This window comes from Euphorbia lathyris, chromosome 10 (genome assembly GCF_963576675.1).
Source record: "Euphorbia lathyris chromosome 10, ddEupLath1.1, whole genome shotgun sequence".
NCBI classification, from domain to species: domain Eukaryota; kingdom Viridiplantae; phylum Streptophyta; class Magnoliopsida; order Malpighiales; family Euphorbiaceae; genus Euphorbia; species Euphorbia lathyris.
The window spans coordinates 20,637,950-20,710,038 of NC_088919.1; the positions used below are offsets into that span (position 1 = coordinate 20,637,950).

A 72,089-nucleotide genomic window follows, 5' to 3' on the forward strand; every position below is an offset into this window, starting at 1 on the left:
ATCATGTAAGTTTTTCATGAATTTACAATATTTAAAGCTTCGTCCTATTCATTGTTGATGTATCGGTTTGTTTCTTTGAAACCCAATGTATATCGTTGTTGTCGTCTATTCATGCTATTCCTGTTCGTGCGAAACCCTAAAATGAGTGACATCAATTGTAAGAAGATGCATTTGATTTGGAACTTCAATCTGCGATTTTCTCGACAGTGTCGATTATTGTCGATACTGTCGATATGAATGTCGATACTGTCGATATGAATGTCGATACAAGATTCATATCGACATTCAGAGATGTGTAATTTTCCATTCTAAATCATAAAATTCAAACACAAAGCACATAAAACATAAGCATAATTTTTGTATTATATATTAAAAAGGAAAGAAATACATAAAACATTAAAAAACGAAAAAAACAGAGTAACAAACACAAAACACATAAACAAAAAAAAGAAACAAACACAGAACAACTAATATAAGTACGTAAACATTAAAAACAAAACAAAAAAAACACAATTATTGATACTCAGGACCCATTAACACCTCAGCGTAGTCCTTCTTGGACTTCTCCAAGTCCCGCTTGAGGCGCCTTACTGTCCTCCTGAGCCGCCTGTTTTGGGCCATGACTGACTCCAGAAGGTCAGAGGTCTCTTCTGCAGCCCAAGACATGGTTTGTGCCATGCCCCTCATGAACCTGACGATTTCGTCCGTGTCTCCATCACGGAACGAGAGGATGAAAGAAGCCATGAGTTCTTCGAACTCAGGCATAGGATGAGGTGGTGGTGGTGGCGACTGTGGTGATCCCGGTGGTGACGCTGCCATTATTTTTGGATAAACTTGAGAACTGAAGAGTTTACTAGAATGAATAATAAAGTATGAACAGGTAATGAGTCTATTTATAGATGAAGGAATTGTAATATGCATGGGGAATCTCAACAGACTATAGGGTGATATTCGAATAAGAGTGACATTCGAAGAAGAGTGAAAGTCAAATTAATCATTACCTGCATTTAATGCTCACTAATAGAGTATTCCAGAAAAACGTCTATTCATATTCCGTCTATTCATATTCCGTCGATATACGTCGATATTATCGTGCCATGAACCCATACATCCACTAGGCCACCAGTCTGAATGGAAAGTTTGTGATCCTCCTAGGCGGGTGCTTCCTCCTAAAAAGGTTGCGCCTAGAGTGGGACGTCCGAGAAATCAAAGCCGAATACCGTCAAGGGGCGAGGAGGTAACTCCGACAAGGTGCACCAGATGCGAGCAAACTGGTCATAATCGAGCGACTTGTACTAGTATGTTACGAGTTCCATCTCGGCTTCCACCAACAATATCGAGTGAAGCAAGCTGTTCTAAAAACTCTGCTGGCAAATAGTGTACTCTATCTTATGTATTGTTACTTTGTATTCATAATTTGTGTATTGATAATGAGTATTGATAATGAGTATTGATAAATAGTGTACTCTATCTTATGTATTGTTACTTTGTATTCATAATTTGTGTATTGATAATGAGTATTGATAATGAGTATTGATAATCGCCGATATGTTTCCATATCGACATTGTACACGCCGATATGTTTCCATATCGACATTGTACACGCCGATATGTTTCCATATCGGATATGTCCACGCCTTCCATGACCCCATATGTCCCTACGTAATCGCCGATATGTTTCCATATCGACATTGTACACGCCGATATGTTTCCATATCGGATATGTCCACGCCTTCCATGACCCCATATGTCCCTACGTAATCGCCGATATGTTTCCATATTGACATTGTACACGCCGATATGTTTCCATATCGGCTATGTCCACGCCTTCCATGACCCCATATGTCCATACCTTCATCCTCTTGCTCCTCTTTCCCCTCTTCTTCCACCTCCTTCCCCTTTGCAGCCTCTTGCCCTTTTTCCTCCTCTTGCACCTTTTCCAAATCGGTAAAGACATGGTCATAATTACAATGCAGACCATCCACATGGTTTACTAGATGATCATACCATGAGCTTTCTTTCTCGGTGTCTTCAGCTGTAAGTTTTGTGGCATTTGGTTTTACACCCGACTAAAAATACAATACAAATGTACAAATAAACAAATCAGTCAGATGTATAGCACAATAGTGACACATATAGGCACAATGCTTGGTCAACTTACTTCAAAAATGGTTAGGACTTTGGGCAATTTAGCGATAGCGGTCTTTTTCCATCGTAGCCATCGTCGGATGCGAGTGCCTTTCTTCTCATACCATGTCCGGGTGGCATCCCATACTTCCAACAACCAAGCCTGCAACAAAGGTCCAATTCATTATTTATGCCTATGACCAACATTTCTAGTATACAGAATATACACACATCATACCTGAAATACGTATGCAAAACCATATAGGTTGTATGAGACACGGTTAATCCTTAAATTCTCCCTATAAGCGATCAATTGATCAATTCGGTCTTTTCCACCATCTATTCCATTAACAAGAGACCTGTAGGTCACATCCCAGCCACAAACACCCCACGGGAACTCGTTAAACAATCTTGGAAATTCAGCAAGTTCCAACACCCAACGAAGAACTTTTTTTTCCCGAGTGTTATCCAACACACAGCCAATGGAAAAATACAACATGGCAAATGAAACTGCATCCTGGTCAGACTGATCCTTCCAAACAGTTTGCAGCATAATTGTTTCCACGTCTTTATAGGATGGTGTAGGGATGCCTGGAAAAAACTTATTCCTAAATCTATATGGCTTCTTTATCCCACTGAACCTTTCTAGAAATGCTTCCATGTCCCCAAACCGTAACCCACTTAGGAGTCCAAACTCCCAGTCCCCAAATCTTAACTCAACACCTCTAACTCTGAAGCAAAGCTCCCTGGGTTTGAGGTCTTCACGTATGATCTCCCTTGTTAAAACGGTGTGGCATAGGACTCCTGCAAATACTGTATTGGTCATTTCCAAGTACTGGCGGAAGCAACTCTTCCTAAATAGATTTAGTTGGTCTGATGTTAACAACCCCTTTATCTGTTCTGCTGCTTGTAGGTTACACCTAACCATGATGACGCTTTCCGTTCCAAATGCTTTTTTGTATTTATATGCAGGTTTCTTCTTGGCTTTCTTCTTCGACGGAGAGGCATGCTCATCTCTCTTCCTCTTGTCTACACGATCATGCTGAAAAATGTTGTAGACATATCATCAGGGAACATAAAATCAAGCTAATTATAACGTTGACCTAGAATGAGCTAGCGTATGCTAGAATAAGAGAGTTATCGGCAATATAACGTCGATATGAATGTTCTATCGGCAATATAACGTCGATATTAATGTTCTATCGGCAATATAACGTCGATATGAATGTTCTATCGGCATTATAACGACGATATGAACGTTCTATCGGCAAACTGATCGACGATATGAATATTATAGCGGCAGTATATCGTCGTTATGGATGTTCTATCGGCCATTAGGCTGTCTATGAATATGTGCTATCTACAATTAGGTTGCCGATGAACATACACATCGACGAATTTCAACCAAACCGAATGACTTCCTAACACCAGACGAACCCAGAAAAAACCCTAACACCAGAAGCAGTAAACGAAACGAAACGAAACGAAATGTTCCTTCTCAAACACAACAAATGTACATGCAATAGAAGAGAGAAACGCAAATGTAAAGTCAAGTTATTTACCCTCTTTTTCGTTCTTCCTTCTGAGTTCGATTCGTTGTCTGAGCTTTGTGTTCTCACCATATCAACTCCAAGTAACAGAGATTCGCCGGATGAAATGTACAGAATCGGCCAATGAATCGCCGGAAAGTTAGAGAGATGAATAGAGGGGTGTTAGGTTAGAGTGATGGAAGTTCGAATATTGAAGAGCGGGAGCGGAGTGTTAGAGATGAGGGTAAGGTTGGAAATTAGTTAATGAAATGTGTTAGTTTTGGTGAGATTTTGAAAGTGTGTTAGAAATGAAAACTAACCCCCAAAAAGGTGCTAGTTTTGTAATTGTCCCTAATTTCTAATAATTATCACTATTCCTTTAAGAAGGAATAACTATGAATGACATCAATGTAAATCAAGATGTTATCAGATTTTAATTAGTGTTATAATTAAATTACATTCACTAATTAATTTAGGAACATTATCCTTAATTATATCTTATATAAATATCCTATATATATACATTCATATAATTAATGATCAATAATTCTAATCAAATTAGAATTTCTACTTCCTTATAAAATTATAATCCTTTAATTAATTTATCTATAACTATAATCAAATTACAATTATCAATAAATCAATTAACCAAATAATCCCATAATACACAACACATTTTGGCTGATTCCTATCTCACTCTAAAATTACTATTCATTAATTACCATTATGCCCTCTTTTGGTTCTAAGTCTTATGTGTGACCCATTAGGTTCTTGTTGCTACTAGCCGTATACAACCATTGAATTAATTTTCCAAAATTATATTCAATCTTCGTATATCGGAATGAGTGCGCGGACTATGAATAGCAGAACTGTAGACATTCCCTAGAGCTATAAGAAGGTAGGTTGATTCTGTCGTTGACCTTTCCGTATTAGGTCTAGTATAATTCGATCCTTCATCAACTACATCCTCGAACGAATCTTATGACTATGGATAATGTCAAGTCACATATAACGAGACGTTCATTTTACTTGTACAGGTAGAGTTAACTCCGAATAGATAAATTAAGTGAAATCTCCATTTCAACTCTTAATCTATCACCTTACAATGATTTAGAGTCAAGTCTTCCACAAGCGATTCTTGGACATATCTCCCATTTATCAGGAGTGACAAATGCTCAATCCAATATTAACTATTCTGCAATTACTTCGTGTGATACCCAACACCTACATGCACACACAACAGGGTCCTCCCTGTTAAGGACCGTGTTTGAACAGAGTCAAAGTATCACATTCCATAATCCAGAAGCACTAATTAATATTCCTTTGAGTATGAGGATTACTTATACCTACTAATACCAATGTGATGAACATGTGACAAAGGATAAGTCTATCCATCCTGTTATCTCAAGTCGGGTCCCCAATCCTAATGAACTCCTTCACTAGATCCATGTAACTATCCAGATATCCACATATCTGAAGCTTGTGAGATCAGCTCTCTGTTCACAATAAAAGACATTATTACATGCAAGTCTCAACGGTATTATGTCAATCCCTATTCAAACATATTACTTGACTTGGGGTGGTTCTAAGTTTATTAGTTTACTATAATGTTTTGTCTCACTTTATTGTATGAACACTTTATAATCACTTTAAATAAACTTAAGGATTTTCTTTTATTTGACTTATTTTGTACTTAAAAGTAATTGCCTTTATATAGTTGAAAACTATATCTTATTAAAACAAATGACATAAAAGAACAATTCATTTACAGCTGGTTCATATCCTACAACAATTGACTATAGGACACTAAACCCCAACATACTCCCACTTGGACTAAAGCCAATTGTTTCTATAACTAATCCCAGTAGAATTCAAATGACGATCATGAACTTTTTGGGTTAAGGGCTTTATCAATGGATATGCAACGTTGTCCTTAGTAGGCACTCTTTTTATTCTCACATCCCCTCTTGCAACAATCTCCCTTACAAGGTGGTATCGCTTAAGGTAATGCTTGGATGCATTATAAGATTGTGGTTCTTTTGCTTGTGCAATGGCTCCATTGTTATCACATTACAGAGTAATGGGATTTACAATGTCAGGCACCACTCCTAGTTCAGTGATGAACTTCTTAATCCAAATCGCTTCCTTTGCTGCCTCTGCAGCTGCGATGTACTCAGACTCGGTCATATAGAAGGCCACGCTTCCCTGTTTGGAACTCTTCCAACTGACCGCGCCCCCATTTAGGATAAACAGGTATCCTGATTGGGATCTAAAATCATTCTCATATGTGAGATGACTGGCATCTGAAAATCCTTCTATTTTTAGTCTCATTCTCCATACACTAGGAACATGTCTTTAGTCCTTCTCAAGTACTTAAGAATGTTCTTGACAACATTCCAGTGATCATCACCTGGATTTCCCTGATAGCGATTCATCATGCTCAATGCAAACGCTACATCAGGCCTAGTGCACAACATAGCATATATAATCGAACCAATTGCACTAGCGTAAGGAATTACAGCTATGCGCTTCTTATCATCTTCCATTTTAGGACACTGATGATTATTTAACTTCATCCCATATCGCATGGGTAAGTTACCTCTTTTCAATTCAAGCATGTTAAACTGCTTTAACACCTTCTCAATGTATGCAGCTTGCGAAAGACCAAGTAGTCTTCTTGATCTATCTCTATAGATCTTAATCCCTAAGATATAAGCTGCTTCTCCTAGGTCTTTCATAAAGAAGTTACATGATAACCATACTTTCATCGATTGTAGCATAGCTACATCGTTTCCCACCAGTAATATGTCATCCACATATAGTATGAGAAATGCGACTGAGCTCCTACTAATCTTCTTATAAATGCAAGCCTCTTCACAGTTTTGCTCGAAACCAAATTGTTTTATGGTTTCATCAAAACATTTGCTCCAGCTCCTAGATGCTTGCTTGAGTCCATAAATGGATCTCTGAAGTTTGCAAACCTTGGTTGCATTCTTTGATGTGAAACCTTCAGTTTGCATCATGTATACATCCTCAAATAGGTTTCCATTTAGGAAAGCTTTTTTCACATCCATTTGCCAAATCTCATAATCGAAGTGAGCGGCAATAGCAAGCATAATTCTGATTGATTTGGACATGGCTAGTGGGGATAAATTTTCGTCATAGTCAACCCCTTGTCTTTCATGATATCCTTTCGCTACTAACCTAGCTTTGTAGGTGCTAACCTTTCCATCCATGTCTGTCTTCTTCTTGAAGATCCACCTCCACCCGATAGGTTTTATTCCTTTGAGTGGATCAACCAAAGTCCACACTTGGTTGGTATACATGGAGTCCATTTTAAAATTCATGGCTTCAAGCCATGCTTTGGAATCTAGACTAGTAAGGGCCTCTTCATAGTTCCCGGGTTCGTCGTCTAATACGGGAACCTCTTCATCATCTCCCACTAGAAAACCATACCTAACTGGGAGTTCACGAACTCTTTGAGACCTACGAGTGGGTAATGGCGCTGGAGTCTCATCTAATGGGACTTCTTCGGGTTCCACTATTGCTTCCGTAGTTTCAGCAGGTGTTTCTTCTTGAACTTCCTCAAGTTCAACTATGCATCCAGTATGTGTTTATTCAAGAAACTCATTCTCTAGAAACATAACATTTCTAGATACGATAACTTTCTGATCATCTGAATGATAGAAGTAATATCCTACAGTTTCCTTAGGATATCTTATGAAGAAACATTTATCAGATTTAAAATCCAATTTATCTGATACTATGCGTTTGACATGTGTTGAACATACCCATATTCTCATGAAAGAGAAAACATGTTTCTTTCCAACGAACAGTTCGAATGGAGTAGCACTGTCGGATTTGATGGGTACTCAATTCAGGGTAAATAGGGCAGTTTCCAAGGCATAGCCCCAAAACGTCTTTAGAAAAGATGCAGTGCTCATCATGGATCGTACCATATCCAATAAGGTACAGTTTCTCCTTTTGGATACACCATTGTGTTGTGTTGTATAAGGAGGTGTCCATTGTGAGCAAATCCCATATTCAATTAGATAATTCAAAAAATCATTTGAAAGATATTCTCCACCTCGATATGATCGAAGTATTTTGATTGTCTTTCCTGTTTGATTTTCTACTTCATTCTTGAAGCATTTGAATTTCTCAAAAGCTTCTGACTTGTGCTTCATCAAATAAATATAACCATATCTAGTATGGTCATCTATGAAGCTTATGAAGTATCTGAATCCTCCTCTTGCTTGGACTGACATAGGACCACATACATCTGAATCTATTAATCCTAGAGTGTCTGATACACGCTCACCTTTATTGCTAAAGGGTGTCTTTGTCATCTTTCCTTTTAAACAAGACTCACACATTTCCATTGATTTGCAGTCAATTGAAACTATAAGCCCATCTTGATGTAGCTTAAGCATGCCTCTTTTATTTATATGGCCTAGGCAACAATGCCACAAGTAAGTTGAATTATCTAGCATATGTCTTTTGGTATCAATTGTGAAAACAGAAACTTTATCATCTAAAACATAAATCACATTTAATGATATTCCTGAAAAATAAAAAAATGCCATTTCTATAGAATTCACAAACTTTGTTCTTTATTGAAATATTGAAGCCATCATCAACAAGACAGCTAATAGAAATAATGTTTCGAAACATCTCAGGAACATACAAATAGTTCCTTAATTCTACTACAAGTCCAGATGGTAAATTTAAAACATAATCTCCAATTGCGAGTGCTGCAACTCTTGTTCCATTTCCAACTCGCAAATTTATGTCTCCCTTCTTCAAATCCCTAGTCTGCCTTAGTTCATACATATTTGTACAAATATGAGATCCATATTCGGTATCCAATACCCAAGACTCAGACAGTGAAATTGTATTGATTTCGATATAGAACATACCAGAGGCAGTAACACCGTCTTTTCCCTTCTTAAGGGAGGCTAAATACTCCTTGCAATTCCTTCTCCAATGCCCGTCTTTACCACATAAGTGGCATTCCATTTAGGCTTCTTCACTTGCTTTCCCTTAGCTTGGGCAGGTTTGGCTCCCTTGTTCTTCTTGGGATATCTAGGATTGGGAGGATTCCCTTTCCTCTTTTTTGATCCCTCAATAACAAGAGCAGGTATTGCCTTGTCTTTCTTCATATTGGGCTCAAATGTCTTGAGCATATTCGCGAGCTCTTCAAGAGAGGTCTGTAAGTTATTCATCTGGTAGTTCATGATGAACCGTGAATAACTCTCTGGGAGGGATGTAATAAGAAGTAAGTCGACACTTAGTTCATGATCCATCACAAAGCAAATATTAGAAAGCTTGGTAATATAGCCAATCATCTTGACACAGTGTGTCATAATAAGCGAAATAACAGTTTAGATATCTCATAGCGTTCGCAGCGAGTCTATTTCCCAAACAGCTCCTTTAAGTGCATGATAATAGAATAGGCATTCATCTCCTCATGTTGCCTCTGTAGTTCTTGTGTCATAGATGCAAGTATGATGCATCCCGTATGATCATCATCGGTCTGATGCTTCTGGTAAACATCGATCTCTTCAATGGGAGCATCATCAGCTGGGGTAGGGGGTATCTGTGTATCTAGTACATACTCTATCTTATCAAACTTCAAAACGATTTTAAGATTGTGATACCAGTCGGTGAAGTTTGAACCATTCAGTTTGTTATCGGTAAGTATATTTTGCAGATTGGTTTTAGTCATGATTTTAGGAGTGTATTAATATAACCTAAGAGTGAGAAAGAGTGACATACGTTATTCATTTGCTTTAAAGTATATCGATTTAAAATATATGACTTTTAATTCATTTTAAATTGTTCCCACTATTTTGCCAAATTAATAACCCCCAATATTAATTCGAAGAATTTCACAGATTCTTTAGTGAGCTAGGATCCTATCTTTTGAAGCTTACCTTGAATGACTCAAACAAGTTCACTCCCCTTAATAGGTAGATTTATATAATCAATCACATTAACTCTGTGATTCCTAGGTTATTAGGTTACTAACCACATTAGTAACTAATACATTCTAGTATTAATCCCAACCATATTGCCCAATAGCTTTAAATAATCCAGATGACTCGCCCAACTATTCTCAGCCACTTTAAGTCATTAACCTTATATATTCGTGAAAACATTTTTCAATAATTCAGGTGTTATCCATAAGACCCCGAGCCCTGAGACTCTCAGACACCCAAAGGCCCCCAGATACTGCCGGCTGAATTATAATATTAGGGGGGCAACTGATTTATAACTTGCTTACTGACTGGACTTTTAATTAGTGAGAGATTTATATTTTAAATCTCATAATCTAACCTAGTCTTGATTTGCTTTAGCATACATCAAACACATACAATTTACATTGGTAGTTATGGACATATTATTTAATTATTCTGTTGAGCCAGAAACGGAATAAATGGTCAACCATAGGGAAATACTAACTATTATATATTTCTCCTTCAGGTCCTCCGTCTTCTCCTTGGCGTCTTGAAATTACATCAATATTAATTTCTATACTACTAAAGAAAACTTCAACTAGTTTGAAGGGATTTAGATGGGAAGAGAAATTACAATAGAGAGTAGATAAGGCAGGACACGCAAGTCCTATTTTCCATAAATACCAAAAGACTAAATAACTAGAGGGTCCAAATATGTCCATAACTCCAAACATGCAAAGACTCAATTAAAATAAATTTAATTAGTTGATTACATAAACCCTTTATGTAATATTTAAGTTAATGAAATTAAACCTTTTGAATCAATTTTACTTTCAATAAATATTGGTATCATTTATATTTTATCCTAATTGAGTTATATCTAATATAATTCCAAAATATAACTATAAATTTGTTGAGCGATTTCCGCAAGTGCACGGTTTCGCTTGTAGTAATAAAAAGATATCGATCCCACAGGGAACGTTTTTCAACAAAAACTTATTTAAATGTAGTTTAAATCCGACTTAAGGTTTATAAAAATAGATAATCGTTATTTGAAATTGGTTTTGAGATTGATTGAATAAGAATTAGGTTAGAATGTATGAAGAATGTTAGAAATCAATTCTGTTTGAATATGAATTACAAAACAGAAACGTTTAGTGTTTGAAATAAGAGAATAATTGTATTCGTTTGCATTAAGCAAAGAAAACAACTTTAAACTTTCTATAAATTATAAAAGTGTAATAACGTAAACTCCTTCAATTAAAAGGCTTTGAACCGCAGACAATCCTCCTACGATCGGGTTAGATTGCTACCTTAACCAAATTAACACTTATTTCCGATAAGCCGATTTAACGATCATATCGTCTTTAAGAATAAATTTGCCTAAGTGTTCAACAAAGTTTCCTTGTAAAGATATTGAATTTAACTACGTTTTAATGAAAACACCAGAACTCACTTCGGATCTTTTACCAAAGTGCTACATAAAATTATATTGAATTGAATGAACTTTATTAGATGAAATGTGAATTTGATACAAGTTTACAGAGAATAAAAAGCATGGAAGCATTCAAGAGGACTTAGTGAGTCCGGGTTGTCAATCCTTCCTCAAACCTCGTTAGAGTTTGTCAGGCTCTGGGGTCGAATCCGCTACTTAATCTTCTCGCTGAATCTTCGGAATAGAGATGGTTCTTGTACTATCAAAATGTAAACTAATCTTCGAACAGATCTTAATCTAAATCTAAATGCTACTGTGCTTGTAATTAATTGATAAACAATGTGTGCTACTGAATCTTCTAACTCTGAATCGTTTTTGACTCAGAATTTTTGCATAAATTCTGTACTAAATCTTAATTATCTAACTCTCCTTACAACTCTGAAATCAACTCTTTATTTATAGATGTTGAAGAGTCGTGTTTAGGGGTCGTGTCCGTTGCGAAGAGACGTTTCTATCCACTCGAACGTACGCGTTTCTTTGTAATTGAACATGTGAAACTAGTGCTGCCAGAACATCTGATGTTGCCGAGAATGGCAAATCTCTACCGAGATTGGGGGGCAAGTTTTGGTCTTTAAAAACGGAAGAGAGGGACGCTGGATTTTAGCGTGTCGCGACCGAGATTAGGGAATCTCGATCTCGACATAGGTGTTTATTCCCGTCTCCGATCTTGTTTCAGTGTGTTTGATTTTCTTCGTCTTTGACTCTTTTCGTAGGGGTTTTCATTCGTTTCTGACCTTTTTTAGTTCCTATTTGGATTTTACCAAATATTTATGTACCTTGCATGAAAGAAACATATTGGGACGTAAAAGTACTCTAAATAGATATAAACAGCACAAATTTGTAACAAAACTGATGTAAATATTAATGATATTTTAGGTATATTTTGGGCTTAACAAATCTCCACACTTAATCTTTTGCTAGTCCCGAGCAAAATTTCACTAAATTTATCCTTTAAATAATCTCTTTATGAAAATAAAACATATATCTTTGTATTTACTTTTTAAATTAGTTAAGCCGAAAAGATTAACCTTGCATGATAAATTTATACGCAAAATATCAAACTAACTAGTATAAAGGCGATATATCATTCGTCTTGTATTTTCAATTTTAAATTGAAGTATTCGGGACGATATAAGCACGCATGTTATTGAGTCTTTCGTCTCAAGGCATTTCGAAGCACAAAATTTCCTTTTCCAAACCTAAACTATTATATGAAATATATTAATGAATAAGTACTTGGGTTAATTTATTTGCTTAGTTACGCCCGAGATAAGGGTGGTCTCGATCGTAACTTTATATGCATTTATATGTGTTTGCTTAAGAGGTACCGATCATGCCATGGGTGGACGCAATCGTTACTTTAAACTTAAACACGCTTAATTTTAACGTTCCTTCCATACCTCGATTGTGATAAGGTTGGTCTCAATCGTGGCCAAAAGTACCGTTTACTTAATTTTCTTCCCTTTCATACCTCGATTGTGATAAAGTTTGTCTCAATCGTGACCAAAAGTTAAGAATACGACTAATTGATTTGATTAACACGAATTTATAAAATTAAAATTGTAAATTGGGAAAAAGAAAGATAGCACATTCATCCTACATTGACTTAGAATTCAACATGTATTATGGCTAAAGTTTCCTTAAAAACTTCAATTGGTATTAATGTAAGACGAAAATCAAACCGAGCTAAAAATTGTTAGTTCAATTTAATGTCTATAAACCTAATTGAAAATTTAAAATAAGATTTATTGTATCATGAATTGCATGATATAAAATAGAGATTGAAAAATAGAATTTTTTACTTAAATACATTTACTCGAGACGTTTATACTTAAAATCATATCGGAGATTTATGAAAAATTTGAAAATATAGTCCGTATAGAAATGTTATTTCTATCGATAAAGATGGCCTAAAAATAATCATAAGTTAAAATATTTTTTAAACATATAAAAATGTAAAGTTATGAAAAATAATGTTTATAGAATAATGTCATTTTTGAAAAATGTTGCAAAATGTGTTGTATTTGTATAAAACAATTGTTGCATTTTGTAAATGTTGCAAAAAAAATGGATGTCCTTTTATCTTTATTCGTTACATTTATTCGTACCAAAATAACACGATATATGTAATATCTCCTCCCACACTTAATTTGGACCATGTCCTCATTGGTGCAAAAACTGATCAAACACGAAAAATATTTGACAAAAATAAAGCATACGAATTAAAGATAGTAAAATTATCAAATAAATTCATCCATCATAAAACTTAAAATAAAAGCATCCAACATAGAAATAAATTGAAATTGTACGAAGCATAAAATAAATAAATTGTACCAAGCTTAAATTAAAACAACATAATAGATAATAAGTAAAAGATAAAACCTAAGAATGAGTTGGTGAATCCGGTGGAGTTGGTGAGGTTTCAATATTTTGGCGACGGAAGAATGAAAACAACCGACGCCTTGTGGACTTGTTCTCCCTCCGCAAAGTAGCAATATTGGTGTCCACTTCGGTGACTCGGGAACTCAATTCATTGATGCTCTCAACCATGTCGTTTAATCACAAATTCAATTGCCGATTATGTACATTCAGTTGGTTCCAAATCCTCCTCAAATCAATAGGATCATCATCATTAGGTGCATGTGCATGTGGTGGTGCTTGTGGTGCATCTCGCGCCGCTTCCTCTTCCGCTTCCTCCTCACCGCCCTCCTCGGTACCTACATGTTGAGAACTCGAGGCTCCTCCTCCCATATTACCACTAAGATGGGCAATTCGCGACTTATATGAAACAAAAATGGGAGGACCAAAACTAAGCAATAAGTTGGCTCGGTTAAGGGCCGCAATGTCCAAAAGAGGTATATAGCCATGGTAGGAGGTAATATCAAAATCCGCTAATTCCCCATGTGCACCCATCATTAAGCCGGTAATAAAATTTCCTAAGGGCACTTGCTTAGTGTGTGACTTGGAAGCACGATATAGATTATCAAATAGCATTCTGATGCTATCAACACGAAGACCTTTCAATAAGCAATCGAGAACAAAATAAATCCTGAACTTTAACTTTGGAACTTTCAACTCTCCCAAACAACGATAAACTCAAGAATTTGTGAAAATAAAACACACAATTGTCTCTAATAAACTTGCTTAAAGTGTTTTTGGGAGAAAAATAATCTTGGCCTGAAAGTGCATGCCAATTTTTGTTAGAATCAACTTCCCTAGGCTTATCAACAAAACCACTCATTGGAAACCCGAAAATATTCCCCATCGCCTCGTAATCAATAGTATAGGTGACACTATTGTTCCTAAAGGTGATGAATTTCTTCCTCTTATCATATTGCAATGTAACCAAAAATTCTATGATAAATTCATCATTGTGAGGAAATTTCATAGAAGCAAATGTATTCCAACCTAGAGTATCAAGGAATGCATTAACCCAAGTAGAGAAAGATAACTCTCTTACCGAATCAAAATGTAAAAAAGGCATGTCTACATAATCCATCTTTGTCCCGAAAAGTGAGGAAATTGTTGGCCTTCTTCCTCGGATGCAATATCGAAATATGCACCATAACGGACACGAAGACGATTGGCTTCAATGACCTTAGGCTTGTGGCCGGAAACTTTGGTCCTAGGCATGATGTTGGTTTGGTGTTTGAGAAAATAGAAGAAGAGAAATTAAAGAGAAAAGCAAAAGCTTAAGAGGGTTTGAGTAATGGTAATGGTGAATGAGTGAAAGAGAGAAGGTAGAGTGAAAGGGTAATTGATTGTGAATAGGGATGGGATTAATTGGGAAGAGTAAAAGGTAGTGTATTGAGAAGAGTTTAGGGAGTTTAATTGGGTAAAATTGGAGGTGATTTGATGTTTGTGTAAGGGGTTGGTATATATAGGGTTGAATATAGGTAGGTAGAGTTAGTATAGGAATAGGAATAGACCAAAAAATTGTGCAAAATTCGGAAAGCCCCACCCATACAGGTCGCATATCGCGATCGAGATTCCGGAATCTCGGTCACGATATGGTAATTTTTGGAGAGTGTTTCTCTAGAAATTTGACGTTGCTCACTGATCTTACTGAGATTCTATAATCTCGACCGAGATTCGGCACCTGGTTGCTGAATTCGCGTGTATTAACTCCGTTTTGTGCAATTTCCTGAGTAAATATGTCCTGTATTTAAGTAAATGTGTACCTGAACTTAAAAACACAAATTTAAAACATTAAATACAAGGAAAACCAAAGGTTTATCCTTATTAAATGTGAATAATGAAACATTAAATGCCTTATTAGAGTTAATTAACAATATGAATCTTCTAAAAGGTAGTGAATGTAAGTTCATCTAGGTATTAATTCATTTTTTAAAACCTTATACATTTAAACTTAATCAAATTAATTAAATTGGATACAGATTCATAGAAAAAGTTATATGTTTTCATTTTAAAAATTCATACTGATATATGTAATAAGTAACATAGTATAAGTTCATATAAGTTTATAATAAAAACAAAGTATAAGTTCATAATAAAAACAAACTTAATGATTGCATTAAGAATGAAAACTTAGTATTATGTGCAATAGTTAACAATGATTATTACTTATTAGCATTAAATTGATTCATACAGATTCATGTGAACACAGTGTATAAATATGAACAGACATAAACTAGAATGAAAAATTAAAATTATGAAACAAAAAGAACTTTTATTGCATAACACATATTTACATAAATAAATAAGAACATATGTACAAGGAAAAGAGAAAAAAAAACCTATATACAAAAACAAACAAAGGAAAAATAAAACAAATCAAACTAAACTAAAAACTCATCCCGTTGAATTGGGATTCACATGGCCCGATAACGCTCAATCTTCGCTTGCACGAAGATCTGTCTCTCTTCTGCAGAAAGAAATCGTGGGCCAACCCTAAAAATACGCTTCACGAGGCCCTCACTTTCCAAAAATTCATAATCCATCATTGGAAAGGGTTCAACATCAGTCCAAGGAACAGAACTTGCTCCCTTGGCCCCGAGAATTATTCCACAAATGATATTGCCAAAACCAATCTTCTTGTCCTTAGAACGAGAAGCGGCAACAAGACCTTCCATCAATATTTTTGAAGAATCGACGGTGTTGCTTTAGAAAATATCACCTAATACGTACAAGTCCGTGTCTTGGACCATACTGCTTCCAGTTCATCCAAACAAACTGTGACACAGAAACTTGTGCAAGTACAACATAAAATTGGAGTTGATGCACTTGTTGTAGGCGAGACTGGGATTGAAACGCCAGAAACCCGTTAACATCCTCCAAATGTCTCTGGATGTCATATCTCAACCAGGATGATAATTGGTTGTATCCATTGGCGGAAAACCAAACCAGGCATGTAATTCAGGATAACCGAAGGTGAAAGTTTCGCCATCCTTGCGAAAACTTAGACGAACTCGACGCTTGTTCACGAAGTGTACTGTACATATGAATTCTAGAATCCAGTCTCCAATTATTGGAAACTTCATGTAGGAAAACTTTGACCAGCCTAAATTCCTTAAGTAGCGATCCATATCGTCGCTAACTCCGAGTTCATCATTTAAGAACTTGTCCATATACAGCATTCCGAAAAAAATTGCGTAGCGGAATCGATAATAACGTCTTCCTTCATCATTGTTGTAAATGGGAAATGGTGCACGGTAGCGGTCTAATAAGTCAGGACGCTTATTTCGTGCAGCAGTGATCTTCTTGGAAGATTTATGCTTGGTAGTCATGGCTTTTGAATTAGGGAAAGTCTCTGTAACTCTTACAAAAATGGTTGAAAAAGTTGAGAAGAAATCAGAATTTTATCTGATAGAGATGAAAAGAATAGTAAGTAACAAAAATATGTTCTTCTTGAATTATTTATAGGGTAATTAAGGTGAACTAATGTGTCTGTTGTTTGCAAAAGGGTCTAAAATTATACCTTTTGGACTTAGAAAGACATGAATTTTCGAGTTGGAGCAGCAAAGGTTGCAAGAAGAAGAAACAAGGTTGACAGGTGCAGAAAGCACCCGTGTTATGACCGAGATTCGCCAATCTCGGCCGCGACATGCCATTTCCCCAAAGGGAAATGGGCGTCGTAACCCTTCCTCCCGAATCTCAACCGAGATTCAATTAATATCGGTAAGATCAGAAAATTGCTTACCTTCTCTTTGAAAAATTTGAAGTCCTGAATCTCAACTGAGATTCCTGAAATCTCAACCGAGATTCCTGATTTTCCTCCAATTTACATTAATTACCTAAAAACTAATTAAAAACATGATTTAAATATATTTTTATGCATTTTAAACTTGATATACACTTATCTAAAAACTAAAAAGTATAAAAATAAAATTTGTAAAAATAAATAAACAAAATTAAATTAAAAATAAATGCTAAACTTAAAACTAAATAAAAGCTAAACAAAGAAAATGTATGAAAATTAACGAATTAATCTTCATTAAATTTTTCCACAAACTCAATTTCCTTAATTGGAGCGTTTTCATAATAAATTTTGCATCTATTACCATTAACTTTAAAACGAACTCCATTAGGTCCTTCAAGTTCTAAGAATCCATAGTCGAAAGTTTTAACGACTAAAAACGGTCCTGACCACCTAGATTTAAGCTTACCTGGAAATAATCTGAGTCGCGAATTAAATAGCAAGACCTTATCTCCAACATTAAAGCTTTTGACTTTAATTTTGGCATCATGTCATTTTTTCACTTTCTCTTTATATATTTTTGCATTCTCGTAAGATAAATGACGTAATTCATCCAACTCGTTTAAGTCAAACAAACGTTTCTTACCTGCTTGTTGCAAATCATAATTAAGTGCTCTAATAGCCCAATAAGCTTTATGTTCTAATTCTACTGGTAAATGACAAGCTTTTCCATACACAAGTCGGTACGGTGTCATTCCTATAGGTGTTTTAAATGCAGTACGGTATGCCCATAACGCATTGTTAAGTTTACAAGACCAGTCTCGTCTCGAAGACGAAACTGTTTTCTCTAATATCCACTTGAGTTCCCTATTTGATATCTCCGCTTGACCATTCGATTGAGGATGGTATGGCGTAGATATGTGGTGGTGTACTCCATATTTTCTCATAAGTGATTCAAAACTTCGGTTTATAAAATGGGTACCTCCATCACTTATCATAACTCTAGGGATTCCAAATCTACAGAATATGTCATCAAGAAACTTAACAACAACCTTAGCATCGTTTGTCGGGGTTGCAATTGATTCAACCCACTTTGAAACATAATCTACGGTTACTAATATATAAGTTTTACCAAAAGAAGGGGGAAAAGGACCCATGAAATTGATTCCCCACACGTCGAAGACTTCAACTTCTAACATGTTTGTGAGAGGCATCTCATCTTTCCTTCCTAAATTCCCGGTTCTTTGACATTTGTCACACCGAATAACAAACGAATGTACGTCTTTAAATAACGTAGGCCAAAAAAATCCGCATTCTAATATCATAGCCACTGTTTTACTAATGCCGTTATGCCCTCCATAAGAACTTGAATGGCATTTTGACATTATAGACTCGTATTCATCTTCACTAACGCATCTCCTAATTATACCATCACCACATGTTTTGAACAAGAAAGGATCTTCCCAAAAATACATTTTAATATTGAAAAAGAATTTCTTCTTTTGTTGGGAGTTTAATCCTTCTGGGACAATACGAGCTGCGAGATAATTAGCTATATACGCATACCAGGGTGACATGACATTTTTTATCTGATAGAGATATTCATCGGGGAAATCATCTTGTATACCGATTGTTTCACCGATAGGACCATTTTCATCTTCAAGTCTTGATAGATGATCGGCGACAAAGTTTTCTACTCCCTTTTTGTCTTTAATTTCTATGCCAAATTCTTGTAATAACAAGACCCATCTAATAAGACGCGGTTTTGCATCTTTCTTAGCAAATAGATACCTTAAAGCTGCGTGGTCGGTATATATAATAACTTTAGATCCTAGTAGATACGACCTAAATTTATCACATGCAAATACTACCGCTAGCATTTCTTTTTCAGTTGTGGTGTAATTTAACTGTGCACCGGATAATGTGTGACTTTCATAATAAATAACATGAAGCTTCTTATCCTTCCTTTGACCTAATACACATCCGACGGCTAAATCACTTGCATCACACATAATTTCAAAAGGTAAATCCCAATTGGGTTTAGCAATTATAGGTGCACTGACTAAAGCTGTTTTCAATGTTTCAAAAGCTTTAACACAATCTTCATTAAAATCAAAGGTTGAATCCTTCATAAGCAAATTAGTAAGTGGTTTGGAAATCACAGAAAAGTTTTTAATAAATCTTATGTAAAAACCTGCATGTCCTAAAAATGACCGTACTCCCTTAACAGTAGTTGGAGGGGGTAATTTTTCTATCACTGAAGTTTTTGCTCTATCAACTTCTAATCCTTTTTCAGATATTTTATGACCTAAAACAATTCCTTCGTCAACCATGAAATGACATTTTTCCCAGTTCAAAACTAAATTCGTTTCTTCACATCTAGATAACACTTTATCCAAATTTTCTAAACATGCATCAAAAGAATCTCCATAAACTGAAAAATCATCCATAAAAACTTCCATGATATCTTCAATGAAATCGTTAAAAATTGCAGTCATACAACGTTGAAATGTTGCTGGTGCATTACATAGACCAAATGGCATTATCCTATATGTAAAGGTTCCATAAGGACATGTGAAGGTTATTTTATCTTGGTCATCCGGGTAAATATATATTTGAAAGAATCCGGAATAACCATCAAGAAAACAATAAAAAGCATGACCGGCTATCCTTTTGATCATTTGATCAATGAAAGGTAGAGGAAAATGATCTTTCCTGGTTGCTTTGTTTAGGTTCCTATAATCTATACAAACCCTCCAACCGGTGGTGGTTCGCGTAGGTATTAATTCTCCTTCGTCATTCCTTACTACAGTTATGCCTCCCTGTTTAGGTACACAATGGATTGGACTAACCCATTCACTATCCGAAATAGGATAAATGATTCCATTGTCTAAAAGTTTAGTAATCTCATTTTTGACTACTTCTTTCATGTTCGGATTTAAGCGTCTTTGCCTATCCGCTTTAGGTGGCTTATCTTCTTCTAAGTGAATTCTGTGCATTACAATACTAGGATTAATTCCTTTTAAGTCTGAAACTTGCCATCCCATACTTCCTATTATATTCTTAACAACTTCTTTCAATTTTTCTTCTTGATCATTAGTTAGCTTGTTAGAGATAATTATAGGAAGAGTATCACTTTCGCCTAGGAAAGCATACCTCAAATGGCTTGGTAACTCTTTAAGTTCTAACTTAGGGGATACTACAATTAAAGGCGGAACTGGTCCATCTTCCCGAATCAAAGGCTCTGGGTCCTTATCTTCTTCTTCTTCTCCCACTATATGTTCTATTACTCCTTCTCGTTGAACCATGTCATTAACACATTCTTCGATTAAGTCAAGTTTCATACAAGCGAATTCTTCCATAGGATTTTTCATCGCTTTGCTCATATTAAACTCGATCTTATCTTCACCTATCCTTAAAACTACTTTCCCTTCCGACACATCGACTAATGCACGTCCCGGGTTCATAAACGGTCTATCAAAAATTAGTGGACAATTAACGTCATATGCAAAGTCTAATATAACGAAATCAGTAGGAAAAATAAATTTGCCGACTTTAACTAAAACGTCCTCAATTATACCATATGATTTCTTAGTGGTTTGATCCGCTAATTGCAAAACCATATTGGTACGCTTGATATCTTCTTATAAACCTAATTTGTTAAAAATAGACAACAGCACTAAGTTTATACTTGCTCCTAAATCACAAAGACAACTTGGGAATTCAATATCTCCCAACTTACATGGGATGGTGAAACATCCAGGATCTTTGAGTTTAGTGGGCAAATTGCTTGACACTATTGAACTACAGTCTTCAGTTAATGATATGGATGAAATTCCTTCCCAACTGATCTTCTTTGAAATTAAATCTTTTAAGAACTTACCATAGTTAGGAATCTGCGTTATCGCATCCATAAACGTCAAATTAATATGCAAATTTTTAAGTTTGTCCAAAAACGTTAAAAGTTGTTTGTCATAGTCCTTATTTTGGACTTTGTGTGGAAAATGTGGTTTGGGTACAAAAGTTTTTGTACTTGAATCAATAGGTGAACCTTTTGCATTTAATGTATCCTCTTTGGATTTCGTTGGTAAATCAGTTCCTTATAAAGTAGAATTTTCGGGCATTTCCGGACCTAAGTAATTTTTCCCTGAACGAAGAGTGATAGCCTTTACATGCTCTTTCGGATTTTCTTTCATATGGCTAAAAAGACTTCCCTCTTTTCGGGATGGAATTGATTTAGCAATTTGTCCAATTTGAACCTCCAAATTATGGATGCTAGATGAGTGGTTTTTAATAAGCTGAACGAATTTATTCTCGATCCGTTTAAAACCATCGTCGTGATTACTTACTTTTCCACTGATATCGTCTATAAATTTGTCGATTTTAGAAGATAAAGCGCTAATCGTATCTCTTGATTGATTTTGATAATTATTGGTACGATTTTGATTAGCATTTGCATTATTATTATTATCTCTCCAGTTAAAGTTAGGATGATTCCTCCATCCAGAATTATAAGTACTAGAGTAAGGATTATTAGTTTGGTTTTGCCCTTGGACAAAGTTTACCTGTTCGATCTTGCTCATACCTTCATAATCCATATCCGTTGGGATTGGGTTACCATTGGTATCGCACGGTGCCATAAACCTATCAATTTTGTGCGATAAGGCAGAAAATTGGGCTTGTAACATCGCGACTGGATCAAGATTCACTATACCTTTAACAGATGATGTGGTTGAGGATGATGGTTTCGCCACCGGTATGTGTCCACGTTCTGCGGGCCACATACTGCTGTTGATTGCCATTTCCTCTAAAAGTTCTCTTGCTTGGGCGGATGTCTTCTTCATAGATAACCCTCCCGATATAACATCTAATGAACCTCTAGTTGTAGGGTTTATCCCATTATAAAATGTTTGCATTAAAAATGAATCGGGAAATTGGTGGTGTGGGCATAAATGTTGAAGTTCTTTAAAACGTTCCTAAGCTTCATAAAGAGTTTCATTATCATTTTGAGAAAAAAGGTATTAACTCTTTTATGACTCTCGCAGTTTTTGCTAAAGGGAAATATTTTGATAAAAATGCTTGGGCTAGTTGGTCCCAAGTTTCCAATGTTGCGGCTGACATATAAGTTAACCAAATTTTTTCCTTGGCCTTCAAGGTGAAAGGAAAGAGGCGAAGTTTGACTGCTTCGGCAGGCACATCTGTCATTTTGAAAGTGTCACAAATTTCTAAAAAATTTGTCAAATGGGCATTTAGGTTTTCGTTAGGTAATCTATAAAATGTTACATTGTTTTGCAACATATTAAGCAAAGCTGGCTTAATTTCAAATTGGTGTGCGTTTATTGGGGGTCTAACTATACTGTTTGTTACATCGGCCACTCCTGGCCTGGCGTATTCCATAAGTGTTGCCATATTTTCTGGCTGTGGTTCTGAATTTTTGTTTCTCTTTGTTTTTCTTTTTATTTTTCTTTAAGGTCTTTTCAATTTCCGGATCTAATGGTTTTGGTGGAATGCCTGAACTTCGAGAACTGCTCATGAACTTGAAATTTTTGCACGAACCAATCTACCTTCAAAACAAAATTGAAAATTAAATATGTAAGTAAATTGAAATAAATAAAATATAAAAGTTAAAATAAGTATGTATAAACCTAGATTCGAAATAAAATACGAAAAATCTAAATTTTTGTAGAAAATTTTGGTGTTCCCCGGCAACGGCGCCAAAAACTTGTTGAGCGATTTCTGCAAGTGCATGGTTTCGCTTGTAGTAATAAAAAGATATCGATCCCACATTGAACGTTTTTCAACAAAAACTTATTTCAATGTAGTTTAAATACGACTTAAGGTTTATAAAAATAGATAATTGTTATTTGAAATTGGTTTTGAGATTGATTGAATAAGAATTAGGTTAGAATGTATCAAGAATGTTAGAAATCAATTCTGTTTGAATATGAATTACAAAACAGAAACTTTTAGTGTTTGAAATAAAAGAATAATTGTATTCGTTTGCATTAAGCAAAGAAAACAACTTTAAACTTTGTATAAATTATAAAAGTGTAATAATGTAAACTCCTTCAATTAAAAGGCTTTGAACCGCAGACGATCCTCCCACGGTCGGGTTAGATTGCTACCTTAACCAAATTAACACTTATTTCCGATAAGCCGACTTAACGATCATATCGTCCTTAAGAATAAATTTACCTAAGTGTTCAATAAAGTTTCCTTGTAAAGATATTGAATTTAACTACGTTTTAATGAAAACACTAGAACTCACTTCGGATCTTTTACCAAAGTGCTACATAACATTATATTGAATTGAATGAACTTTATTAGATGAAATGTGAATTTGATACAAGTTTACAGAGAATAAAAAGCATGGAAGCATTCAAGAGGACTTAGTGAGTCCGGGTTGTCAATCCTTCCTCAAACCTCGTTAGAGTTTGTCAGGCTCCGGGGTCGAATCCGCTACTTAATCTTCTCGCTGAATCTTCGGAATAGAGATGGTTCTTCTACTACCAAAATGTAAACTAATCTTCGAACAGATCTTAATCTAAATCTAAATGCTACTGTGTTTGTAATTAATTGATGAACAATGTGTGTACATCATATCGTTTTTACAAAATCGAACTTCTAACTCTGAATCATTTTTGACTCAGAATTTCTGCATAAATTCTGGACTAAATCTTAATTATCTAACTCTCCTTACAACTCTGAAATCAACTCTTTATTTGAGATGTTGAAGAGTCATGTTTAGGGGTCGTGTCCACTGCGAATAGACGTTTCTATCCACTCGAACGGACGCGTTTCTTTGTAATTGAACATGTGAAGATAGTGCTGCCAGAAAATCTGATGTTACTGAGAATGGAAAATCTCTACCGAGATTGGGGGGCAAGTTTTGGTCTTCAAAAACGGAAGAGAGGGATGCTGGATTTTAGCGTGTCGCGACCGAGATTAGGGAATCTCGGTTGCGACATGGGTGTTTATTCCTGTCTCCGACCTTGTGTTGGTGCGTTTGATTTTCTTCGTCTTTGACTCTTTTCGTAGGGTTTTTCCTTCGTTTATGACCTTTTTTCATTCCTATTTGGATTTTACCAAATATTTAGGTACCTTGCATGAAAGAAACATATTGGGACGTAAAAGTACTCCAAATAGATATAAACAACACAAATTCGTAACAAAACTGATGTAAATATTAATGATATTTTAGGTATATTTTGGGCTTAACAAAATTCATTTAACCTTTTAATTTAACTATATCAAATACGGTTAGATTAAACCTTTATAAAAAATTCAAAGCGATTAAAACATTAAAAATTTAATTCATGAGGCAATCTCGATCAGAAAACATAAATTACCAAAATTTAAAAAACAATTTTAAAATTTGGATCCAAAAGGAGCTGGCCGACTACCGAGGGTAGTCGGCCTTGCTGCCGTCGCGGGACAGCAGCATGAAGCTGCTGTCTCGCAACAGTAGCTGGAACTCTGCCATAGGCATCAGTTCCTTGCTAGGAAGCAACCCCTAAACACATAATTTTTTTTTTAATTAATTTTTAAAACGTTTTAATTTACGTTTCCTTTTAATCCAATTAAAACATGTATCCAGAATTATTAATTATCTGAATAATTAACATTGGTTTTATCACTAGATTAATCAATAAATCAAATATGTCAATTAATCTAATAAATCAACCTTAGCCTCGTTCTTATAATTATTATTAACTCTTTAATCAAATTAAAGTTAATTTCATAATCAGAATATAATTATCAAATAATTAAAGTTTCATCTATCCTTAGACTAATTAACTAAATCAAATTTATTAATTATTCTAACAATAAATCTATTCAATCTGATTGAAAATCTTAAATATTCATATATGAAATAACGGACTTAACGCAGTCTATGATATCGCTGAAGAAAATAGGCAAACACATGGCAACGGAAATATAAATTTTTTAACCTATTTTCTTTAACCAAGATCCGTTAATCGTTATTTCATACAAAGAATGATAGAATGAAATACCTTAAATGTCGTTCTATCTACAGTTGCAAACGAAGTGTCCACAACTCTTATTCCTAGTTTCACGAGCACAAACAAAACAGACAGACAAACTGATTAGAATCTCAACCAAAGAATAACAATCAATAAAGATCGTCTCTAATAAATCAATACAAGATCAAAAAGAAGAGAACATGGATAGAAATTAATCGAATGGAGACGAGCGGAATCAATTCCTTCCTCTAATTGTGCTGGCCGAAATTCAACCCTAGGTGGTCAATCTATGTTGGCCGAAATTCTACATATGGGGGGTTATTTATTGTCTTTTGTATCTAAACCCTAGTTAGAAAGAATAAAGTTACTTAAGTAGAGTTTTATTCTAAATAATACTCTATTAATATTATCTACAATTATATCTAAATATAATAGATAATATTTATTTATTTGATAGGATAATTAATTAGAGATATAATCACATTGAATCTCCTAACTTATTTATCCTATAATTAATTTAACCACAATCATAATCCAATTATAATTGTCTCAATAAATTAATATATATGTACATAAATACATATAAATTTCGGCCCCCATATTAGTGTGATTAAAACAATTTTAATCTTTCATTCATTAATTACCATTATGCCCTTTTTTGGTTCTAAGTCTTATGTGTGACCCATTAGGTTCTTATTGTTACTAGTCGTATACAACCATTGAATTAATTTCCTAAAATTATATTCAATCTTTGTATATCGGAATGAGTGCGCAGAATGTGAATAGTAGAACCATAAACATTCCCCTAGAACTATAAGAAGATAGGTTGATTCCGTCGTTGACCTTTCCGTATTAGGTCTAGTATAATTCGATCCTTCATTAACTACATCCTCGAACGAATCTTATGACTATGGATAATGTCAAGTTATATATAGTGAGACGTTCATTTTACTTGTACAAGTAGAGTTAACTCTGTATAGATAGATTAAGTGAAATCTCCATTTCAATGGGTAAATTTCATCCATGGTGTACAACCTTTGACCTATTTCACACTTTGGTGTACAACCTTCAATTTGTCTCACTAATATGTACGAACTTATAGGTGACCTCCCACTTTGGTGTATAGCCGGTTAAAATGACCGGTCAACGCGCCACATCATCATTTTTTTCATCTCTCCTATTTAAAAATGTGGGACCCTAAAATTGAAATATCAAAAATACCCTTATTGCTCTTCTCTCTCCATAGTTTCTTTTCATCTTTTCCCTCTTTAACTTCATCTAACTAAAGAGTAGGGAATTTTGTGAGATTCAAGTGAATCTTGCAAAAAAAAATTTGTCATGGAAGTTTTATGTATGTTCTTTATTAGCATCTATGAATCTCATGTCTTCATTTTTCTTTTGATTTAATTAATGTTTCCTTTTCTCTTTCTATGAATCCTATTTTTTCAATTTTTCTGGAAACCCAATTTAAACAATACTTTCTTTATCCATAACAGAGATCAGAGATTAGAGAGTCAAGTCTAGCCAAGATCCCATTATTCTTTTTAAAAAGAAAAAGGAAATAAAAGAGTTTTAAATTATAAAGATATAATAAATCAAATAACCAAACTAATTGAAATCGTGATATTCACCTAGTGCGGACTCCTCGATCTGGGCATACAAGAGCAGCCGACCCATAGTTTATGGATATATAAAATATTTTACATGTTTGAACAGATCCTTCCTAGTTTCATTTCTAGAAGATTATTTTTGGGAAAATATGGAAAGGTTCTTCTGATGTTGAAGAAAAATCGAGTTCAAAATTGATAGAGAACTCGAAATAGAATGTTAGAGAGAAATGGGAACAGAGAACTCGAAATGTTTCAGTGAGTAAGCAAAATCATCAGATTTGTTCTTCAAAACCCAGATTTGTTCTTCAAAATGGACATAGACAGATGAGTTACAGAGATAGAGAGAGAGTGGGAGAGAGAAGTTGGAGGAGGAAGAAGAAAGTATGTTAATTAGTGGAAAATAAAAGGGTGTAAAAGTAATTTTTAATTAGTGGTCCCATAATTCATTTTTTAGTTAATTAGGAGGGAAAAGCAATAAAGGGTAATTTAGACATTTCATTTTTAGGGGTCCCACTTTTTAAATGAGAGAGATAAAAAATGATGATGTGGCACGTTGACCGGTCATTTTAACCGGCCATACACCAAAGTGAGAGGTCACCTATAAGTTCGTACATATTAGTGAGACAAATTGAAGGTTGTACACCAAAGTGTGAAATAGGCCAAAGATTGTACACCATGGATGAAACTTACCCCCATTTCAACTCTTAATGTATCACCTTGCAAGGATTTAGAGTCAAGTCTTCCACAAGCGATCCTTGGACATATCTCCCATTTATCAGGAGTGACGAATGCTCAATCCAATATTAACTATTCTGCAATTACTTCGTGTGATACCCAACACCTACCCGCACACACCCCAGGGTCCTCCCTGTTAAGGATCGTGTTTGAACATAGTCAAAGTATCACATTCTATAATCCAGAATCACTAATTAATATCCATTTGAGTCCAAGGATTACTTATACCTACTAATACCAATGTGATGAACATGTGACAAATGATAAATCCATCCATCCTATTATCTCAAGTCGGGTCCCCAATCCTAATGAACTCCTTCACCAGATCCTTGTAACTTTCTAGATATCCACATATCTGAAGCTTGTGAGATCAGCTCTCTGTTCACAACAGAAGACATTATTACATGCAAGTCTCAATAGTATTATGTTAATCCCTATTCAAATATATTACTTGACCTGGGGTGGTTTTAAGTTTATTAGTTTACTATAATGTTTTGTCTCACTTCATGCTTGTATGAACACTTTATGATCACTTTAAATAAACTTAAGGATTTTCTTTTATTTGACTTATTTAGTTCTTAAACGTAATTGCCTTTATAGTTGAAAACTATATCTTATTAAAGCAAATGACATAAAAGAACAATTCATTTACAGCTGGTTCATATACTACAACAATTGACTATATGACACTAAACCCCAACAGATACCCAACGTCTTCTCGCACACACTCCAAAGTCATCCATGGTATGGATCGTGTTTAAACAGAGTCTAAGTATCACACTCGATAATCCAGAATCACTAATTAATGTTTATTTGAGTCTGAGGATTACTTATACCTAGAAAATAGGGATATTTAAGAGGTATTAATTGATCTCAATCAATGCATTAATGGTCAGACATAACGAATGTATATTCAATAAACATTCAATGACACTAAATGCAAGACACCTCGATAGTTACAAAAATGTATATAAATACCCCAATCTCGAGGTATTCAAGGTACACTTTCCAAAACCCTACTATGTGCTTACTATTTATTCTCTCTAGAATTATTACTAACTTAAGCATCGGAGTGTTTCCGGCTGAACCCAACATCGCCTCATAAGGAAGCATTCTAGTGAAGGAAAATCTGCAAGATATCACACTTGAAACATCAAAAGAAATGGAGAAAATCACACTTACAACACATTTCCTATGTAAAGCAAGTCTCATCATGGCATATATATACTTAGGGATAAAGAGTTCCACATCATCCGAAAGTATGGACACGCGTCCTAAATCTTGTGCAATTGCAGGGATGCATAAGGAGATATCACTCCATAAGTTTGATGCCATAACTATCCATAGAAAAAGAGTTATTATTGTTTCAATCAAGGTTTAAGATTTTGGGAGAAAATATATACTTACATTTGGGCAGTCATAAAAGGTCGTAAGCTTTGAGTTCCTCTACAGTCAGTAAGGGAGGAAACAAGCTTTGACCTTGCTTTAACTTTGCAACTTTTCTCCTTTTTTGATCAAGTTTGTAATCTCACATACACTTCGACACATGCTCCTCCCAAGGAGTAAAATCTATTTCAGGAACATGTCATTGCTTCCCTAGGAGAGAGAAAGATAATAAAAAAGGAATTCTAAGCCTTTGAAGATAGCCAATTCACTTTTTCTTCTCATCGTGGCTCAAATCCTCTAGTATAATCCATTCATCGGTATCAGAAACATCAAAATCATCTAAACTCAAGCTTTCTTAGGAAGGATTAGTTGGAGCAAAAGCTTGAACATCAATTTGTATGGTCGGGGAAGAAGGAAGGAAGGACGGAGCTAGTGAACACTTTAGTAGAAATTTTTCCTGTAATAATTTTAGTAGTAACCTCGTGTTCTAGAGATGAATGAACATTAATAATAGGAGGTTCTTCTGAAAAAGGTTTGACAAGTCTAGGAAAAGGAACGTCTCTCGAAAAATGGTCATTAGGAATAGCTCCAATTTTAAGAAGGATCAAACCTTCGAGGGGAACATCAGAAAGGGTCGAAACTTGTTGGAGAATAGGACAAGCTTGAGTCCACACCGAGGTAACATGATTAACAATGGTGGCTTCAAGATAAATGGACAAAGGTTCCTTAAAAGGTCCTCCAGCTTGTAAGGGAGAAGGAGTAATCTCTATAGAAATTGAAGACTTCTTCGCTACCGGTAAGGTCACATTTGGAATGAAGAGGTATATTGTCAAGTTATCCAAAAAAAAAAAAAAGTAAGGTCATATTTTTCTTCTTTTGGGTAGTTTTTTTAGCCTTTATATATGTTTTTTCCTTCTTTTATTATAGGAGTCGAGGGAAGGTTAGATCAAATCATGTTCGACATTTCTTACTATGACCATTGCTAGTTATAATTATAGAGGTGTTCAAGACCCTTTTTCCCCCATGTAAGTAAGCTTGCCTGCGATTTCCAAGTTTCGGAGCTACATGGAGATTTGTTCCACTTTGTCTCAAAAGGAACGCCTTGGGAGTAGGAACCTTCAGGGATATAAGCATCCAGATTCACCCAAAATCACTTTAGTTTGAAGTTCTTCATGCTTCGAACTTTTTTGTTCAGAAAGTTTCGATGGCTTTGGTGAATTTACCAATAGATCATGTCGTCAGACCCTCTTTTTACTAGGATACAAACAAGCATAAAATAATGGTCCAGTCATATTCACACCAAGGTCAGAGCACATCTTGGAGAATGAAAGTAACTCTTAACTAAACGTTTTGCAGAAATTTGATAAGGGCATATGCGGAATTCATTCAAGGCAGTTACAACGCCTCGAGGTATGAGAAAACACATATCATATTGAATAAACTACATGAACATCCCTAGAGTATTTGGAGGTGGATCAAAAGAGCTCTGAGTTTCGGAGGGCTCCTAACCATGGATAAGTAGCTACAATCTTCATCAAATCATTCGCAGCCAAAGTAGAGAATTGGGAATAAACGTTCTAGTTCACATGTTTAATCTTTTTAGGTGCTTCCTCAATAAGATTTTGAGAGGCTTTAGAGGATGAAGCTTTTTGGGATTTGGAAGGTTTATGTGCCATGATATAGAGTAAAAGGGGAGATTAAAAAAGAATAGAGGGATAACGTTCTTCAATACTTACAGGCTAAAAATACTAGCAAAACTATAACAAAATAGAGAAGAGAAAGAAAGTGAAAGAACTTATAGAAGTAAAAGAGCAAAAGAGATGATTCATGGAAAGTAAAGGAGGAGATTTGTTTTAAGGGTTTATATGCACAAATCGGGAGAAACCCAAAGGCAGTATGTTAATAAGTATAACCTATCCCTTAGGTATTTTCGCAAAATGATAGATAGGTGATAATTGCATCTACCAAAACGACAAGAGATAGAAATCTCATAAAGAAGAGAAAATGGTTCCATATGGCAGGAACTGGGCTTCCAAAAATAAAAATAGTGGGCTCATCTTTGAGCATATGGATAATCTAAAGTAAAAGATGAAGCCCTAAAGAGCTTCGCACAGAAAAAATTTAAGGGGAGGGGGGCATCTGATATTACATCAAATAACAAGCTAGAAGAAGTCGGACATATGACCAATGAAGAGGTCTTATAAGAAGAATATAACCTTTAGGGGCACATATTCCAATCGCATAGCCGAATTCCAAACATACGCTTCTCATCCCTGGAAAGCGCTATAACTTTCGGAAATGGAAGAAAGACACAAAAACGTATAATATGTGGGCTAATCAAGCATTACCACGTGAAGATTTACACATAAGTAGATATCGTTCAATCATTTCTATAAATAGTCACTTCCAAAGAAGAACAAGGTACACAATCTTTCTAAATTGTTCTTACTTCACTCTCTCAATAACATCTCTGATTTAAGCATCAGAGAATGGACGTTATAAATCACCATCTCTTTGACATTTGTTGATTCCTTCTCAGATGAATTAGATTTGGTTTACCAAACCTACATCGCGGACTGAAAGACACCACTAGTAACAAATATCTTATCTTTTTGGTGAAAACTTTATGTATATAAATAAATAAAGAGGAAGTAGAATATGAGAGAGTGGAGTTTGTTTGTATGAGTGCGACCCATGCACATTAATTAACATTAATAGAGTCTCTTAGCTAGGTGGTTGATAATTATAAGTTCAAATTTATCAATACCAACCGTGAATAAAAATGGTGGGACCTTATTATTATTGATGATCTCTTCCATATTGGTGATTAATACAAAATTGCTAGGACTATGCATACAATTAAGTTGGGGGGGTAGTTGGAAGCAATAAACAAGAGTTTTTATGGAAGATAGAATTGAAGAGGCAGCCATTTTAATGCTTCCTCTTCTCTCTATATATAGCTATAATGGCATCCCAGCAAACATTCATTTCTTGGGTATATATATTTTTTTATTTAACTCTCTCTCTCTTTATTTGTGTGCATATTTTTCTTTATCACATGGATACTTCTATAAATCTCATCCTTCCATACGAATCTTTTGAATTATTCAAAACTTAGACAATAATATTATATACACAAAACTGATTCTAATGAAGTTTCAACAGCTTCTTATATACTTATACAATATAATATCTTGATCAGCTTGAAAAAATAAAGATTTCTTTGTCCATATGTCACATTGAGACAACAATTAAATACTACTATATATGTATAAGAGTAAGTGAAGATAATTATTTTAAACATTTAGTCATTTAATAATATATTTATTGGAATTCTCAAATTAAGGCTATGGACTATGAAAATAGAGACTTCCTCCAAGCTAAGGGGTGGAAAATAATGGAGTCAAATTAAGAAACATTGACTGCATGAAATCTGAATACGACATTGTAATTAATTTAGTTGTTTTAATTTTTCTAGTAAAAATTAATTTTTGGTTAACTTTACAGTTATTAGTACTGATAATTCTTACCAAAGTATTGATTCCAAAAATTAAAAAAGAACAAAAACAAATTCCAAACATTCCCTCTTTTTCATTATGTGACTTCTAAAGTTTTGAATTTATTTATTTTTCATAACATTTATGCCGTTTTTTCTCTCTCTCTAAAAGTTGTTTTGCTTATATTAAAAGAGAGGTTTAGTAAAAAAAAAAAAAAAAAGAGAGGTTTAGCATTTTTCAAAAAAAAAAAAGTTTAGCATAGTCTTATAACTAAACCATAATAATCAAATCAAGAAAAACGAAAGTTTTGGTATGAAAGAAAGATAAACGCCTAACAAAAAACAAAATAGAAAAGGAGAAACGAGGAGTGGAGGAAATCGGACTCTTGCTACGTACTTACGAATACACATAAAATACACATAAAGTATCATGGATGCTTGCAGAAAACATACTACACTCGTGATGACCTAAAGTAAGATTTCTGGCGTAGTTTATTATCTAGTCCACGACCTTATTGTCCTCTCAAAACGATTGGCGATTTGTAACTCCCAATAGAATTAGGAGAAAGAAATATAATTATTTGAATAGTTTATAGTTGTGAAAAACAATCTTAAAGCAATAAGTAAATAGAAAAAGAAAGGAGTAGTTGGGGCAGCAAGACAGGCATCCTGATAGAGGAAAATAGAGGCATTTAAGTCAAAAACAGATGGGACTTTCTAGGAATAATCAATCAATAACACTTGCCCACCTTCCCCTTCTCCTTTTCAATTCTATTTATTTCTCTCCTTTGCTTTTATTTTCTTATACTCCTATATTCATGATCAATAATGACCAAATTGAGTTGTTAGGGTTTAATTATGTTAATTAAATATGGACATAATGTCTTTGATTAGAAATCCTAATTAAAAATTAATTATCCATAGGCCAAGAGTAGCAAAATCTCCATGCAAGTAATGCCTAAATTTGACTTCTCTCAACCTTTTGGTTTGCCTTTTAGGGGACTGATTGCTCATATTTTACTAACCAAAACTATAAACAAATCATTAATATAAAAAGTTTATCTTCTTTTAATTCTTCTAAAACAGTCTAATAACACCTACCATGTTAAACAATACTTGTACTCCATATCAAAAGCTACACATATATACTTGGGAGATTACTGGCTTAGTAATTAGACAATTAATGTATACTTTTTAAGTAAAGGCTGGGGATGGGCGGAGCGGAGCTATAAACGGACATGCCAGCCCACCCCGCAGTCTAGCAACGCGATCCCGCAAAATATATAAATGTATACTTAATTATCTAAGTGCTCATGAAAAACATTAAGTATTGAAGCTGTAATAGGTGCATTGGAAAACTGAAGCAGAAATGAGAAGCACAGTAGTAGGAGTATATGAATAAGTAACTACATGAATTAAATGAAGAAGAAAGCACACTGCAAAAAAGAAACAAGACCATTAACACTAGCCCTCTCTTCTCTTTTTTCTAAAAACGCCATTAATTCCCTCTCATTAAAAGCTTTCTGAAAAGGCTAATGTCAATGCTCTCTTCTCTCTCCATATTCAAATTTCAAACTCAATCTAATAATAATAATAAACATCAAATCTCTTACAGTCATTTTGTCACTAATAATATCAACTCTTCTTAGCTAGTTGTGGAGAGGATTTGGACCTGTATGAATAATCCTCTTATCATCTTCAAATACATCACTCTCTGGATCATCATCTCCTTGTATAGAATTGGATTTAGCTGGAGGTGGAGAATGAAACAATGATCTCGTCGCTAGAAGTCTAACCTTTCTCGGCAGAGACGACGAATTCATATCCATAAGCTTATTACCTGTTTCTTCATGAACAGCGTAAAAGAAACCGAATTGAACAAGAATCAACAATACAATCAATGAAGCTCTTCTAGTTGTTGCTGTAGAAATACTGCTGCTATGAACTATCATTGCTAAATCAGACCATAGAGAACAAAAAAGAGGGTTTTAATCTGAAAAAATTCCAAGAATCTAAACGGAATGAGTATATTTCTGAGGTACAAAAGAAAAGAAGAAGTGAAGAGTTTGGGGGTTAGGGTTAGGGTGGTCTCTGAGTCACTGAGCTCCTTATCTTAAGGGTCTATGGCACATGATCTTGACCCTTGATTCCTGGAAGGTTCTTATATTATCTTATTTGTTTCACTGAATCTTTGGGGTCTGCAATTTTTACTACTCCCACGGTTTCTCAAACTTCTTCTTTTAGGTTTCTTTTTCTGTTTTCTTCTTTTTGTTTTCGCTCTTTTTATTTATTTTTTTTTTTTGTTTCATCGTGGGACACTAGTATTAATAGCCGCTGTCTCCGGAAATTTTTATTTTTATTTATTTACATTTCTTACAAATTTAAAATAAATACTCTACTTAAGAAGGAGCATTGGTCACAATAACCTTTGTTTTAATCGTACTACTATATTTATTATTTATTATGCGTGATTTATTTTTTACTATATATAAATAAATTATTTTTGGGTGTATTATTATTGTTATACTATATTTACTTTAAATATTACTCAGTACTATCAACTATCCACTGAATTATTATTGCTTTTTACAGACTTAATTATTAGAGCACAATTAATGTTAAATCTGTTTCCAATTTTGTTTCTATCAGTTTATATTTGAGATGAATAATAAATAAATATTTTCATAATTCTCACTTTCTCAGTTTTGGCTAGAGAGAGCTATATATGATTTGACTTCTAAGTACCTAAGTTCCTCTTTATATGTCTACGACTACACAGTAAACATGTTATACAATACATTTTTTTTTCCTAAAATAACAAAAGATGGGTCAATAAAAAAGAATACCCATAATTAATTAATTTCTATTCCATTTAAGTTCTCTATCACGTGAAATCCAGATGCTGAGTCAAAGAGTATGCTTATACATATTGAGACCAGTAATGCCTAAATAATTAGTAGCAATAATATTATTATTATTAGTAAAACAAAAGAAAAATGTAGTTGGGTTAGAATGTGCTTAGTATGATATGGACGATGCCATTACTAAGTAGTTTGGTAAGTGTTAGCTATATTTTCGAAATATGCTAATTTTCAACCTTGTCACGTGTGGTTAGGGTGCGGGCGTGCCAGAGAAATTATTTCTCAATTATTAAAAACGGTTACGTTTGTGAAATTGTGCGCCGAAAACATAAATTCTAATCGAAGCGATTGGCGAGGGACGCAAGGATTGAAAAAGTCCCTCTTGGGTCTCTAGCGCCGTTATAAAAACTTTGTTAGATTAATTTTTATTTAAGCCAAGCGTATAAATTGAAGACATGTAAAATAAAGAAATTCAAAGTATGAAATTGACACAAGATTTGATGAAAAAATTGGTATTTTATTGATTTGGTATGTTCAACAAGCATGAAATTGGATAATGAATTATAATTGAAAATTTTCTATACTAAACATATAGACAATCAATTGAATTGGGAAAAGACAAATCAATACAAAGAATTGAAATGCAATTAAAATAAAATTAAAATTCAACGACAAACTCGGAGCCACAATATCTCGGTTGGACGTTGAATTTTGGTGTCGGCTTGAAGTTCTTGGAGCAATGCGGTCGGTCGGGCCCGTAAGGTGTACGATCTTGGCAATGCCAAAACGTGTGGTAGGCAAATGGGGCAGATTTAACCTTTGACTTCGGTGGGCTCGTTTGAGTGCTTAAGAACACGGAATTAGACGAGTAAATAGGCTAAATTTAACTTCAAAAAGTGGGGGACAAACTTATATAAGGGACCGAAGGCTAAAGCAGACTCTAAATGGACAGAATTGGGCGTTGAAAATAACTGGTCGAATCTGGGAAATTCTGAAAATAGAACATCTATAAGAATTTGGGCTGTAAAGATTGGCTTGTAACTATAGTTTCTGAGCACGGAATTGGAAAAATAAATATACTAGATTGAAATTCAAGACGTCAGGAACAACTTTATTGAAAGGATCGAAAGCAAAAAATGACTTTAAACAGACGAAATCGGGCTTTGAAAATACTTGGACGAATCTGAAAAATTAATTTGAAAACAGAACTCTAGCTAAGAATTGAGCAAATTAAAGGCTTGGGAATGCTAAATTGAATTGAAAAAACTTGGAAAGAGGCTATTGGAACTTGAATTAAAGCTAAAGGAAGCTAAAAGAAGGAATTAAAAACTAAGAACTTGAAGAACAAAAAGGAAGAACTCAAGAACAAAGAACCTAAAAAGAGAGCATTTGAAAGGACCTTTGGGAAGGGGTTTGTGTGTGTGTTGAGTGTGTGTTTATATGAGAGTGAGAGGATCTATTTATAGTTTTTTAGAGTGGCATTTTGGTAATTAATTATGGTATTTTGGTAATTAATTATCAACTAACCCTTATTTTTCTCTCTAACCTTGCCCACTACCTTGCCACATCATCAACTTCCTCCAACTACCACTAACTACCATGCCACATCACCCCACTACCTTGTGGTTAGAGAGAATCTTAAGGCTTGGACCTAGATGTGGGGATGGGGCTAAGCTTGTAAGCTATCTCGTGGTTGTGTCCGGATGCGTTCTGAGAAATCGGTGACCGACAACGGGCTCTGGGCGAGAACTGACCTCTAGTTCGCCGAGAGAAAGAACACACCCCGCGTAAGTCTGGCTACGCCCTGCGTAGTGCAGCTCCTGAACTTGGTGTGTATTGTCGATGATGTTTACGCATGGCGTCTCTGGTGTTGCGCCCCGTGTGGTTGAGCTGCTGAAGTCTAACTTTTCCGGGTGCATGATCTACGCCCCGCGTATGAGAAGGAACGCCCCGCGTGGTTGAGCTCTTGAGCTGTCCTTCGGAAGTAGCTTCCTCCACGCCTCGCGAGCTGGCTAATACGCTTCGCGTGTTGGAGTTATGCCCCGCGTGGTGCAAGATGCCCTCATCGGTTGGAGGTTAGTTTACATATGTATTTTTATTTTTATTTTACCATTATTATTTTCTAGACAAAATATAAACTATATCCTAAAATCAAAACCCAAGCATTCTATATACATAAAAATAAAAATTATTTATTTTGGGCCAACAGTAAGTATGAGAACATAAGTTATTTATGGATCGCTTTGAAAGATGAGCTCACAGGTGCGACTCTGACAAAGTTCATGATCAAGTTCGACGCTTAATAGAAACGTTTTGATCACAATATGAAAATAAGAGAGATGTTAAATATGATCAATGAGGTTAATGATGTTGATCATAATTAAGTTAATCAACAAGCAGAAGGTCCTGGTTGTTATCCAATCTTTACCTAACAATTGGGAGCATATGAAAATACATCTAACTCACACTGAAAATATCAAGACTTTGATGTACGTCACCATGAATTTAAAGAGGATGACTTGGTGTTAATTAAGATCAATGTTGAGGCACACTATGTCGGACATATTCAGTTGGTAATAGTTCTAACAATCAAAATAGAAAGTGTGTACTTCATATGAAAAAAGGTAAAGAAATTGCTAAAGAGCCTAAGAAGAGAACAAGAGGTCAAAAGAATAAGGATGCGAACATTTCATAGGTGAAATACTTTAAATGTCAATTAAAGGGGCATTATTCCAAAGATCGCAAATATGAGGCTTGGTTACATTTAAACAACTCAGAAGTGAGTTAATTATGTGTATCTAGTATTGTTTATCTCACCAGATTCAATCGTTTGTAGATTATTCATTAAGGTGCCATAGACCACCTAACAAATGATCGACATTCCTTCGTCGAATTCCGATGAATATAATTTCTTCTATAGGTATGTTGAACTTGACTTTAACTTTTATTTATATTACAATAGATTAAGTTGTGTTTGGAAGATACATTTTTATGATTTTTATTAAGTTTCCAATGGTTTGATTGTTTAGGTATTTAATTGAGCAATTTTTAGAAAACCATAGAAAGATAACTAGAGATGAATAACCTTTGCAGTTAGTCATTCTGATGTTTGTGGTCCGATGAATGTGAGGGAAATGCATGTGGCGTACTATTTAACACTTTCATTTATGACTATACGAGGTCACTTCTATTTGATCTCTGACAAGTCTAAAGCTTTAAGTTGCTTTAAAAAGTTTACAAATATTGTAGATAATCAATTAGATATAAAGATCAAAGCTTTAAGTACTGGCCATGATCGGAAATATATATCAGATTAACTTGAAGCTTTATGTGATGAAAAAGGAATAGAATATGAGTAGTTAATTCCTCGCACTCCATAACAAAATGGTGTTACCGAAAGGAGAAATAGAACTCTTGGCGACATGATAAGTGTTAGAATTATACCATAGGCCAATAATGGATTATGTTATTGGGGTTACTTTAGTCCAATAAAAACTATATATGATGATTATTATTATTAAAATGTTTAGCTTTATAATAATACCCTTAAATAATAATTTATTATTCTAAATGTCTCTAGTCAATTGTAACAACTTACCTCTCAAACTTGTCCAATTGTAACAACTTACCCCTTAAACTTGTCCAATTGTAAAACACAACCCCAAATTGCTGACATGGACTGCAATTGAAGAAACACGTGAAATACAAAATCTGCAACGCTTGTGGAGTATGATAATCAAATCTTCAGCGTGATACGAATCCTGGGAAATTTTTTTACGGTTGCTTCAAATACGGGGTAAAAAAATTCCCAATTTGGGGTTATGTTTTACAATTGGACAAGTTTAAGGGGTAAGTTGTTACAATTGAAAGTTGAGGGGGGCAGTTACAACATTTGGACAAGTTCAGCGGGTTATTTGTGTATTAGGCCTTATGGAAATGATAATAAATTAAGACTAGTGTTGATTGATGTTCATGTGATGAACATAGTGTATAGAGATAAAATTTAAACTCACGGGTACATGTTTGGAAACATGGTACTGGATAGACCCACTATGAGATCATTATATGGGTTAGTGTCATAACTAATATCAATTAGTAGTGTCATTAAATCCTTACACCTAAGGTTACTATGGATTCCTACATGAAGAGTAGTGTGTTTTAATACAATCAAACATTGTCTTTAACTAGATAACTATAAAAGTTGTGATTGGACACAATATAATTCATGCAGAGGAATATGAGTGATAGCTATGAGATTTATCTCTCACATTATGAGAGAGATATCATTGGGCCCCTTGATAAGCGAGACTGAGAAATGCATGATCGTGCTTAAATAAATTGATAAGTATATCAGTTAATTTTTTTTACATTCTACTTGGACATTAAGAAACTATATGATTGAATATGATAAGGATGACAAGAACCATGCCTTATGTTCAATCTAAGATATCATGAGATGAAGAGATTATGACATATTTTATACAATATGTTACATTGGATCACATCCTTAATATAAATTGGGTAGTCATAATGACTTGCTAGAGATTGCTTATGACTTATAGGGTAAAAGGATATTTGTCCTACTGCCAATTTTATATGAACCTACAGGGTCACACAAAGAGAAAATTAATATATATATATATATATATATATATATATATATATATTCGGTGTATCTCTAGTTAACTTTTAAATTCACACAACATACACTTATTGATCCATAAGAGTTAGCACGAGGATCCTAAATCCTAATCTTCCATTCATACGTTTGACAAATTAGTTGTTCAATTGCTTTGCTAGTTTAATTGATTTATTAGTATAAAAACAACTCAATTCACTTAACCGATATCTTAGATAATATAGGATTTGAGTATGAATATGGCATTAGGTACTAGCCTTTATGTGATCGATACTGTTCTTCGAAACACTTTATTACTTGATGCGATAGGGTGGACTTGCTCTTAAGTGGTTATACGCTTTTACTCTATCAGTTAACTTAAACATCAGAGTGGAGTCACCAAGAATCAACACCACCTTGATCCTTTTTCTATCTTACCTCATGCGTAGAATGATTCCAACCATCACCAGAGCACTATCACCCAAATTCAGTCGCATCACTATATTTTTTTATGTACTTATTCAAGTGTTTGAAATTACAACATGACAGTGTATATAAATAATATAGTGATACGACTTACACACACACATATATATTATTTTTTGTTTATCACATGTCATACACGTGGTTGACATGTGGCTATCATGTTATACGTAAAAGTAAAATTTTCAACCTGATTGTCATGTTATTATTTCATAATTTTTTTTTTGTCTAAATTGATTGAAATGATTTTAGTGAAATAAAAATGAAAGTTCAATTAAAACAAGTTCAGTAACCTTCTTAAATTGACTTCAAACTTCAGTGACCATTGTTATAATATATCCTAATATAGAGTTTCTCATAACAACATTAAATGAAAATATTTTAGTGATAAAATATAAAAGTGAACTAGATTAATTTAAAATTAGGGAAAAGTACAAAAAATAAACTCTGTGGTCTGGACAATTTTCAAACATAAACTACGTGATTTAAAAGTTGGCAAACATATACATTGGAATTGATTTCGTTAGCAAACACATTCCATATTGACTAACGGTGTTAAAAAGTCAAAAGTCAAAGAGAAAAAAGTTAATTTTATCTTTATATTTATTTATTTTATCAATTAACCCTTTATTATCTAATTATCACAAACAAACCCAAAAACAAAAATAAAAATTCAAACTCACCATCTCTCTTCTCTCTTCTTTCTATTCACCATCTCTCTTCTCTCTTCACCATTTTACATGAAAACACTAAAAATAAAAATAAATTGACAGATATAATTTGCTTTTACAAAGTGAAAATCTATAACACAATTAAAGAAAGAACATTTACGAGAATTCTGAACCCAACTAGGGGCCTCATACTCAGAGAAAGAGATGAATCGATTATGATTTTTTTGTCATGAACCTCCGTCTCTCTCGCAGTCATGTAGAAGACTTCTCTCTAAGCATGGTTCAAGTTCCACTCAGTCAATTCATGCTCAATTAGAAAACTATCAGGCGGATCCATATCCATCTTCGGAAAAAGCAACAACAACCTATACATAATGTTAGGACATATTCTCAATCAATACACCAAACAGAATTTTCCATATATGTAAGCAAGTGTGGAACGAATAATTGAGTACCAATTAACTGCATTTCAATTCAATTCAAAATAATTAGCACAATCCTTATATAAGGGAGATGGTGAAGAGGAAGAGAGATGGTGAGTTTGAATTTTTATTTTTGTTTTGAGAGTTGTTTATGATAATTAGATAATAAGAGGGTTAATTTATAAAATAAATAAATATAAAGACCAAATTAGCTATTTCTGTTTGACTTTTGATTTTTTTTAGTATTGTTAGTCAATTTGGACTGTGTTTGCTAATGAAATCAGCTTCAAGGTACTTGTTTGCAACTTTTAAACTACATAGTTTATGTTTGAAAATGGCCCAAACTACAAGATTTATTTTTGTAATCTTCCCTTAAAATTAAGGCTTAATATATCTAAGTCTCCTGAACTTAGCCCCAAAAAAATTGATTGGCCCTCTTAACTTAATGATGTCTCGTTAACCCATAAAATTTCTTAAAAATCAACACGATTTATCCTCTAAGTCCACATGGCAGGTGTTGTCATCCATTTATTTTTATCATTAGCTGTAGTTTAATTTAGGATTATTTTTATTTTAATTACTTTATTTTTTTAGTTATGTTTCATTTATGTTTTGACGTTTTTAGTACTTATGTGTGTTTTATTATTATTTCTAGGTGCTTTTATAGTGATTTTAGTGAAAAGATTGAAATACGGATGAGCCGAGATGTAAAATGGAGAGATGAAAACCTTTTTTTAAGGATATCAGGTCCAACATGCTGTGTTGAAGATCAACACGCCGTGTTGACTGACAATATTTTTTTTTATCATTTTTGACAGATTTGACATGTTTCCGTATTTGAATCATTACTCTCTCATACGAACTCAGATTAAGGTGATTCAAAATGTTGTGGAAAGCTAAGAGATAGACGAACAACTTACTAACAATAAAAATTTCCAAATTCAAACTTTAATAGGCTCAAAATATTGTCACAAGTGGACGTATTTGTTGAAGCCTAAGATTCCTTTCCCTTCTCCATATATTTTCAACTCCTAAGTTGTCAAAATTTGGTGTCACCTTCTTTAAAGCTTAATTTGGGAGATTAGGGGGCTGGGGACATAAGAAGACTTGGTTTTTTGGGAGCATGTGCGACTTCTCACTATAAAAGAAGACATTGGGAGCCATTTGAAGATACACCAAGTTTATGCTTAGTTCGTTCCCCTTTTAATGTTAGTTTGTCAATTCTTCTCTTCAAGAATCACTCGTATTTGCTGTTGTAATTGTTGATGTTGTTCTTAAGTTGTTGTTTGTGCAAAAATTCATCAAGTCACTGAGGAAGCACATTCACCAATCGTCATTACGGTTTCTTCTAAATTTTAATCTCTTTTATTACTATGAAATCCACTATCTATCTTTCTAATATGAGTTTTAATATAATCATAGGCTAAAACCCCCCTTAACTAAGGCTAAACAAAGATCTTAACCTTAATTATGTGGTAATCACGTTTAACCTAATTAAGCTATGTTTATCCATTTAAGAGCTAACTTATGATTCTTAATGCTTGTTGGAGATGGACCAAATCCTAACTCCAATATAATTAATCGTTTATATTCACTGTGATTAAATTGATTAATCGAAACTCATAAGTTGTACCTAATGATCATTTAATGTGACTTATTGTTTTCCAAGGTTTTTCATGAATCTTAATACTATCTTAGATTTATTATTTTAGCTAGACCAAAGTGAAGTAATAAATTAAAGTTTTGGAATTAAGAAAAATTAATACTTCTTTGGATTAATTACTTTAGTCGGACCAATGTAAAGTAATTAATTGAAAGTTTAGAACTAATAACTTGGGAGGTTTTTTTTAATCTTAACTGACTTTATCCAGACCAATGGAAAGTAGTTTAAAAAGGTTTAGATCTAATAAAACTTAATACTTCTCTAAATTAATTACTTTAGCCGAACTAATGTAAAGTAATTAATCGAGAGTTTCTATTAATTAATAAGAAAAATCACAATCTTAAAAAGGATAAAACAACTTGAAAAGGGTCAAGTGTTATTACCAAGCAATAATGTTAAGTGAAGTTAAAAGCTTTAGTTTCTTCCATTATAAGTAATCTCTATTCTCAATCTATGTAACTCATATTCACTTGTTAACATAATTTTAATTCGGTAACCCAACAAACTCTACATTCCAATCGTCTAAATAATAGATAGTAAGCAAAAAGATTAGCAATTACAGTCACAATCCTTGTGGGAATGACAGTTTACTTTTACTTTATTACTTGATACACAATTAAGGTGCACTCGCCTTCACAAGCACGCATACGTAAAAATACGCATCAATAGGGCAAGATAAGATTTGGACAAATTGAAATGCATTTCACTTCAAGAAAATTCAATGAACTAAGAGATCATTTTAAGCAAGTTTAGGAGATCAATATATCACTTTAAACATATTTAAGTAGCTAATAGATTACTTTAAGAAAGTTCATGGTATTAATGAGTATGGATGACAACGAGTACGAGTTTCGTTGGTACCTGACACTATCCGACCCTAATGATATTACCCAACGCTGTGTAAAAGGATACGAGATCCAAAAAATTCCTTGTAATGGAAATGAGATTATCCCTGGGTACCTGTTACACTTTACTAATTTGCATATTTTATTCTATTGAAAGTTGATGAGCAAGGAAACCAAATGGAGGAAAAATGAAAATTATTACTCTATCAACATGAATTTTTATTATATTATTTTTACCGTGTTTTAATTTCTTGATAATATTTGAGTGATTTAGAATGTTTGATTTTAGAATGTATGTTTATTAAATTTGTGGATGATTTATTAAATTTATATTGGTTATATTCGTAATTTATTTGTTTTATGTGTCGATTCTTAACAAGTAAGGATACTTACAAGTCAAATAGAACATGTATGAAATTCAAGAAGTATAATCTGTTAAGGTAATGAGATGAGACGAGTAATTCAAAATGTAAAACGGTAAATATTTGGGATTAATATTATCCATTAGTATTCTGCTAGTTGCTATTTCTATTACCTAGATACTTAATAAGTAAACGGAACTCATTGGTTTTTTAGTTCAAATTTTGAGATCTCTTAATATATCTATACTATATATAATTACGGAAGTAGAGAGAAATGAGAAGAAGTGTTTTAGAGGTCTTTTTTTTTTTTTTTTTTTTTTTTTGGTAGAAAAGGAAAAGAAAAACGAATAACAACAAACTACCCAGGAATTAGCCTAGGGAAGCTAACCCCAATCCTATCTTCTAAGAGAAGATGAGAGATGAAACTAGGGGAAACAGGAAGGGTAGTAACGCCTAACGTCCCTTCATGGCCCGCCGCCGCCAAGCGATCAGCAACACGATTCTGCTCTCTAAAAATGTGTCTGAACTCTACGAACTCAAAGGAGGAGCAAAGCCTTATAATAGCTTTGATGAGGTTGCGACTGTTAAGACCCATAGAATAATTCTCAGAAATCATTTTGATTGCTTCCAAATTATCAGACTCCACAGAGAGCCTCTTAACACCCAGCCTTTTAGCAAGATTGATTCCAGTAAGAATAGCCCAGAGCTCCGCAGAAAAGGAAGAACCCAACCCTAAATTCTGGAAGAACCCAGAAAGCCAGACGCCCCCTACATCTCTAAGCACACCTCCAGCCGCAATCTTACCGTTACTGAGGCAGGAACCATCAGTATTCAGCTTCACAACCCCCTCTCTTGACCTGCTCCATCCCACGAGTAAAAAATCAGATTAAAAATATTTAATTAATTAAAAATAAATATTTAATTAATTAAAAATAATAAATTTATATTTATAATATATTAAATAATTACTAGCCTATTGATTAAAATAATAAAAGAAAGCAAGAGTTACGGGAAGATGAAAAAACACAAAGCAAAAGAAATCCACTATTATATATAAAGCATGATAGATAGTATTCCACCATTATATTCATTGGTCACGATAGATAGTATTATATTTCTGAAGGTAAATATTCGATTTTTTTTTCATATGTTGTAGTTATTTTGTTCTCAATTATGTTGTTGTTTTATTTTTATTAAACAATAGTTGTTATAGTTTCATCTTTCATATTCATTTCTGTTGTTACCCAGGTTCTATACTTCTCGCTATCTTATCCATGTTTTCTTTTTTATTTGTCTTTTTCTTCCAAACTGATAGCTTCAATTGAAGAAATCCGACAGAAATAGAAGATGCATGAACAACTAAAACCAGAAAACACAATAGTGTCAAAAATTACAAGAAATTCTTATGTTTCTCAAGGTAATTATTCGATTTTTTTTCATATGTTGTAGTTATTTTTGTTCTCAATTGTGTTGTTGTTTTCTTTTTATTAAACAATAGTTGTTATAGTTTCATTTTTCAAAGATGAAATTCCATTTCCGTCGTTACCTAGGTTCCATACCTCTCGCTACCTTATCCATGTTTTCTTTTTTATTTGTCTTTTTTTTTTCAAAATGACTAAAATAAAGATTTTGTAAATTTGTATTATTTTTTAGTATATGTTGCTAGGTGTTATCGTTTCGATTGCTAACTCTTAACTAAAATTTAGATTTTCGGTTTTATATGAACTCAATTTTTGGCTTTCTCAATTGTGCTGTTGTTTTGTTTTTATTAACCAATTGTTGTTATAGTTTCATCTTTCAGAGATGAAATTACATTTCTGTCATTATCCAGATTTCATACCTTATCCATGTTTTCTTTTTTATTTATTTATTTTTCAAAATGACTAAAATAAAGATTTTGTATATTTGCATTCTTTTTTAGTATATGTTCCTAGGTGCTATCGTTTTGATTGTTAACTCTAACTAAAATTTATATTTTCGGCTTTTTATGAACTCAATTTTTAGTTTTAATTAAAGTTAGATTAATTTTTCTAATTCGAAACATGTTGAAATCCACTCATTTTTTTAGTTTGAGTTTAGCTAATTGATATTGATTGTATTTTTTATTTTTATGCAATTTGGTACAAATAGATATAAAGTTTCACACGATAGTTTTTCATTGAAGTTTGAGACATATTAAATAAAATATTAAAGAGATATTAGAATATTATACTTACAATGAAGTTTATTTCAATATAAATTATGTTATATTATTGTTATTATTATCAAGAAGTTATTTTTTCTCAATTTTCTAGACAAGGAGATTGTAAGCGTCTAATACACTTGATAAGATGTTTATTCTTGAAGAATGTGGATTATGCTAGATACGAATTCAAAATCAAGGTAAATAAAAATAAATTTTGATGCTCAAAATCCTAAAAATGTACATTAATTATGGATATTGAGATAATTGCTTTTGCAACATTGGCTTATATAATTTTTAACTATTATATTATGGTTCGAACAAAATTGTTAGTATTTCAAGAGTTTTTAACAGATGAAAATGAAATATGTTCATAGGACAAATTATTGAAAAATATTAATTAAGAAAATATTATTATTTGAATCTCTTCAAATTCTCAAATGTTGAGCATAATGATTCTAATTAATATAATTAATTTCACATATTAATTATAAAACGTTTTTTTTTGCACTGAGTTCTTACAATTGCGATTTAATTCTATTTATGGACTTAATACTTTATTAAGAAAAAATAAAATGTTCAATTAATGGGCAAAAAATATTTTCACTCTCCTCTTTATACGCTTATGTCTCGACATTCTCGCTTATTTTCAAAAAAAAAAAAAAACCCGAGAGGAAGATGGTTCTCTCCTAATTATCTTTTTCGTCCCTTCATTTTTTTTCAATTCTTTTGTTTGTTTTTCTTACTTACAAAATTCAAGAATATATAATTATTAGAAAATATTAATGAAGTCAAATAAGTGATATCTGCGAGTCTGACTGATATTCTATATAGTGAAAGAATGAAGAACAAATTGATCGAATGTCTTGATGAGATATTACGAGATAAAAATAGGAGAAATCATCATCTTAAACTGATTCAATTAGATATATTGAGTTATTGTAGCAGAATGAATAATTGAATTCGAATACTTGGTGATCATGAAATTCCATCAACCAAAATAATTATCATCAAGATGAATTTGTGACTAATTCTTACGAATTTTAATTTTTTTATATGTAACATATTGAATTGATAAAGTTTCTTCATATGCAACATTAGAAAAGTATTGATTGTAATAGTTTATAGAATAATATATTAATGATGTTGCTTCCATTTTAACATTGATTGTAATTCTTTTGTATCGTAGATATAATATTTAATTTTAATTGTAGTTTAATTCAATTTTTGTTTAACCTATATTGTAATTCTTTTATATCGTAAATATAATATTTAATTTTAATTATAGTTTAATTCAATTTTTAGTTTTTTATTATATTCTAATATATTTCTTAATTAATCTGTTATTTTATTATTATTATTGTTTCACAGAATATTTGGAATATGAAAATGTATTAAAATTCTTAAAAAGTACAAATCATTGAATTTTGTAAAAATAAATAAATCATTCATCTTTAGTTAAAATTCTATAAAAAAGTTATCACTATACGAAATGAAGCAGCAACTAGCACGCTAGGATCAACCACTTGGAGAACGTGTCAATTATTTTTAAAATTAATTTAATTTGAATTATCATTAAAAAATATATATTAATTTCAAATATATATAATATAAATTTTTTTCATAGCATGATATAAAATTATTTTCATAGTCATCTTCCCCTCGCGCCAATCTTCAATAAAAAATGATATAAAATTATTTAAAAGTAAATATATCAATTTATTTATTTATCTAAATTATATAAAAGTTTCATACCCCGTGCATTGCACGGGTTTTCGACTAGTTAAATCTAAAATGAATGTGAAACATGATGTTGGATGTAATTTTTTATAAAAAAAACTTAATTTATTTTTTAAGATTATTTATTGTTTGGTGTTGTAAAGAATAAAAATTTAATTTTGTACCTTTAAGTCTAAATTAGCAATCTAACTTTTTCTTTTTAACAAGTTAGGAGTCTCTTCATGTATTAACCTTTAAGACGCCAGCCACAGATTGGTCAAATGATATTTACAGACGCGGCCAAAAGCACTCAAAACTTTTGTCATCTTATCGGTCGTCCCTGATTTTGCCAGCCAGGTAAGTGATTTCCCTGCTGCCTGATTCACATAGTCATGGCTGATGGCTGATGGCTGTTGGCTAATTTAAAAACAAACCAGTAGAATTCCAGTTTTTGTTCCTCATTAATGGAAAATTTATTATGAATAAATCTTAAGAGGGAAAAAGCTCAATCCTACAATAATGGCTTCTCTACGGCCTTGTAGATGGTCGTTAGACACCACCACTTGCTCTCCCTCCATTACTAACAATTCTCCTTCCATCTACACTTTTTACTCATTTCCTCCAAAACCACGCCATTTTACCACTTTTTCCTTGCGCCACGACTCGCCCTCCTCTACTTCGTCGTCTTCTTCATGCGGTAGCTCAGATTCAGATATAGAAATACGGAAATTAAGTAATTTGGAAATTCCGACTTCGAAAAAGCGGACTACATTTGCTGATCTTACAGAAAAAGAGGTAGATGTTGTGAATTCATTAACAAGGAATCAAAATCGAAAGGAACAGACTCTCAATCTTAAGTCTTTGTTTGGGAGGAAATCTCTGTTGCGGAGGGTTGTGTTCGCATCACGCAAAGTCAGGAGCATCTTTTTGCTCAATGCCATTACTATTGTTTATGGTAATTAATCCGTCTTATTTTCCCCTTTATTGAAGTTTATTAGACTGTTATAAAATATTTTAGGAGAGACCAATTGTGCTAGAATTTTACTTTGGCAAGATACTGATAAAGGAATGACAGGCATTTTAGGTGTTTTACTGAAATGATTAAACCAATATGGAATACATTAGTTTCAGGCTCTTTCTCTACTTCTAACGAAATCTAGCAATACATAATAAGAATAGGTTGTCTTTTTTTGACAGAAGAGATGAAGAAAATTTTATAACTTTTAATCAACTAACAGCAATTATGATAACAGTCAACATAAGTATTAGATAAGACAATAATAAAATATACATCAACAAAATCCAATGCAATACAATGATGATTATATGCCTTAGTTGTTTTCCTTAAGAAATATTTTCCCTCATTAGGTTGTTGTTTGTTTATAACAATTTCCTCCTTGAAGATACACTCCAACACCCTCCTCACGAGATGAACTACTCTTCTTCTGCCTAAGAAACATAGGGAAGAAAAACCATACCCATTTTGATCAAAACTGGAGCCATGTGATTGTAAGATAATGGCATAGTGAACACATTAGCTAACTGCTCTTCTGATGTAATAAAAGGTGTAGTTAGTAACCCATTTTGTAAGTATTCTCGAATTATATGGCAGTCTATATCCAAGTGTTTAGTTCTTTCATGAAACACAGGATTTTCTCCTATATGAATTGATGCCTTGTTGTCACAGTACAGAGGCACATGACATTTCACAACAACTTGTAATTCTTTTAACAAGTATATCAGCCACTTCACCTCATATGATGCGGTTGCTGTAGCCCTATATTCTACTTCTGCAGAAGATTTATTAGCTGTGACTTGCTTTTTAGCCTTCCAGAATATGAGTGATTTGCTTAAAAACACGCAATAACCTCCCACTGACCTTCTTGTTTGCCTGCATCTTGCCCAATCTGCATCACTGTAAGCTTCCATGTTCTTGACATCTACACCTTCTTGTGTTTGATAATCATTATTGCAAAAAGCCTTTAGCTGCAAATCTGACTGTTTTGGATAAAACAATCCTAGTGTGGAGGTACCCTCGAGATATTTTAACACGTGTATGGCTATATTCATGTGAAGTTGAGTTGGATTTGCAGAAATTGACTTAACTATTGTGTCACAGAACAGATGTTTGGTCTAGTGAATCCTAAATATAGATGTTTGCCAATGATCCTTCGATATTGTTCACTATTAGAAATATAAGGACTTTTCACTGTAAAATCCACATCAGCTGGGAAAGGACTAGACGCAGCAACAACATCTTGTAAACTTGTCTCCTTCATTCTATCTAGTCAGTTTGATACCTCAAAAGTTCTTGGCTATTCCCATGTCCTAAAAAGTAAATGCTTTATGTAAAGCTACCTTCACTTCAATATGCTTGACAGATGTTCTTCTTCTTCTTCTTCTTCTCCTCTAACCTTAGTCCCGAAATGATTCGGGGTCGGCTAACATGAATTCATGTCCATAAGATGTGGCTAAGTTTTACGCTGGCCGCCACAAACCTACCGCAACCCTCCTCCTTTTTCCGGGCTTGGGACCGGCTGGAAATGCCACCAAGTGACACTCACAGGCGGAGTTATGCTTGACAGATGTTCCTGGGAACAAAATATCATCAATATATACTACAAGAACTAGGAACTCATTTTCAAAATCTCTTGTAAACAAGCAATAATAATGTAGGTATCTTTTGAAACCTAAACGCACTAATGTACTAGTGAATTCTTTGGTCCATTGTCTTCCCGCTTGTTTAAGCCCATAGATAGGCTTAATTACCTTGCAAACTTGCCCTTTCCATGCCTTTTCATATCCCTTTGGTGGCTGCATATAGAGTTCTTCAATATAACAGTTATTTACATCTATTTGGTAAATTTCCCACTGAAAATGTGCAGCCAGGGCAAGAAATAACCTCAACATAACTACTTTAGCCACTGGAGAAAAACTACCATGATAGCAATCCCCCATTTCTGATTATATCCCCTAGCTACCACTTAAGCTTTGTATTTATCTAAACTGCCATCTGCGGTTGTATTTCACCTTGAATATCCATCGAGAAGATATGGCTTTATTGCCCTTAGGTAAAATAGTTAACTACCAAGTTCCATTGCTTTCCAAGGCATCTAACTTCGTTTGCATAGCTTGAGTCCAATTCGGATCTTTGCAGGCTGCCTGGTTTGTGATAGGTCCTGTAATCTGTGTCAAATTACTTAAAAAGGCATAATGTTGAGGTGTGAATTGAGGTAAAACTTTCATGGAATCTGTCAAACAAAAAAACACATTGGTAGTGATAAAATCTTGAGTCCAAGCAGGAGATTTGATGTTTCCAACTGATCTCCTTAAGGGTTCTTCAACTAGTGAAGTAGGTTGCCTCAATTCTGTGCATTCTGCCTGAACTTCCTGAGAAAGATATTGTTCAAGAGAATCTGTTATAGATTGTGTTGAGCTGAGATTCATAGATGATGATGCAGCTTGGTTTGATGAACTAGGCAAACTAGGATTCAGTGAACATTCTGTAGAACTAGTTGGACTGATGTGTATATTGGGAAAAAACATGTCCTGGTTCTTCCAAAACAGAATCATTATACGAAATGACATTGTTAATGTCATGTAGAAAAGTTGCTTAATCAAAATGCACATCTCGAGATACATACAGCTTTTGTATATTCAAATTATATAATTCCAACCTTTCTTTCCAGGTGCACTACCCAAATACACACATTTGTGTGACCTATCACCAATTGCCCCTCTGCACACTAGTATTGATTGCATGAGCTGTACATCCAAAAACCTCCAGTCTGCTATAATCTGGTGTAGAACCATATAACACTTGAAAAGGTGTTTGCCAATTCAAAACTTTTGTAGGATGATTATTAATAAGTGTTGTAGCCTGCAACATGGCCTCGCCCCAGAATTTGAGTGGCGAATTAGCCTGTTTTACTTTGTCTTTTATAGCAAAAGAACAACACGTGTCTGCTTAGTAATTTGCTTTATTACATTTATATCAAATGAAAAATCATTCTCAATCCCACAGCAATAACCTTCTCACTATTCTGGTCTTGCAAAACACAATACCCAGCAAAGAAATTTACTGTAATATGCTGGTCTTGAAATAATTTACTTACTGACACTAAGTTATACTGAAATTTGTGGCACATGTAAGACATTGATCATGCTGAAACCTGACTTAAAAATCACATTTCCTTTGCAAACTACTTTATGTGCTTCCCTTGTTGGTAAAAATACCTTCCTAGGTGCATTTAATTTTACTATATTCCTCATGTTTACTAAATTGCAAGTCATGTGTATGGTGGCCTCTGAGTCTATGACCCATGCATTTTTAGAAGAAGAATGTTTACCTTCTATACTCATGCCAGCAAAAGCAGAAAACATGTCCTTTGTTATTCTCTTGCTGCATCTTGCCTTTTAAAACCTTCTCACCTCTTTCTGCACCATCATCTGCATCATTTCCTGTTGACTGTTGCCTTCACAATCAGAGTCAGATTCATCCAATGGTAACTGATTATCTCTAGATAGATGTACTTGATGTTGAACCGCAGTATGTCTCTTGCCTCTAAACCATTCTGGATAGCCAACCAGCTGAAAAATACTCACTTGGTTCATGCTCTCCTTTTCTGCAATGATTGCAGAACTTGTCTTCCTTATTTCCATTATTAGCTCTGTCATAAGAACCCCCTTGATTATTGTTTCTGTAATTGTTCCTTCCATTGTTGTGATTGCCTCCTGAAGATCTTTGACTTTTTGAAGATCAATTCTGTTGGTTTGCAGAACTTTTGGACGTACCAAATGTGACATTTACAAACTCGCTTTGTAAATCACTTCCTGCAAATCCCGAGAGAAATTGCATTAACTGTTCTTCTTGAATCTGATCTTGTGCAATTTTACGTGATTCACCACATGTACAAGCCATTACAGGTTTGAGTATCGCATATTCATCACGATCCATTGTATGCGAAGTGCGATTGCGATTGTCACTACTTTCTCCAGATTCACTGGAATCAGTATGAACTTCAAGGGAATTGCGCATGATTTGTTTGTTTTCTTTGGTGGCATTACTTCTGTCATGAACTGTTTTTTCTAATGAAAGAAGAAGCTAATGGATCTACTATTGAAGCTCTGATACCATGTTGAATCAGCACTATACCGATGAACAGAATTAGGAAGAAGAATAGGAAGACAAACTCAAATTGAATTCATTCTCAATAAAACTGAATGCGACTATTACAACACTATTTATACTACACAGAAAAGTTAATTCCAGCTAAGCAAACTAATAACAAACTCATAACAATCAACACTAACTTTGGCGCCAAAACTATAACTATGCATAACTAACTGCTGAAAGCTTCCTCATCACGTGACAATCTCCAAAAGTAACAAATATAGAGCGAAAGGAAGAAAGAAAAATTAATCAATCCTGACTTTTTTTTTATCTTCCAATCCACATATATGTGTATATATTTGTTAACTATTGTTTAACAGTCTGAATTATGGGTTCTAATGTCCAAAAGGACGTATATTAGTTACCACCATTGAGAAGTTTTTAGGTAAGGAAAATACATCTCTTGATGAGAGACAAAAAAATTCCCCTAACATATACCAACACTTCAACCAGTACCTGTTATTGCTTGTGCTCTTAGCAAAATATGACTGGTGCAGTTACTGTCTCACCTTGGTCAGTTACTTCTCTGTGCTGATTACATCTCTTACTCTGGAACAACTTGATTCATGAAAATTCATGCAAATCTTTATTTTCTTTGCTTTAAACCTTTAAATACTCTTCTTTCCCTAGGTATTATAACAGACAACAAGATGAATGTTGCAACATAAAAAAGGATATGCTTAGAACATCCAAAAATGGTACGTAGATTATTTGCTAACCGAGAAAGAATGGGATATAAGGGGAATCATGTTGATAAGGCAGCAAATTGTATTGGAAATGAAAATGTAATACTCACAAATATGTTTTCTGTTGCAAAATATGTAATATCCAAATTGCAAAGTGTATAAAGGGATATGTAATTGCAAAACATTAGCTCAGCTAAAGAGTGTGTCCAAATTGTTTTCCTTTCTTAATCTTTTACAATAATCAGGTGTAATATTATTTAGGTTATACTAGCTATCTATGTTGCACGGAAACGGAAACAGGAAATGAAACGGAAACGGATACCAGAAAACGTTATTTCTAAGAAAATATAGCTAGGAAACGGTAATGGCAACGGAAAATAAACGGAAACGGACACGAAACGCGGAAATGCTAATGAAGAAGAGTTTTCGTGCAACATAGCTAGCTACACATTGACATTTGCATTTATGACATTATGGAAGCAGGGTCCTCTCAAAGTTGTTGCGCTGGAACTTTTCTTATTGATGCATCTTTCAATTATTTTATAGAGTTTTAGATTGCCAAGTTTGAATACTTTAATATTTTCCTCCATTCTTACATTAACTCCAATATCAAGCTGTTTATCAGGCCATATTGTACCATAATCCATGCATTACTTCAGTAATTTTGATCACAATTTTAAGGTTGTTTTCTTTTAAATTGTAGCTAGCAATATTCCTGTTGTCAAAGAGGTTGAAACAATCATGGATCCAGCTGCTTTTACTGTTGTGCGATTTGTTGTAGCTGCCATTCCATTTATCCCATATGTTTTAGAAGCAAGGGGTGATAGGAAAACCCGTAATGCAGGGATTGAATTGGGTATCTGGCTTAGTTTCGGATACCTAATGCAAGCACTTGGGTTGATGACATCAGATGCAGGGCGTGCATCCTTCATATCTATGTTTACTGTAAGTTTCTTGATCAATCAGTATGCATATCAAAGGTTCTAACTAATTAATTTTAAGGTAAAATTTGTTGGTGAATTTGGTAGGTAATTGTGGTTCCCCTACTTGATGGTATGTTAGGAGCAGTAATCCCTGCTCGTACCTGGTTTGGAGCTCTCATGTCCCTTGTAGGAGTTGGAATGCTGGAATCCAGTGGATCTCCTCCTAGTGTAAGTCTTGTCTGTGTGCTTCACTAGTTGTATTGGTGTTCTTATGTTAACGATATTAATGGTGTATCTGAAATGCTGATCTCAGATATTTTTGTTAATTCACTTTTCAGATAGGAGATCTCTTGAACTTTTTAAGTGCGGCGTGTTTTGGCGTTCATATGCTAAGAACTGAACATGTATCAAGAAGCACAAGCAAAAAGAACTTCTTGGCTCTTCTTGGATATGAGGTAAGTGTATTATCCACCTGTCCTTTTAAAGTAGGTATGCAGTCTGTCTTTTTTTTTTCCTTTCTTGTGATTTTGGTTTTGACAATGCTTAGGTTCCCTTATAGGTATGCGTTGTTGCTCTATTCTCAACAATATGGTATATTGTCAAAAGCCAATTTGACGGAATTCAAACTTCTGATCCATCATCTTGGACGTTGACAATGGTGTGGCATTGGATGGTTACTTTTCCATGGATACCTGCACTCTATACAGGAGTTTTTTCAACTGTGCTATGTTTATGGATAGAGGTATGCTTCATAGTATTCTTAACAAGAAAAACTTTTCAAATTTCAAAGAATTTTTTGCTGTTTTTTTCTGGAATCTTGTTTTTGTTCTGCATTATTACGGCAACTTAATTGCCTTTTGAACAATGAAAAACATCAATCCTAATAGTTTTGGGTTATGGTTCAAAATGTAGTTCTGGTCGCATTTGGTGCCTTATGGAAACGGGTTTGCATGCAATGTTTTAATAATTGCATTGCAATTGCAATTGTCACCCACGTGAAATATCTTTTCATATCAGCAAGTTGCCTCTCATGCATAGATTTCCTATGATAAAATTGACTTGCAACTGCAACAATATAATAAGTGGTGTAGAGTATGAACATAAGTATATATGCAGCATGTTAAATTCTGAATCTTGTTAGTCTTCACTCTCCAAGTAAAATTAGCATGTGTAGATAACCCAATAAAAATATTGTTAGGTATTGTTGGTAGAAATCCTAAACCAGGATATATAGAATTTGCTGGAAAACGTAACTTGGTACTTAGCAATTGCGTAATTATTTGGATATAGCCAAATAAAGCTCTTCCAACTATGGTTTCTTGGGCTTATTTTTCTTTTCACGTAACATTGCTTGTTACATATATGTTTGGTAGCTTCATTATATTTTATCTACTGTTAGGTCTTGGCAATCGTAGATTTGGCTAAATAAATAATGGAAAAACATACTTGTATAGTTCTGTGCCTTTTTACTTAAATTCCTTGCAATTAGATATCACCTCCTTTTAAACATCCATTTCTCTGAATATGCTTTCTAAATTCTGATCTACTATTCTTTGCTTCTTGGTAATCTTTCCCATGTTTCCTGTTATATGGTGGGTTCTTTTTTTTTCACCTTCTTTTTCTTTTTATTTTTCCTTCTTTTGTCTCTTTGAATTATCAATTATGTGGTGCTAATAGTTGAAAGGATTGATGCCAGCGATTCTGTTTCATTACCGACTCATATAATAACTGATACTCAAGATTACAGATTCCTTGCGTTGTGTATTTCTTCAACTCTGTATTTTGTATTTTGTTAAGGATAAGATTACTTAGACATCATAACTGATAAAGATGCATATATTACATGTATCCAAGCTTGTTCTATGGGCAGTTTGATTAATAATTTCTCAAAATCACACTACAACGCAAATGTAATGTGATTTTGGGAGATTGTGTTGTTTTTATCCTCCAACGAAATTCCAACTTAATTAACAAAAGTTGATTTGTCGTATAGATGTCTGCCATGTGTGATGTATCCGCAACAGATGCAGCTATAATTTATGGGCTGGAACCCGTGTGGGGTGCTGCTTTTGCATGGTTTCTCCTAGGTGAAAGGTGGGGTACTACTGGCTGGATCGGTGCCGCTCTTGTACTTGGTAAACTATTTTCTACCTCTGGTTCTTTTTTTTTTCTTATTTCATTTTTTATGATTGCCAAACTTGATTAGAGCATCTCTAATGGAGCCAATGTCTTTGTTACTTTTGAATAATTAGGTCTTACCAACCATTAGACACCTTGTTCTTTTTTTGGGTTTGTTACCAACTGTGGTAACAAACTTTATTTTACCGCACAAAACTGATACAAAGCAGAACAATTGGGAGAGTGAAGGCCACCACGGCGCCAGATGAGATGTGTCTGGCACGGAGGAAAGCAGACATTTCTGCTTTCCATCGCATCCCCCTCAATTGTTCTGAATGTAGTGGAATAATAGCCATTTCAGTCCAATTGGCTTAAGTAATATTCTTCTACCACTAAAGTTGCTATTAGAGAGGTTTAAAATCTCCTGTCACACAAATACCCGCAGAATGCTGTACGGTGATAAACCAGTCATACAATGAATGCAGTTACATCTCCTTTATGTAAAGGACGTTTGCAGAAATGTTCGATCAAATGGAAAACCAAAAGAAATAGTATGTGATTTTAAGCAATAAATTTCTTAATTAGATTATGAAGTGGACCATATAGGAAGAAGCAACTAAATGACTGGATTCCTTTTATTGCCATAGTAAAGCAACATAAGAATATAAAGCCACAAAAACAAATTGAGTGTAGTTACTTTCATCTCTAAAGATTGAGCAATGGACAACTCTGGTCTCATCTTCTAGTCCTTCATCTGATTTATGTGTTGATGATGTAACTGATCAAAGATAATTTGTTTTTAGTGGGAAGCCTGACGGTGCAGATGTTTGGATCATCATCTTCGGGTGTAGATGAAGAGACAAGTGAAGAAGTCGACCATGTTCTGGTTTCAGATAAGCAAAATCGTTTCTCTCCGGCTCCAGTTCCTATCAGTTATAAAAAGGAGTCTAACGTACTAAAGAAGTGAGGCACATTAACAAAATAAAAAAAGTAAAAAAGGACATACAATTTTTTGTTGTATCATTTGTAATTAGATAGCACCAATAGCCAGTGTTAGCAATGAATAGCAGGTAGCTAGAGGTATGAATTTAGGGAGGGCCCTGCGATGTATACATGAGTGAACATAAAGAAGAAATATTGTATATCCCATTTAATTTGAGACAGGAAGCTCACTAATCATTCTGGTTGTTCCATTTTATTTGACAATTGATTTGGGAATCAGAGACATTGAGACTCTGCACATGCCTCTTGTAAATTTCTCATTGATATTTTAGCATAGGACATGTTTCAGATTCTGTTATAAAACTGGAGGTTTTTCATGTGCGATTTATATTTTATCCAAATAAAAATGCTTTCTTTTTCTATGAGTAATACATATACTAACTCGGTTTAAACTCCAACATATGGAGTCCTTTTAATGCTACTTCACATGCTAGTCTCACTATGGTTGATAAGACTGGTCCTGACAATTTATGGATCTTAAGCGAAATAACAGACAAGAGTTCCTTTAGTAAAAAACTTGTACGTACAAAAGTTTAAAATATATTTTAATAAATGATAAACAAAAAAATATTGTATTAACAATGGTGTGGTACAGGTCTAGATAATATGAATATATGTATTTTTTTTTTTTTTTTTTGATCTTAGAATATATGTATTCTTTACTTCATATACATATAGACTTAAATTTTTTGAGCCCTCTAGCTTTGGGTCCTAGGCCAATGGACTAGGGAAGGTCCTGATGGTTGATTATTGTAGAAAATTACATGAGTTTTGCTGAATCCAACTCTCCAATCCAAGTATATTTTTAGTGGTTGGGGGTGGTCCGTAAACTTTAGATTGGTCCTCAACTCAACCACTTACGGGATAGAGATTTAATAAAAGAAATATATAGAGAAAATAGCCACTGCAATGAATACATGGGTGGTTATACTTCCATATCAATTAAAATCATTTATTATTAAGAAAACAAAGTTAAGCTTCAAACTTCATTTTGTTCGCAAGGCACCATTATTGTTATATATATTTTTGGTTACATAAAACTAAAAGAGTATATAATTTATTATTTCCTATATTTTCTTTTATAAATCCTAATATATATATTTTTTTTACTTAACATATTGTTTATTCATTGTATTTTAATAATATATAATTTTGTTCTTAATTTGTGTTCTATTCGATAATTTAATCCTTTATAAAAATACTAAATTGTTTAATAATTCAAATATTTAAGAGATTAAACGGTTGAATAAACAAAAATAAAGACTAAATATTATATTATTAAAATATGAGGAATAAATAATATATATATATATATATATATATATATATATATATATATATATATATATTTATTTATTGACCACCAAAGAAGCATATATTAAGAATCAAGAAGAAACATATTACAAATAAAATCAGGGGTACAGAAAACCACTCACCCCGATGTAAAGGTAAAATACTACTTTTAACTAACAAATGAGCAACAGAATTTGCGGAACGACAGACAAATCGAATAGAGCAGTTAGAAAACTCGTTCAATGAAAACTGACAATCATTGGCTAAGGCGTTAAAAGGAGATGAAACCTCTAACGGGCGGACCATAGACTGTACCACGATCAAAGAATCTGATTCAATGATTACATCCTTCCATCCACGGTCTTTGATCCAACTGAGAGCTTCACGGACCGATAGCGCTTCAATGAACGATGCATCTTGATAATTCTGCAAGGTACTATTTTTAGCTGCAACAAACCGGTCCAACTCGTCCCGAACGATACATCCAAACCCATCCACATTCTCGTCCGCAAACGAAGCACCATCCACATTTAGTTTTAGAAAACCTGCTCGAGGACGCTGCCGCACCGTCGGGCTCGGCACAGCCGGACTGCCTAAAGGAGAAGCCGACATCTGTGCTCTCTTCCAGGCCTGCAGAAAGGAACCGACCGAATGGTAGAGGAACGAAGCTTGTGAATCCTTCCGATTCCACACAATGTCATTTCTATAACACCAAATAATCCACCATAAAACCGCTACAAGCTCAACAAGCTCCACCGGTTTAGAGAAGATCCACCCCCAATAATCCAAAATGTTATGAAATTGAGTTCCCACATCCCCAATAGGCGAAAGAGTCCAAATAGTTCGAACCATAGTACATTTGAGAAAAATATGATAAGAATCTTCCACCGCCCCATGATAAAGCTCACATAAATCTGAGATTGGAACATTCTGAGCTTTCAACACAACTTTAGAGGGGAAACAGTTAGCAAGAACCCGCCAAAGAAGGTTCTTAACCTTAGGAGGCACTTTAAGATTCCAAATTCTATTCCATACTGGAGAATCAATGAACCAATTTGTTCCAAATACAGACATAAGCTTTCGGTACCCACTTTTAACTGTATAGTTGCCCCGTCGGTCATCCTTCCAGTACCACACATCATGATCGACCCGATTAGATAAGGGGATACGAAGAATAAGATCGGCATCCCGAGGAACAAAAATGCCCAAAACTAACCCAACATCCCATGACCGCCGTCCCTCCTCCATAAGATCAGCCGCCACTTCCACCCCTAAACCATCCAATTTTTCACTTACGATATACGGAAAATGATCGTCAGGGAGCCACGGGTCTTTCCAAATCCGGACCTCACCAGCCGTCCCTACAAACATACGTATACCTAACTTTAACAACTCCTGAGCACCCATAATACAGCGCCAGATAAAGCTAGGCCCATCAGATAACGATGCATCAAGAAAAGAGCTATCCGGATAATAAAAAGCCTTAAAAACTCGTGCCACAAGAGACTCAAGATTTGAGCTAAGTCGCCAACCTTGTTTAGCCAAAAAACATGGCTTCATATTTATTCTTATGAGATAATTACGCCTTCCCAATGCTCCTAATTAAAAGTAAGACTAAAATATTTTAATCGGGAAGAGTCACATCGCTGGAGGACGGATGTAAATATTTAGCAAAGGTAAAAAAATCACTAAAAGCTATATTCATAATAAATATAAATAGATTAAATTCACTCTTTTATTTATATTAGATATATATGTGCTCATTGGCATGGTCCATGAGTATGGATATAAAACCAAAGTATTGTGATAGGCTTAAACACTTCGTAATTACTTTTTAGAGTTGGAAAAAGCAAAATCACCTATAGTCGTGGAACAAGAACAAGATTCGTCAATGGTTGATTAATTTGACTTTTAATTTTTTTATAGTTTTCATCGGTCTGTATTTTAATATTCATATACTGATTTTAAGATTTACTTATTATTATTATTATTATTATTATTATTATTATTATTATAAATAAATCAGCAGCTTCAAAAAAAAAAAAAATAAAACAACTCAAGCAGCTTGTCAAAATAAATAAATAAAAATAAATCAGCTTAATAAAAACCATGGAGTTGAATTGTTATGTACAATTCATGATAAATATACAATAACCCATCCAACCCACTATAACTCAACCCGTATAACCCACTTAAAAAATTCATACAACCCATCATAACTCACTATAACCCAACCCATCTAAAAAAAAAATCCTTACATGGGTTAATTATACTATAATCCATCCAACCCAAGTTTGAACACCCCTAGTTGGAGGGAATGAAGAAATCAGATTTGCAGCATGTTCTAATGTGGAGGAGCGGTAGAAGAGACAAAGTTGTATAAGCAAAGGTTATCACACCCGGACCGGCTTGGCCGGTTCAACTGTCTTGAACAAGACCCGGTAAGTATTTCTGTCCGGAGGTGGCTATTTTACTACATCTTACAAAACCGCTCGAAAACCGGTGACCTGGCCACTCGGAAAACCAGTTTTACGATCCAAACAGTTTTTGAACTGTAATTTTTTTTAAAGAAAATCAAAATGCAATTAAGAAAATTTAACTTGAGTGAATAATTAATTAAATATTATATTTTTATCTTAAACTTAACTATTATTAAATTAACAACTTATTATCCATGAAGCACCGATATTTTTCGGAGGTCAACATACGTGTATCCGATACTCCGAGTATGGGGACACATTGGGGACACGACGGGACACGTACATGACACGGTTGGGAAATATCCCCTTTTCTCTTTTCTTTTTTAAATTAGAGGATACGCAGGGACACTTCGAGGATACTTTAGGGTTTTTTTAAAAAAAACTTTGAAAGTATAGGGCTTTTAAAAAAACTCAGAAAGTATAAGGATTAAAATTAAATAACCCCACCCCACTAGTATATTTGTGTTTTTATAATGACTTTATGAATATGATTTGTGATTTATATATTTATGTATCTTTTGAATTTTTCATTATAAATGATATTTATGTTATTAATTATATATAAAAATTACCGTATCCCCACTGTACCCGTATCTCATATTTTTAGAAATGTCGTTTGCTGTACCCGTATGCGTACCCGTATCGGTGCCTCATAGCTTATTATTATGTTGAAATTTTATTTAAGGGTTAATTATACATAGATGCTCTGTAGTTTCGTCGATTTCCAGATGGGTACTTATGGTTTTTTTTTTTAAACGGAACACTGTGGTTTGCAAAATTTTACATTTGAGTTCATTTTGTCAGAATTTGACCGATAACGATCTTGAAATATAAATTTTCAAGAGTTAAATGATATTTAAGCAACTTTAGTTCTTCAAATTTTTAGGTTTGAGGTCATTTAAGTGTTGTTTTTTTTATGAAAGAGAAGGTTAAAGTTTGGAGAGAGAAAACTCCAAAAATGATGAGTTTGAAAAATAAAAAATATGGTTTTATAGTAAATATAACACTAAACAACTTTAATTGTGGGCTGCTATATACCGCACCTATTATACTTTTCACCGTCCATTTTTGACATTTTTGCTCTCCGCACTTTTTCTAACAAAAAAATCATATCCTCTCTAGATTTTTAGGATTTCCAAAAAAACGAGCTAAAACGACATGACACCAAAGTACGGCATGGGAAAAGGCTTCATGACTGTCCTGGTAAGTTTTTCTTTTTAAAAACTTAACGAAATCATGATTTCTGCCTCCGAAATCGGAGGCAGAAATCGCAGAAATCTGCCTAAACGGGCGAATTTCCCGTTTCCGCCATAGGTGGAATGGATGAACTGTCCGTTCCACCTATGGCGGAGACAGGAATCGCCGCACGGTCCACCTAAAGGTAGAACGCACGACGCGGCGCACCAGTTCCACCATAAGGTGGAACGGGATCGTTACCCGTTCCACCATATGGTGGAACTGGTGCGCCGCGTATTCCACCTTTAGGTGGACCGCGCGACGCAACCGTTTGACCTTGCGGTCAAACGGATGCGCCATCCGTTTGACCACAAGGTCAAACGTTTGTGGCGCACCAATCAGCCCTAGGATCGACTGGTGCGCCGCACCCGTTCTGGCTTGCGGCCAGGTGGTGAGAACCACCCGCCCAGGTAAAAAACGGGCCGATCTCGAATTTTTTTCAATCAATTTAATTCGGGCCCTTCGTTGGCAGACCCAAACACTAAAAAATAATAAAAAAGGGTAAATTGAATATAATAAATAAATAATTTAATTTTTTGATAGTTTACAGGATGATGTTGTTGAGATGGGTTCTGGCCGCAGGCATACATCTTCATATGTTGTTACTGCCTCTGCTCGGCGGCAGCGGACGGAGCAGCTGCGGTTCATGGCGGACGCCCAGAGGGCATATGCAGTAGAGGAGGAGCGTGTCGGAGGTTAGGATGTGGCAGCTGATGTAGAGATGGACGGAGATGACTCTATGCCTCATCCTAGTAATGATACTATCCCTGCACCTCCTGGCGTCGTGACGAGGGGTCGAGACGGACGATTTTCTTCTGCCGCAGGATCGTCTTATGGTAAGAGAAATTTAAATGTGCTTATTTTTATTTGTTTTATTCGTGATTATTAGGAAATATACTAAAAAAAATTATGTAAATCGTTTACTATAATTTCAGGTAGCAGCAAGCGCTCAAAGAGTGCTACAGATGATGACTGGGTTGTGAAGGGCCCCATCCTCGGGGGGTCCATTTGATCTGCTGTGATCCCAAGCTTTCTGGGACATGTTGCATGTGCTATTTGGGGCGGTCAGGATAGGGGCGTCCTTAGATGTCATACCAGATCAGGGTATTGCTTGAAGTTGAGATTATGGTACAGTGGTTCTTCCAGGGCGATTCAGTCGCGTATGGAGTCATCTGGCATGTTCCATCTACCTGGTATCGTGTACAGTCACATAGATATAGCACTGATCACGACATTTGTAGAGCGGTGGCGGCCAGATACGTCATCATTCCACATGTTGTTCGACGAGATGAGCATATTGATACATGATGTGTGGGAGATATTGCGCATCCCCGTAGATGGTGCTATGGTGACTTCTGAGGCGAGTATTGACGAGCTTCAGTCTTACGTGATGGACTTATTTGGGATGACTCAGGCTGAGTTGCTGACCGGTCACTACTGCTCTAGAGGTATACGAGCCGCTTCTATCATGGAGTATTGTAGAGGTGATCGAATTCCCGAGACACAGGCCATCGCTTGGACGTGGCTGATGCTCGGTTCCACCTTGTTCGTAGACAAGAGTGGTGACCGCATCCGACCTTCTTGCCTGCTGGAGGTGCAGAACTTGGCAGCAGGAGCCGTTGGTGCAGAATAGGGCTTTGTTTGAGCTGAAGTCATATCACGCACAATTATTTTAGATGCGATACTGAGTCCGCTCATCTTCCGACTTCCCTCTGGATACACACGTAATGTGTGATTATGCATTCCAGTTAACCCAGCCTTAGCCTGTATCCCCCATCTAGAAAGGTCTGCATGTTGATAGGCTTTAATCTGAAATTTACATCTGCACGCTTTAGTTTTACTTTTTCTTATTGCAGGATCTTCATCAATTCTCACAACACCTCTATAGGGTTCACCCCGTGAATATCTCAACAGCCTCTGTTTTCTCCCATGTTTGTGCGAAGATATTACAATCTCAAACCCATTCTGAATCGCTATCTTTTTGGCCCAATTAGTAGCATCTTCACATGAAGGGAAAACGGTGTCCGTTATGAAACGGGACTATAATCAATGCCATCGGGATTCCAATCTTCTATCAGTACCTGAATATACCAAAAGTGCATAAAAGGTTATCACAATGTACATAAAATATTTAAAAAAATTAGTTCGGGGCAATTTCTATCCTTTTTTAGTCTGAACGGGCAGGCTACCCGTTCCACCATAGGTGAGAATGGGCACACTACGCTACCATCCCATGGTCGGAACGGGCAGCGCGTGCTAGCCGCTCTGTTGGAGGAACGGGTAGCGCGTACGCCCGTTCCGTAGGTGGAACGGGTGGCGCGTACCTCCCGTTCCTTCGGTTGAACGGGTGGCGCATGCTGCCCGTTCCATAGGCTGACCGGGCAGCATGCGCTGCCCGTTCAGGCAAAATTCAAAAAAAAAAATTAAATCAAAACTTCAGAATCGTATTTGAGGATCATAATATTACCTCGTGTTCGAAATCAAAATCTTCGGGAAAGCTCAAGTTCATTTTTGTAATAACCGGGATTTTTGCTCGGGAGAGAAAGGGAGAGAGGTTTTAAGGTATTGGTTGAAATAAAATGAGAAGGACGATATAGTAAAAGAGGGGGCGGTAGACCGGAATTTGAATGCGGTGAATAGTATTACCCCTTTAATTTCTGAAAATTTTCATTTTGAGGTCGTTATGAGCCAAATTTGGCAAAGTAAAAAAAATGCATAATTTTGCAAACCACATAGTTGCATTTGTGAAGAAAAATACCACAAACATCCATCTGCAAATCCATGTAACCACATGACATCTACTTGTAATTAACCCTTTATTTAATTTACGTTTTGGTACTAAAAAACATTGCTATAATTACTAGTATAAATTTTATTGATATTATTGACATTTTAGTTTTACATATTTTTTTATTATGTTTGAAGGTTAAATAAAACTAAAATTATTATTTTTTAGGATTATTTGAACCTCGGTTCAATCCCGGTTCAATCTTAAACCCTTAATCTTCTGGCTCTTTCGGTTTTTTGACCTTCGGTTTTGATAACAATGTGTATAAGGGAGAGAGCTATATGGGGGTGAAGAATAATATTGGTTAATAGGAATATGTGTTTGACTTGATATTTAAAAAAAAAAACCCCTTGACTATTTAACCAAAGTTAAAACATCAATTTTTTTAACACAATTAGTTAGTTTCGATTATATTTGTTAACAGAATGAATAATATCAAAACCTTTTTTTATCACGTTTTTGAAACACAAACGGTAATGCCTTTAAAGAAAAGAGAAAAAGAAGGAGATGAGAGGAGAGGAGAGGAGAGAGAAAACCTAACTTTGAAAAAAAATAAAAAATAAATTTTGGATACTAATGCCTCTTATCACGTCAGCAAATTGATAGTATGAACCTAGAGTCCTTGATTTTACTAACAGTGGGGACCTTGGATTTTTTCTAAAAATAATGCTAAAAGTCGAAATAAACCCTGGTGAAATGTGTGGTTTAAAATAAAGACCCCTGTAATGCTTTTTTTTTTCTGACATGGTTAGTGGAAACCGGTGAACGAATCACCGGTTTCAAAATAACAAAGAACCCGGTAAATGATTTACCGGGTTCACTGTCATGTCTGCTAAAAGCAGACATGGCAGTCTAGAGAACGGTGAATGATTCACCGGCCTCATGAAACTAGTGAATCATTCACCGGTTTCATAGGCGTGCGAATAATATTCGCATGCCAACTCTGCTTCCACAGAGGAAGCAGAGTCATATTTTTGAATTATGAAGGGGTAAAAATGCTGTTTTGCCCCTTCAATTTCGAAAATATTTCTTCAATTCCCTATATTATCGTTACAATACCCCCCTATATATTCATTTCTTCAATTTCAAAACATATATTATTCTCTTCACAATCCTCTCTTCTCAACTCCTATCTTCCTCATACTTTTCCTCTTCAAGTATTCTACATACTTCTTTTCTTCAAGGATTCTACATACTTCTCTTCTACAAGGTAATTAATAACTCTTAATTTACTTTTCTAATTAATTATATTGTTAATACTTGCATTATCATGTTTTTTTTTGAGGAAAACTTGCATGATAATGTTAATACTTGTATAATTTATAGTTCCAAGTAATTAAAATGTTTATATTAGATGATAGTAAAATGTTAATACTTGTATAATTTACTTTTCAAATATATTTTTAGTCAGTAAATTAGTGTTTTTAGTTAGTAAATGAGTGTATTTAGTTAAATAAATATCTTTTAGTTAGTAAAAGAGTGTATATATTTTAGTTAGTATATATAAAATAGTGTAAATTAAATTAGTATAATTAAATTATTTATGTTTGTTAGTAAATATGTGTTTTTAGTTAGTAAATGAGTGTTTTTAGCTAACTAAATATCTTTTAGTTAGTGTATATAAAATAGTGTAAATTAAATTAGGGTATATAATTAAATAGTTTAGATTTGTTAGTAAATATAATTTTAGTTAGCAAATGTGTGTTTTTAGCTAACTAAATATTGTAGTAAATTTAATTAACTAGTATATTCTAGTATATTTAGTAGATGAACATATTTAGTGAACTAAGTGTATTAAGTAGGTAATAATGTATGAAAATATTTTGCTTTGTTAGTAAAATTATTTTTAGTTAGCTCATAATGTACAACTGTGCTTAGATAAATAGTTGGCTTTTATGTATTTATCATTTCAATTATTCAAAATATTATACTAATCAAATTTTACTATCATCTATTATGTATGTGAACTCTTAAGAGACAATGACATATGGAAGAAGAGCTGAACAAGTTATACAATCGCATCCATAGAATGCAGATTTATTGCATCTACAATCTGCTCACCGTTCACAAAATATATGGATGAACCCGGTAAAATTTCAACATTAACATATTAGTCTTACTAAATGTTTTCAAACATATTCTAACATATTACGTTTATAAATATATAGGATGATGGTGTCGTTTTGCGATGTCAAAGAGCATTGGGGTTCAAGGCATTCCTCAACATAGATCCAAGGATTGAGGCATATCTAAAATCATCTGGATTTAGTTGTATTACTAGTGTTGGTGGTATGTCAGTTGACCAATCTTTAATCACTGCACTAGTTGAAAGATGGCGTCCAGAAACGCACACTTTTCACCTCATTGTCGGGGAGGCAGCTCCGACATTACAAGACGTGGAAGTTATAACTGGATTAAAAGTTGATGGTGAGGCTGTTATTTGTGGTGAAGCCAATCTCGATTGAAAACAATATTGCCTAGATTTTTTAGGATGAGTGCCTCCTGCTGGTGATCTAATTGGTGCAAATATAAAACTTAGTTGGCTAAAAGAAAGCTATAAAAACCTTCCCGAGCATGCTACTAAATTTGAAATCCAGTGCCATACCCGTGCTTTCATAATGCGGATATGTGGTGGTATGTTGTTTGCTAGTAAGAGTGGTGATGTAGTTCATATGACGATGTTGCCACTATTAATCGACCTAGTCACAGACGAAGGGGCCAAAAAATATGCATTGGGGGCTGCCATGCTAGCATTTTTATATCGAGAGTTGTGCAAAGCTACTAATCCACCCACTGCAACTATGGGCATACGAGCGAATTCCAATGGTTCGGCCATGGTTGCTGAATGTGTCTTCACAAATTCCAACAGATCGGCTACTTGCTGCCAAGTAAATAAATTTGTTTTGATTTTTAATACGGTTATTGAGTACTATATATATCTATGAAGTAACATGTACGAATGATGTTGCTATATTTGTAGGTGGAAATATCCCAAAAATTTGGCGCAAACAGTACATCATAATGTCAAACAAATTAGAATAGCACTAGATCACCAGAGAGACGATGAGGTAAATACATATTTTTTAAAATCACACCATATGTATGCAGTTAATTAATGTAACTCACTAATTATTTTTTATGTGGTTTTTGTTAGTTTATTTGGGAGCCATATACGAATGTGCTACAACTGTTGCCTCCATATTATCGTGCTGGAGAGAGCGTATGGCGAGCCGTTGTTCCTTTAATATTCCATGCCACAGTGGAATTCCATCAACCGGATAGATGCCTTCGTCAATTTGGTGGGGGATGTGGAACGATCTATTTCTTCCCTAGATATGATGTCAGGTTCTGTTTTTTGTCTGACAAGATGGTATTCTGAAGCTAAAGTTTCAGTAGGGAGAGAGGCTGCTGTGAAAGTCAGTGAAGATGTTGGAGAAATGTGGTTGAGGCTGGTGCAAGGACTGAGGAAAGTATGTCTGGATCATAGAGAAGAAGTGAGGAACCATGATGTTTTGATGTTACAAAGGTGTATGGCAGAAGTGGATGCAATTCACTTTTCAAATGCCCTGTGGTTTCAATGTTTTGATTTAGTGATCTTCACATTGCTTGATGATCTATTAGACATTTCGCTAGACAGCTCTTCGAAGAATTACAGGCAACTGGAAGAATCACTTGTCTTAGCCATGAAAGTTATGACAAAAGCATACTTACAGCAACTGCAGGATCTGTCACACCAACCATCCTTTTGTAGACTGTGGTTAGGAGTTCTTAACCGCATGGAGAGATGCATGAAGGAAAAATTTCGAGGAAAACGCGGTGAAAAGATACATGAATTAGTTCCTGAGCTTCTCAAGAACATCCTGCTGGTGATGAAGACAACAGGACTACTCATGCCAAGTGATGACATTGGTGGTGATAGTTTTTGGCAATTAACATGGTTGCATGTGAAGAATATATGTCCATCTTTGCAATCAGAAGTGTTTCCAGATGATGAATTAGAGCAAATGCAGGCGAAGCACATAAAATCAGAAGGCCCTTCCGCACCTGACACAACTCTGCTGGTTTCATCTAGTGAGACGATAGTGTGAATCTAATTGTAGAATAGAGGATTGCTCATTATACAATGAATTTTTTTTTCTTCTTTTTAAGTTTAATCCATGAGATTAAATTGCGTTGCTGTGGTGCCAGCCAGAGATAATTACAGATCAAGGCAAAATTGGAAGATGGAAAGGAAAGATAAGAATATCCTAATTGGGCATTTTATGTTGTCTACTTGGCAATGTCTTAGTGATTACAAATGTTGACACTTGAATCCTATTGGTGCTATGTTGAGCTTGTGGACCCATTCCCTATCACAATTCATAATGACTTTCTCTTGCTTTTCTTTATTGTTTTTCATTCTCAATATTTATAGTTTTGATATCATTTAGACTTTGATTGGATGAAAGTTTTTGGAAGGTTATTGTTAATCTTTAGATGTAAAAAGAGAAAGTAGTAGCTCCAAAAATACTAATTTTCAAAACTAAAAACCATGATTCAATCGAAATTGTGATTCTAATTCTTCGTTAAGATAAATCATTTTGAAATCCTCAGCTACTGTAAATGTTTGTGTTGCCCTCTACATTTTCATTTATATTAAGTTTTTTAAGATTTGTATACATGATTATTAATTGTTAGGTGCGGATTACCTTTTTCAGTAATGGTAAATGGTACAAATATGCCAGGTTTTGGTATCTTGTATGTGTAGTTGCTGCATGGTTCAAGCACAAACATAAAGAACCTGCTGTCAATATGGGGCATCTGAATTTGCAGTCTGGATCCTATCCATTTGACAGAGAATTCAGGGGCTGTCCTGTTGAAGCTACCAAAGGTTCTCGTGCATGCATGGTTAATTCTGAAATTGGAGTGTGACGTAAGGTGGGGCATCCGCTATGTGACAGATGATGATCAATTGGAGCACTCTCTCATTCATTCCTTGAAAGAACTACGGAAACAGATTTTTTCATGGCAAGATAAGTGGGACAATATTGATCCAGCCATCTATCTCATGCCATTTTTGGATGTAATTCGATCTGATGAAACTGGTGCACCAATCACAAGGGTTGCTTTGTCTTCTGTTTACAAAATATTAACCCTTGATGTGCTTGATGTTGATACTGTGAAAGTTGTTGAGGCTATGCATCTGATTGTCGATGCTGTCACCACCTGTAGATTTGAGGTGACTGATCCCGCCTCTGAAGAAGTGGCGCTGATGAAAATCCTTCAGTTTCTTTTGGCTTGCATGAAAAGTAGAGCATCATCAAAGTTGAATAATCAACATGTATGCAATATAGTAAATACATGCTTTCGCGTAGTCCATCAAGCCAGTTCTAAAGGAGAATTGCTGCAGAGGATTGCACGCCACACCATGCATGAATTGGTCAGATGTATATTTTCACACCTACCTGATATGGACAACAATGGGGACAAATTGGTTGATAGAGGCTCTTCTCTTCCTGGAGAGGTAAGAATTAAATGCTCACTTTTTTATTTTATTATTCCTTGATATCATGCTGGAATTTTAACTTGCAGAAATATTTACACAATATTAAAAATACAAACAGAAACAAGGTGGATATCTAGTGTGTTATGATTCATTGATTGTGATAAAACTCCATTATTTACATGGGGTTACCACTTACCTCCTTCAATCTGAGGTAACTGCAGCTTCAACAAAGAGATTTTTCCAGTAAGAAAACTGTAGTGATTGTGAAATAATCAAATTGGTCTTTTAGTTAAGCAGTTTGGAGTTCAAGCCAGGCATAAGATCTTATGACTATTCATGTTTCATGGCTGAAGATGTATATGCTTGCCAGCTGTCAGGAGTAAAGAATTTTTGGTTAGGGATCTCAACAGAATTATCCATTAGATGTTTATATAATCTCTCAGTAGTAGCAATCGACTTGTTTAAACCTTGAATGGGTGATGTAACTTCCAAGTTGAGTAGAATATGCATACATGTAAATACCCTTTTGAGTTATTAGCTACTGAGGTTAGCACATCAATGCCTTCCTCAGTACATGAAGTTGATATATATGTATTTTT

The 72,089-nt window shown here is 34.4% G+C and overlaps 1 protein-coding gene and 1 non-coding gene across 3 annotated transcripts; both read left to right on the forward strand.

Moving 5' to 3' along the window:
* The first annotated feature begins 22,200 nt into the window (after nt 1–22,200).
* Nucleotides 22,201–22,306, forward strand: LOC136210146 (small nucleolar RNA R71). Its single transcript, XR_010677854.1, has one exon. It is a non-coding gene; the product is annotated as a small nucleolar RNA R71 (small nucleolar RNA).
* A 26,240-nt stretch (nt 22,307–48,546) lies between these two features.
* LOC136209160 (uncharacterized) lies at nt 48,547–58,446 on the forward strand. Of its 2 annotated transcripts, none has more exons than XM_066000559.1 (7): nt 48,547–48,663; nt 54,869–55,110; nt 55,194–55,316; nt 55,427–55,543; nt 55,648–55,830; nt 57,082–57,223; nt 58,010–58,446. In XM_066000559.1, the coding sequence occupies exons 2-7, from the start codon at nt 54,907–54,909 to the stop codon at nt 58,171–58,173; spliced, it is 933 nt and encodes a 310-aa protein (XP_065856631.1). In that variant the 5' UTR covers nt 48,547–48,663; nt 54,869–54,906; the 3' UTR covers nt 58,174–58,446. The 2 variants fall into 2 exon arrangements, with proteins under 2 accessions (XP_065856631.1, XP_065856630.1); XM_066000558.1 differs by lacking the exon at nt 48,547–48,663 and adding an exon at nt 48,670–49,261.
* The last annotated feature ends 13,643 nt before the right edge of the window (nt 58,447–72,089 follow it).

Bases quoted from the DNA above. Each gene is read 5' to 3' on its own strand.
- LOC136209160 (XM_066000558.1), top strand. From the start codon at position 48,826: ATGGCTTCTCTACGGCCTTGTAGATGGTCGTTAGACACCACCACTTGC. The intron at 49,262-54,868 runs GTAATTAATCCG...TTTAAATTGTAG, and splicing joins TGCCATTACTATTGTTTATG to CTAGCAATATTCCTGTTGTC. The intron at 55,544-55,647 runs GTAAGTGTATTA...GTTCCCTTATAG, and splicing joins TGGCTCTTCTTGGATATGAG to GTATGCGTTGTTGCTCTATT.